At 44.7% G+C, this 71,046-nt stretch overlaps 2 protein-coding genes and 1 long non-coding RNA gene across 3 annotated transcripts; 1 reads left to right on the plus strand and 2 right to left on the minus strand.

Moving 5' to 3' along the window:
• Nucleotides 1-10,733: 10,733 nt before the first annotated feature.
• On the minus strand, nucleotides 10,734-14,710 carry LOC148162696 (uncharacterized). The gene is made up of 3 exons (XR_015766626.1): nucleotides 14,142-14,710; nucleotides 11,728-11,884; nucleotides 10,734-11,481 (listed from the first exon to the last, which is right to left on the minus strand). It is a non-coding gene; the product is annotated as an uncharacterized LOC148162696 (long non-coding RNA).
• BTG4 (BTG anti-proliferation factor 4) lies at nucleotides 13,422-16,922 on the plus strand. Its single transcript, XM_028105977.2, has 4 exons — nucleotides 13,422-13,594; nucleotides 14,060-14,197; nucleotides 14,794-14,992; nucleotides 16,740-16,922. The coding sequence occupies exons 1-4, from the start codon at nucleotides 13,422-13,424 to the stop codon at nucleotides 16,920-16,922; spliced, it is 693 nt and encodes a 230-aa protein (XP_027961778.2).
• A 7,670-nt stretch (nucleotides 16,923-24,592) lies between these two features.
• Nucleotides 24,593-51,421, minus strand: LOC114211409 (uncharacterized). Its single transcript, XM_088017524.1, has 21 exons — nucleotides 51,212-51,421; nucleotides 50,613-50,738; nucleotides 50,080-50,315; nucleotides 49,794-49,945; nucleotides 48,887-49,108; nucleotides 48,298-48,633; nucleotides 47,617-47,997; nucleotides 46,369-46,539; nucleotides 45,800-45,957; nucleotides 44,375-44,515; nucleotides 43,954-44,071; nucleotides 43,522-43,706; nucleotides 43,208-43,333; nucleotides 42,891-43,083; nucleotides 42,052-42,174; nucleotides 39,934-40,085; nucleotides 30,963-31,049; nucleotides 29,222-29,368; nucleotides 28,599-28,796; nucleotides 25,655-25,777; nucleotides 24,593-24,981 (listed from the first exon to the last, which is right to left on the minus strand). The coding sequence occupies exons 1-21, from the start codon at nucleotides 51,419-51,421 to the stop codon at nucleotides 24,922-24,924; spliced, it is 3,645 nt and encodes a 1,214-aa protein (XP_087873650.1). The 3' UTR covers nucleotides 24,593-24,921.
• Between the last annotated feature and the right edge of the window lie 19,625 nt (nucleotides 51,422-71,046).

Consider the following 71,046-nt stretch of genomic DNA (forward strand, 5'->3'; position numbering starts at 1 on the left):
TTTTGGTTAGGACATAATTATAAAAACAATTCTGTTTTTTCAAATTGTTAGTCACTGTCCCCAATACAATATTAAACACCTCTTCCTGATTGACATTTTATGATTATTAGTTGCATTTTACATTTCTTACCCGAGCTGGATTGCTGCCCTCCAAGGTAGTGGTTGCAGTAGATGCCTTGAAATTTATATTTTTAGAGCTTTTCTTCAAAGGCAATTTAAAAAATAAAGAAAACGTATGTAAAAGTGATCAAGATGCATTGCCTCCAGAAATCTATTTTTTTAAATACAGTCTATTTTGCGGGTAGTGCCACTAAAAAAAGGAAAATAACGAGAAAAAAAATTTGTGTGGCCTTGTCCTGTGTGTGTGTTTTTTGTTTTTTAAAGAATGCTTGTTCTTAGGGTTGCTGTTGATTTGGCCTGTAGTTACTACAGAAACTCCAAGGAACTCATTCCCTTTATGGTTCATGTCTAGGCATGCCTGGAGACCAGGGAGACCCATGATTTAATCTAAGTAAGAATGCTTGTGGTGTTTTAAATGACGAAACAGAAGACTGCATTTGTTTTAGACAAAACCAGGAAGGTACCTTTCAGAGAGATTGTTTACTGTTTTATTGAATTTCTGGGCTTTTGGTGATTTGGGTGATGGGCAAGGAGTGCTAAGGAGAGGAGATGGGGTTGGTGATTAGGAACAAACCCAGAAGAGTATAGAACACATATATCTTCTGCTTTAGCTTTGGAGAATTTGGATTAGTTAAATTTACCACTCCTCGATAAAAGACTAGAGTGATGGGGACTGGGAACTACAAAAGATGGAGACAAACTTACTCCCTTCTTTTAACACACACAGACACACCATCTGAACATATTCTATCTTCCACAGCTTTTGGAGAACGTTGTTCGAGAGGAAGAGTGAAGAATCAGACTGATTAGAAATTATTGGAGTTTAGCAGCTTCTTTTTAAACGTATTTTCTACATACATATTTTCTCTTAGGAAATAGAAAACCATATTTTGATTTTTATATAGATCAATAAATGTCAGACTACCTTATTAACTGATACTATATTTAGGACCTAGTTTATATGTTGATGCAAGACTAGATTGAAGTAAACTTAATGCCTTTTTAAGAGCTAAAAATCAATGAATCTGTTCAATTTGAGAGGAGATTTTCTTTCTAGCTAAAATGAACTGCCAGGAATTTTTATAATTTCATTCTTCTGATTCCATTTCATTGTGCTCTCATTAATAAGAGTGTACTAGCTTCTTATATTTATTGACTAATTGATACTGTTGCTTTCAATGTAAAAACGTTAAATTATCTTTTAGTAAATCAGAAACAATCTAAAAAATAGGCTTTATAACTAAAGTTGTTTGAGCTCTTAAGGCTTCAGCAGTAGGAGCAAACATGTTACATATTTACCATCTTGAGAGAACACAGTCTAGGGATTTATGGTCTAGTTGGAGAGGGAGACAATTTGTGTACACAGATAATTAAGATACCTATAGTTTAGTAATTATATCAATATTAATATCAAATATATATATATTTATATTATATATAATTATATTAAATACCAAGATTGTTAGATTAATAGATACTTCAAGACTTCTGAGTAGTAATGTAAGCTTCATTATTATTTTAAAACTAGTTTTTAGTTTTTACTTTTAAATTTTTAATTAAAGATGGTTGACCTATACAGGGCGCCTGGGTGGCTCAGTCAGCTAAGCGTCTGCCTTTGGCTCAGGTCATGATCTCAGGGTCCTGGGATTGAGGCCCATGTGGTTCCCTACTCAGCAGGGAATCTGCTCCTCCCCCCTGCTCAAGCTCTCTCTCTCTCTCTCTCTCAAATAAATAAATAAATAAGTAAAATCTTTTAAAAAAAGATAGTGGACATATAATATTAGTTTCAGGTATACAACATAGTGATTCGACAATTATATACATTATGAAATACTGTAAGTGTAGCTACCATGTATCACCATACAAAGTTATTACAATATTATTGACTATATTCCCCATGTTGTATTTTTCATCCCTGTGATTTATTTTATAACTGGAAGTTTGTGCCTCTTAATCCCCTTTACCTATTTTGCCTATTTCCCCACCCCTCTGCCCTCTGGCAACCACCAGTTTGTTCTCTGTATTTATGAATCTCTTTCTGTTTTTTTGTTTCATTTTTTAGATTCCATATGTAATGAAATCATATGGTATTTGTCTTTCTATGTCAGACTTAATTCACTTAGCATAATGCTCTCTAGGTCCATGCATATTGTCACAAATGGCAAGATTTCCTTCTTTTTTTATGGTTGAGTAATATTCCATTATATATCTATATATACACCACATCTTTTTTTAATTAGTCAACCTTTGATGAACACATGGGTTATTTCCATTTCTTAGCTATTGTAAATAAGGCTGCAATAAATATAGGGGTGCATCTATCTCTTCAAATTAATGTTTTTGTTTTCTTTGGCTAAATAGCCAGAATTGGAATTATTGGATCATATGGTATTTATATTTTTATGTTTTGGAGGAATCTTCATACTGTTTTCTATAGTGGCTGCACAATTTATGTAAGCTTCATTATTGCCAGGATTTAGGAAAAAAGAAAAGGCAAATCACCGAAGGTGGGGGACCCAGAGAAGGCTATATGGGAAATGTGAGGTCAAGCTGGGTCTAGAAGGAAAAAGTAGAACATAGATAAAGGGAGAAGACAGAGGTGATGTTCTTGGTAGAAGGAACAACTTGTGAAGGAAAAATACAAGCCAGTTTGTGGAGACCGTAACATACATGGTCAGTTGGGAGAGCAATCAATGTGTCCCTGCTTGAGGAAATAAGATTAGAGAGGTAGGTACGTAGGAAATAGATCATGGAGGACCATAGGTGTCAGGCCATGGGGTTTTAATCTCATTCACTTGACTTTGGGGGCCCATGACTTATACGATATGTTGTTCTGTGGAGATTAATAAAGTGGCATGGGTTAGAAGAGGGAGAGACTGGGGAGACTCAGTATCCATTTAGGCAATTATTTTAATGACCTAGGTATGAAGTGATGTAGAAAATATGGTATGAATGGGAGAGACTTTGGGAAGGAAATGGCATAGGACCTGGTGACTGGTTGAAGCCAAGAGAGAGAACAAGATGAACCTCCATGTTCCAATGACAAACCAAGATGCTGGGAGGCAAATCTAGTCAGAGGCTAATTACAAAGCATTTGTGTTCAGGCTTGCTTAGTTTAGGCGATTGGTAGAGTTGGATATTGGGGGCTGCAACTCTTGAAAGGAGAGATTTAGTCGTTTCCTAAAGTGGCAACAGTTGAAGTCTGAGGATGAATGAACATCCAACATCTGCTGTGGTCCACCTGGGACAGAGCAGGGAACTAGCAGCAGGGGGGTTTTCTTGAATAGAAAACAGAGCGAGGAAAGCAGAAGGCTTGGGACCAGCTTTGAGTGTATCCGTGTCCTCTCTAGGGGCTGGCAGGAAGAAGTAGGTCTTGAGCCCACAAGAAGTAGAAGAGAGGACTCCCACAGAAGCCAAGCTGTTGTAAACAGGGTCATATTCACATGTGAATTCAAGGGAAACAGCTGTCTGGGCACCACCACATCATAAGGTTTGGTCAGTGGGCAGCAGATGACTACACTGGCTCTTCCAGAATGTTTGTCTCAGGGCTTTATTCATTGAGTCAGGGAAGGGTCCATGAACTTCTCTGGACTGTTAGGAAACAGATGAACTTTCCTGGCTGCTTCCCACCACTGGTTAGCCCCTGTCCCCTCTCCAAAAAGACTCATGTAGATTTTTCAGGTTTTTAGAAGTAATTTCAGGTGGTCTGAGTACACGGTTGAAGAAAGTCTGTTCTTAAGAGCTCTAGAATGTGTTCTGTAACTTTATGAAGCCAAAAGCAGGAAATTGACTGATTATCTTGTTAATACATTCATAAGCATGAAAATACTTTATGCCATTCTTTTAAGTGCCACCGGAGGAGGTCTACCTATTCTTGTTTTTATTTCTAGTCTCCCCATTTGGCACTTAAGCCTTTTTTCTAGGTGGGGTTTATATTCTTTCGTTTTAAAAAAATTACATAACTCTGAAAAGAATCACATAATTCTGATTTGTTATCTTTATTTCCTCTATATCCATAGAGCATACCTCAAGGATTTCATCAAGTTCAAACATTTTGTCAAGTTCATAGTGTCTTTCCCCTCTTAGCTCATCTGTGGCTTGTTTAAATCTCAAACTCCGTTCCTACTTCCTGGGTAAAATCTTCCTTGGAGCCTGGAGCCTCATCTCGATCTTTTCCTTCTCTAACTCCTTCTGCACTTAATATATTCACTATATAATTAGTATCTCCCATTACTAAGAGAATGTTATTCTCCAGTGTTCTAATTGCATTTTTGAAATCAGCATTTTGTAATAGTAGAGAGTGCTGGTGTATATAACATACATATATTGGTACAGAGCACTGTATATACATTGTCTTACATCCTGAATTGTTTGCAGTGGGCTATCTTGGTTTCCAACTTGATGCATTTCATATAAACATGACTTCACTGACAGATCTGTATCTATATCTGGTCCTTCTAGCACAATACCACTTCCATTATGACTGCTCAATAATGCACATAGGAAATACAAATAAAGTAGGAAAAAGGCTTGTGGTAAATACACTTGCATGGTAACTTTATGAAAAAGAAGCATCATAATAGTTTGATTCATTTAGTTTATCAGTAAATGTCTCACTTAATAGATTAGGCAGCTCTAAACTTAATTTCTCTTGGGTTCAAATAAACATAGCATAACTGTAGAATTTTATCAGGTAAAATTTTAGCATATGCAATTTTGTTTCAACATTAATGTAACTTCCTTAATATGTGGTTTGAACATAATGGGACTGAAGAGTTCATTGTAGGATAGTTTATCGCTTTATAAAATAGTGCTTACTTGCAGTCATTAAAAAATGTATATACTTTCTGTCAGAAGTGGGATTTTTGCTAAAACATCTGTATTTTTTTCCTCATTAGCAATGATGTGCATTTGCAAATGGATATAATTTGCAACTTAAGGAAGGGACACTAAGAAAATCAAATAGGTCTGATAAGATTGGCTATCACATCAAAAACCCAGTGAATGTATAAGAGGGGAACCCTCTTGCACTGTTGGTGGGAATGCAAGCTGGTGCAGCCACTCTGGAAAACAGTATGGAGGATCCTCAAGAAGTTAAAAATAGAGCTACCCTACGACCCAGCAATTGCACTACTAGGTATTTATCCATAGGATACAAACATAGTGATTCAAAGGGGCACCTATACCCCAGTGTTTATAGCAGCAATGTCCACGATGCCAAACTATGGAAAGAGCCCAGATGTCCATCAGCAGATGAATGGATAAAGAAGATGTGGTGTATATATACAATGGAATATTACTCAGGCATCAAAAATGAAATCTTACCATTTGCCACGACGTGGATGGAACTAGAGGGTATTCTGTTAAGTGAAATAAGTCGGTCAGAGAAAGATAAATATCATATGATCTCACTCATGTGGAATTTAAGAAACAAAACAGATGAACATAGGGGAAGGGAGGGAAAAATAAAACGGTACAAAATTAGAGAGGGAGACAAACCATAAAAGAGTCTTAATCATAGGAAACAAACTGAGAATTGCAGGAGGGGAAGTGGGTGGGGGGATGGGGTAACCTCGTGAAGGGTGTTAAGGAGGGCACATGGTGTAACGAGCACTGGGTGTCGTATGCCACTGGTGAATCACTGAATTCTACCTCTGAAACTAAAGGGGAAAAATGGAGAAGCAAAAGAAATAGTACCCATCACTGAATTTATTCATTCAATAGTTACTGAGCATCAGATGTTATAGTGGGAGGAATTATTAAAAAAAAAAAAAAGACAATTGAGCAAAAAGCTGCCCTGTGAAGTTTAACTCTGGGAGCTTTATGAAATACATTACCCCAAGACACACTACATATGTTGGATCCTGCTTGAGAGGATCATCTTTTAAAAAAATAAAATAATAATCTTTAACATATGTAAGAAAATCCAGTGAATATAATGTTCAACGTGGATGATATTTTAAAATTATTTAGCCTATATTTTTAAATTATTAAATGCATAAATATTTTCAATTTTATACTGAAGTTTAGCTAAGATCAAGAAGACAAATGTAGAAGCAGATTTTCAAGGTTTACCATTATTGATGAGACTTGGGGCTTGAAGTTGCCTTAGTGATAAGAGTTGAAGTCCCTCATGCTAAAAGGAAGAAATGCAATTCGGGAAACTGTTAACTTGTGCAAGGTCATTTCAGTCATTTTCATGTTTTCTACCATTTGATTCTCTGTTACAGGCTTGATAAGAAGGTAAAATTTGTCTTTTTATTAGATTTTATTTATGTTTTTACATTTTTTATTTAAATTTAATTTAGTTAACATGTAGTGTATTACTAGTTTCAGAGGTAGAGTTCAGTGATTCATCACTTGCATACAACACCCAGTGTTCATTCCATCATGTGCCCTCCTTAATGCCCATCCCCCAGTTACCCCAGCCCCACCCCCCTTTCCTAGAGTTAAGAGTCTCCTATGGTTTGGGGCACCTGGGTGGCTCAGTCGGTTGGGCGTCTGCCTTCAGCTCAGGTCATGGTCCTGGGATCCTGGGATTGAGTTCCGAGTCAGGCTCCCTGCTCAATGGGGGAGTCTGCTTCTCCCTCTCCCTCTGCCCCTCCCCTCTGCTCATGCTCTCTCTTGCTCTCTCTCTCTCAAATAAATAAATTAGAGAAAAAAAAAGTCTCTTCGATGAACTCTGAAAAACAAACTGAGGGTTCTAGAGGGGAGGGGGTGGGGGATGGGTTAGCCTGGTGATGAGTGTTAAAGAGGGCACGTTCTGCGTGGAGCACTGGGTGTTATGCACAAACAATGAATCATGGAACACTACATCCAAAACTAATGATGTAATGTATGGTGATTAACATAATAAAAAAATTTAAAAAAAAGTCTCTTATGGTTTGCCTCCCTCAAAAGGCTTCCTCTTCATTCTGTTTTTCATCCTCATTCTGAATGGCCAGAAACCGCGTGTTTCCACCCGTTTCTGTGGTGCTTCCCCCAGGCTTCTTCCCCTTTTCCAAACATCTCCAGATAGAACATGATTCTCTTGTTCTATTAAGGATAACTCGTTTGACATTTTCAGAAGGAAATCCTGAAAAGACAACATCTAATCGAGGGACTAAATGCCTTATAATGGGAATTTTAGACATTACATAGAAATGGTGGAAGACCTGGATTTTGGGTTTGTTTGTTTGTTTGTTTGTTTGTTTTTGTCTTCAAATTTCTTTGAGAGAGAGTGAGCAAGAGAGAGAAGGAACAGGGGAAGGGGGAGGGAGAAGCAGGCTTCTGGCTGAGCAGGGAGCCAGACATGGGGCTCCATCCCTGGACTCCAGGATCATGACCTGAGCTGAAGGCAGTTTGTCTTCAAATTTCAGCATCCATTTTCTATTCTACTTAAACCTGAGGTTGGTTTAGGCTGGCCCAGGCTAGACCTTTTGCTAAATTCTAATATCCTGTCAATGAGCATTACCACCTGGGTGTTTAATTACCATCATAAACTCAGTGTATTTCAATCTGAACCAGCCACTGTTATTTTTCTACCAACTCTTCTGCTGAACTCAGTTATTTCAATGAAACATTATTGTCTTGGTAACTAAGGCTGGAAACTTGGAGTGATTTTTGAGTATCTCGTATCTCCAAACTCGGCATTCAAATAGTTACTTGTGTACATAACTGATTTCCTTCTCTAGATTATAAGCCTCCTGAAAGTTGAAACAAAATTTTTAACCCCATGGCACTTAGCAGCATCTCATATGCTGTAGAAGGTCAGTAAATAGTCATGGAGTGAATGTCAATTATAACAGAAGTTCTAGTTGTCATTATGTGTAGGAGGTGATTTAAGTAAGGTGTTTAAAATCATCATAAACAAGTAACTGAAGGAAGTCTTGCATGATGTTTAGTTTCTATTTATTCTTTCCTGAACTCTAAGTACATTGTTATTCCACTGTTCTATTCATAACATCCAAGGCCTGCCTGGGCCTGTTGCAGAAAATATCGCTAGGGAGGGTTCAAAGCCTCATCAGCTAATGTGTTGCACCAACTCAAAATGCACTGTAACAATATGTCATCCATGAAGGTGAACTAGTGAAAGAATTATTAAGCACCTGGCACCACTTTAGTATTATAAATGCAAACATTAACCATTCGAAAAGGAAAAAATTGAGGATATGCTAATGCATGTTGCCTTTAGTTCCAAAATAAATTTTATTTCAGCAATATATGAGTAGTTGTCATGATTTCCATTTTTTTTTTACTTCTAACATAAAAAAAAAAACAACAAAACTTTGCAAAAGTTGTCCCAGAAAAGGCTAGAAAAGATGAGGATAAATGATGCAAATTTGTGATAATGATCTTTGTTAAGCTCAAGGCATTACAAAGCAATCAAGGGTGTAAAATAAATGTGAAATCTCCTTAATGGCTAGGAGTTATGTCTCTTAATGCTCTCCCATTTTTGCTGCCCATTAGAATTACTTGGGGAAGCTTTCAAAAGTCCCTTTGCCCTGGTTGCACTCCATCCCTCTTCAAGCACAATGTCTGGGCGTAGACTCTTGTCAGGCATCAGTATTTTTAAAAGATATTCAGGTGATTCCAAAGTACAGCAGTTTGAAAACCCCTGTAATTGAGTAAGGGGAATAAGAAATATATCATGGAAAGCTGAAATCAATAAGATACTGTGAAAGTAGAAGGTCATTAAGGTCCTAGTCACAACTTCATTTTATTTATATGTTTTGGGCGTATAATAGATACTGAAATTCTTAATATATTGAACTGAGCTAGCCTTATTAACTCATGTCATTACTTGATATCCAGGTGCTCAACCACCATTTCCATAGTCCTTAGATGATCATTTCTCATACCTCCTAAGCATCAAAGATACTACAGTAGCCAGTGCAATCCTAGCTGTATTTCCAATAATAATATCTGTATTTCATCTCAGTTCATCACTGGTGAAAGTTTTAAGTTATACCAGTCCAGCATGCCAGGAGCCACCCATATCCATATTCTACTACCACTAGCAATGAAGTTTTTATTCCAGCCAGTAGGTGAGTAATCCATTTCCAAAATTCCATTTTAGAGTCTGTTTCCTTAAAACTGTCTTAGACTGGGTTCCTTAGAAACGGACTCTGAGATAGAGAACTGCATGTAGAAGGTTTATTAGGGAATCCTCTTGAGAGATATACCCATGAGGGAGTGAGAAAGATAGGACCGGGCAGGGGCACAGGTGGACCAATGAGGCAGGTGCAGTTGAAGACTCAGTCTATTTTATAGGGAGCTCTGGAGATGGGGTGGCTCTTCAGAATTCTAAGGGGGCCAGGTTTTTGTATCCCCACGTTAGCCAGTCGAAGGCTGCACTGTAGGCCACCCCTTGCAGGGGATGGGAGGCTATCTTTACTGTGAGATAGTTTCTGAGAGTAAGTCCCAGTGAGAAATGCAGCTTTGAGCCATTAGCTGCTGATGGTTCCAGCAGTTGGGGGATGATTGTGTTGACCCTAAAGAGGGGAACTGGTTGAAGGACCTCAGTATCTACTATACTGTTCAAAATAACATCTTTGGCCAATGGGAGCTCTTCATGTAGGCTCATGTCTTTTGACATGACCCACTGGTTTTGCATGACTTTCTTGCTTTCTGGTAAAATACATTCCAGGCTCATCTAATATATTACCTGAACTAGAACTGGAATGAGCCATTTCTCCAAGGACTTTTTTTTAAGTGAGAAATGGTATTTAGAGACCACAAAATGAATGTCAGGATTGCTTTCTGATTCTAGACCTTTCAGTGAACAGAACTAAAACACAAATTTTTAGAAAAAAAACTCAAGTTCATATTACTACTACCATTTCAAATTTAACATTATAGGATTTTTACTTAATTTCCTTGATTTTACACTTCTGTCCCTTTTTCCTTACATTGAAAATCTTAGTTCATAACATCATTAAAGTAAATATTTGTATTTCTCTATCCTAGTCTATTCTCTCTCTCTCTATAAAATTTCAAAAGCGTAATACTAACATTATAGTCTCTCTAGAATAGATTGCAATGTGTTCTAGAGTCACTTGGATTTTGTCAAAGCAGTTTGCTTGACCTTTATTCTTTTTTTAAAAAAAAGATTTTATTTATTTCAGAGAGAGAGAGTGAGAAGGCAAGAGAGTGCACAAGTGGGGAGAGGGGCAGAGGATGAGGAAGTAGCAGACTCCTTACTGAGCACGAGCCCGATGAGGGGCCCGATCCCAGGACCCTGGGATCATGACCTGGGTCAAAGGCAGACACTTAACCAACTGAGCTACCCAGGTGCCCCTGCTTGATCTTCATTCTATTCAACTTGTTTATTACTTGTAGCAGGATATATTCTTGCCAAATTTACGGATAACAGTCAAAACGATAAGAGAATTTATTGAATGACAGAATTGGGTCACACATAATCCTGATTCCTAATGGTGATGGTCTAAATTTGACACAATGAAATATGACAGGTATAACTGTAATATGCAGTTGTTTTATACCCCCATTTAATCCACAAAGCATTAGAAAAGACAATAAAATGATAAATATAAACTTATTATTTATTAATAAGAAAGGCTACCACTTTTTGAGGACTTACTGTACGCCAGGCACTTTGCTAAATACTTCATATAATTTTATAACTTTTTAAAACGATTTTATTTATTTATTTGACAGAGAGAGATAGTGAGAGCAGGAACACAAACAGGGGGAGTGGGAGAGGGAGAAGCAGACTCTCTGCTGAGCAGGGAGCCCGACACGGGGCCCGATCCCAGGACCCTGGGATCATGACCTGAGCCGAAGGCAGACGCTTAATGACTGAGTCACCCTGGCGCCCTAATTTTATAATTTAATCTGGACAAGAACGTCGTAAGACAACAGTAGTAGTAGCAGCATCTATGATTTACAGAGCATTTACGGAGTACTTGGTGCTGTTCTAGGCATTTTATACTCAAGTCTCATAACCCTACAAAGCGTTCTAGTTCTGGAAATCTGATTCCAAGGCTATAGGCACACGTTTTACCCCCTTTTTCACAGATGAGATTTTGAAGATGAGAGAGACTGAGAAACTCCCCTGAATGTCTGTTAAACGAAGGACTGGGATTCAATCCCATGACACTTGATTTTAAGCTGATTTTTTGATCAGCTTCCTGTCACAACAGCTAGGCAGGCTCTGGACGAGGTGTGTTCATGCATTATTGATTGTAATCTTGTTAACAACCCTGAGGGGGTCACTCTTGTCCTTCCCATTTCACAGGTCAGGAACTGAAAGTTCAGGAGGTAAGCAGGTTGCTGCAGGTTACACAGACAGTGCGTGGTAAAGTTGCAATTCACACCCAGGTCTGTCTAAATCCGAAGCCCATATTCTTAAACCTTAAGCTGTCCGGGAAGGGAAAGATGTAAAAAACCAATAGCATTAGTGAAAAAGACTACTTGCAAGTTCAACGTGAGGCAGTGGTGGGATGCCACTGCCAACAAGGTGAATGCCACCTGAGGCTGTGTTCTAGAAATACGGTCCCCGCAGCAAGGGAGGAGACAGTCTCACTCTCATCTGCAACGGCAGAGCATACCCGGGGCGCTGTGTGTCCTGGGCTCCACGCCTTAAACAAGCATTTACTGACATACCTGAAACTCCTCCACAGGTGACCGCCGAGCATGGTGAAGTGTCTGGAGGAACGTGTCTATCGGAAGGACTGTTAAAAGTTGAGGTTAGCGCTCCAAAAGAGAAGGCTCAGGAGAGGCTGAAGAGCTGGCATTTGCAGTCGAGCGTCAGCTACAGTCTCTAGTTCCAGAGAAGTAAGGCTTCCATTAGGAGGAATTGGTGCCTCCAGGGGAGGAAGCACCGCTTGGTATTGGGAGCTTTTTAGAAATGAAATGGGCTTCCTTTTAAGAGAACGAATTCTTTTTCACTAATGAAGAACTTGAATGAGCCCTTACTGTGGGTTTAAAGACATATGTCAGGTGCCGTGGTTCTTAAATTTTAGTGGGTATAAGAATCACCTGGAAGTACTTGTGATCTACTGATTCTCAGGCTTCACCTTTAGAAGCATCTGCATTTTTAACAAGCAGCGCAGTGGGGCCAAATGAGGTGGTCAGTGACCCACACTTTGAGAACCAATGAGATTAGATAAACTCCAAGATCTTTTCCACTTTGTTTGCAAATAAACATTCTAGCAAAAAATGTGTGTTGTCAACATAACAACTGTTCAAAGAAAGTTGTCTTAAGTTTTATACACGATCCAAGACAAAAGTCTTTAATATGTTGACAGTTATAATTAGAGACAAAATTACTGGAATGTAGGATATTAGGATATGGGAAGAAGAAGGCTTGATTCTCAATCTACGTCATAAGAGACAAGACTTTAATAGCAAAATAGAAGAGACAAATCCAGGCGGAAAATCTTTTTTCAGATGTTCAGATTTTAAAGAACTCACTCTGCGTATACCAGGGAGCAATCTGATGGGGACCTGGAAGAAGCTATTTAATTACCCTAACGGACTGCCCCTGTGTAAGGTTAAACACCTGTCAGGCTCTGGGACCCAGGCTTATATAAACTTCAGCCTAAAACTAACAGAACAGGTGTAGGGGCAAGTGTCTTCTAACGCTGGCCCACTTTCTGTTGGGCTAAAGCACTTTTTCTGGCAAGTATAATGTATGTTTGATTAACTTTAACTTTTACTTAAAGCATGTGACCTGAGAGCCACATTGTAGAACTACTATATCCTGAAATGTTTTGCTCTCTGTAAACATGTTTTTTAAAAAGCACTGCTTGGGTATAATTTACTGTCTGTATCAGGGTTTTTTTTTATTAAAAGATTTTGTTTATTTAACAGAGAGAGAGAGCACAAGCAGGCAGAGCAACAGACAGAGGGAGAGGGAGAAGCAGGCTTCCCGCTGAGCCACGAGCCCGATGCAGGGCTCAGTCCCAGGACCCCGGGATCGTGATCTGAACCTAAGGCAGACGCTTAACAGACTGAGCCACCCTGGCCCCCCTCCCCTTTTTTGACTTAAGTTGCATAGTGGTGTTTCATTTGTTGCTTAAGTGTACTAAAGTTTTAAAAAGCGGGTCTTTTTTTCTTTGAAAATATTAAAAACTGACTAGTTGAGGAATTGGTGCTCCTGGCTGTTTTGTTCACTGATAGTATCGATGTGCTTATTTCGTTCATGGAGGACTAGCAAACGATTTCTATTTTAAACGTAAGGTCTATAAAACTTCCCAATGGCAATTACATATTGATAACCAGTGTGACCCTGTTTCTATTTAATTTATTCTCGCTTCCATTTTAACGGTTGCAGACCTCCTCCTTTCTCTTGAATGATGAGGGATGAAATTGCAACAGCAGTTTTCTTTGTCACAAGACTGGTGAAAAAACATGACAAATTGAGTAAACAGCAAGTAAAAGACTTCGCAGAAAAGCTGATGACGATCTTGTTTGAAACCTACAGAAGTCACTGGCACTCTGACTTCCCTTCCAAAGGGCAAGCCTTCAGGTGAGAGCCAGTGTGTAGGACGGCAAAGGGAAGGAAGTCACAAGCAAGCCATTGCCATTGGCAAGGATTCTGTCCGCAGAGTCTTGAGTTACATAAGTTTTATGGGCTCATACTGATTTGAACATGGGCTTGAAAGAAAGAGATTCAGCAGGTGGCAGTGCGTAGTTGAAAACTATGTAGCTTAAAATATAGTTGAAGACTTATAGGGCAAACGCCCTTATGTGAGGCGGATTAAACAGAGAGCATTCGTCACACTAATTGTGTGGCTTAGTGATGCAACTCACATTCTGAGTAGCTGTGTAAAAAGTCAATGGTTCTACTCATAGAACCGTGGAGGGCGGGGACGGGGTAGGGGTCTCAGCTGAGGGGGGAGCTCTGTGTATTGGAGACATTTGCCCATCTCATGATTCTTCTACCAAGGCGCCTGTCACCCCATCTTTGTTTCCCTTTCCTTGCTTTTTAAAGGTGTATCAGGATAAATAATATTCAGAATAAAGATCCCATTCTAGAACGGGCTTGTGCTGAAAGTAAAGTGGATTTTTCTCACCTTGGACTTCCAAAGGAGATGACCCTCTGGGTAGATCCCTTTGAAGTGTGCTGTAGGTGAGTAATCTCATGGGAGGGGGTGTGCCTGTGACCCCTGGAAACCGTGGGTTACATAGTCAGTTCTGTACACCTTTGTGAGAGATGATGCGCCACAGCCCTGCGTTAGCGTTTAGCGGGCCGAGGGCCCTGGCCGGTTAAGCTTTCGGATGCAAACTTGATTTGCACAAACTTCCATTAGGAGCGGATGGCCTGGAAGCACAAAGACTTTACATAGTATTTGAAATCTGACTTTAATCCCTGCACTTCATTGCCAACCGTAGATTATTGGTTGGATATCTAAGGATTATAGGCAGTATCAAAGGGCAGAGAAGTTGCAATGCAGTCCTTTCGCTGAACTGAAAGAAACTAGTTCTTGTCTTTTTCTGAAAAATTCACCAAGAAAGTGCTTACAGAATAACCCCCATTAATTACCACCCTGTGGTAGCTGAAGGTCACAATGTCTCTTAACTTGCTCTGCCGTCAAACCATTTCCATTTGTTGTTTAAAATAACTTTTTGCAGATTAGTGAGTGGTCTGTAGAAAAGAGTAGAGATAAAAACAACTTGTGAAATTTTGAATCCCTAATGAATACTTTATTTTCTTTTCCCACTTAGGTATGGTGAGAAAAATCACCCATTTACAATTGCTTCTTTTAAAGGCAGGTGGGAGGAATGGGAGCTTTCCCAACGGATCAGCCGCATTGTTAATAGAGCCACTTTGGACCACTCCTCCGGCATTTCCTCTGACGAAGAGAGTTGTAACAAAGAACCTCAGATCATTCCTAAAGTGAGCAATCCAAAGAGTATTTACCAGGTGAAGTGTGTTCCAGTGTGTGTTCTCTACGCTTTTTTCCCGCCCCCATTCTAATTCTAAAAAGAATTTGTCCACCGTAAAAGTGGAAAACAGAAAAACCTATAAAGATTAAAATCGCAGTAACATTTTGGGAAAGTTTTTTCTTCTATATGTAGTTTCTCTACTTGGCTGAGGGCTCAGGAGCTACAGTCATCTGTAATAGTGTTTTTCTGTGTAGTACTTGAGCAGAAGTTTCCTTTAATCCAAATTCCTTCCTGATTAAATATAAAATTAGTGGGCTTTCTTGCCAGCAGAAAATAACATACCATTTGTAGAAAATCTGGAATATTAAGAAACGATCAAAGGTCTGTAATCCCACCACAAGAGTTTTTCTAAAAATAATAAAATATATTTTAGCCACAATTCCTAGAAAGATATGTATATTTGTATGTTGGAAATAAGTTTCATGAAACAATACTCATCCTCACTTGGCATAATGCCCTCCATATTTTCTATTAAATTAAATTGATTTCAACCACCTAAATGGATTTCATGATCCAGAAATAGTGGCAACCCTCAATTTGAAAAACACTGATCTAGACAGACTCTCTCTTGATATTGTTATGTATATACTTGTTTGTATGTTTTCTGAAATTAATCCTTTATGCATGTTAAGACAATTTAAATACTTAACATTTTAATACTTTTTCCCTTGTAATTTATTTAATCTATTACTGGCAGTCATCTAGATTTTCACATTGTTGTGATATAAAAAAAACTCATAACTTGTAGAGATGACTGAATTTTAAGTTATTTCTGGAGACTTGTCCTCAGACTTGGAATTACTAGGTGATAGGATGTGGCCAAAGTACCATCCAGGGAGGTTTTATTTATTTGTACTTTAACCAGCTCCATGTGAAAGTGTCTGTTTTATCATTTTTCCTAAAATTGGTTATTCTCATTTAAAAATACATAATTTGCTAAAGATGCTGTTATAGACTCTTAATTTAAGCATTAAAGAAACCCAACTTTCCATGTGCCCAAATGTTTTGGGTACTTACTGTCTTATGAATTTTTTCTTTACCCATTTACCATTTGAGGTTTTAATATATTATTAGTATAGGCTCTTCAAAAGTTAGAAATATTTTAACCCCTTTTCATATTATTGGCAAATATTTATTCTGATAGTTTGGAAACTAAACTCTATAGTTTATTATATAGTTCTCCATGTATACAAGTTTAAAATCATGTAATGACATATATACCCTTAATTCTATTCTTAGGCTTAGAAAGATTTTCTTCCATCGAGGGATCAGATCCACAGTCAGCTATACACTTGTAGAACAATATCTTTTCAGAGTGTGGTCTGCAAAACATCTGTGTTGGTCATTTGGGATGTTGAAAATGGATATTTCTAGACCTCAGCCCTAGAGGTTACAATTAGACAGTTTTGGGTTAAGCCAGTGAGGGGAGGGTGGGGTAGCAGAGAACCCAAGAATATACACAAATTTGAAGATGTGTTTTTAAGTATTTTAGTTGGATTAAAGATTTAATTTTGTTAAAAGGTACGACATGACTTTATTACCCCCCCCCCATGCTAGACAATTTCCCAAGGATCATCATCTGCTTTGATTTCTATTCATTTGTACTCTCTACGCTTTTGAAAGGCTTAGCTTCTGAGTTATGGGTTTGTGTTTAGTATTTCGGTCTAGCTTATTACTTTAGAGATGATCTTCATACCTTCTTTTTTATTTATTTTTTTTTCCAGGTTGAAAACTTGAAACAGCCCTTTCAATCTTGGTTCCATGTCTCCCGCAAAAAGAATATGGCAGATGGCCGCGTGGGCCTCCTAGGGAACACTTATCATGCATTGCATAAAAATCCCAAGGGTCCGAGGCCTGCCGCCATCCCCCGGGTGGACAGGTACCACTGGGTCAACATGAACCGATAATGCAGTGGCTGGACACTCGGTGGGATAGAGCTCAGAGGAGCTGCTTCATTTTCTTTAAAACAAAAGGGAGTTTAAGGTTGAGAGGCCCATGAAACAGAAAAAGTAATCCCATCAGGGTCTAGGGTGGCATAATGGTGAATCCTCTCACACAGATCATGACTATGTTCTTACTGTACTTTTAATTCTTACTTAATTTTATGTGAAGTTTTATGTAACACTAATGAATGTATTCAGTAATAGAATGAAGATATTGACCTGTGATAAGATTCAATGAATTATGAAAAGTAACAGTTTAAATAAACGTACCATGTTTTTAATACCTTTCTAGTTCAGTGTTTTGCAAGAAAGCTTTGAAAGTTTGTGTTTGTTCATTAGCCATTAAGGCAGGTAGACCTTCACCTGGGGAAGTGTGATCCCCATGATATGGTCTCCTGGCCGCACTTTGTTCCCCATCATTGCTGCTCTATTTCACAAGGCCCCTGGGAGTTTGTTTTAAAATTACTCTTTAAGATACAAAATTCCCTTGTTTGTGTGTCTTTTAAAAATTTTGATCTATTTCTAAACCTCTTAATAGACTTAATTATGACTTATAACAGTGACACCTGTCCATTATAAGGATTCAAGCTAATGGAATTAAAATTAAAAACTTAAAAAAAATTAAGCTAAGCAAAAAAATGTACCACCAGGAAAAAAAATCCCTACCATCCATCCAGAAACTACCATTATTAACATTAAATGGTGACCATTTTTACAGTCATGCTATATATGTATACAGATGTAAGAACTGATACACAATTTAATAAGAAAAACCATACAATAGGAGCTAAACAAGTAACTAAAATTAAAAAATTAAAGTATCTTAGCAAAACAAAGATACATGAGGTAAAATATTCATAAATTTTTCTACCACAAAGTATTTTATTCCCTGAAAGATTTCCCTGGAGTTAAACACTAGCAAGCTGGCAACTTATCTTTAAAACTTTGTTTTTCAATTTTATATGGTAGTATTTGTCGATATAAGCATTCTTAATTTTTTCCCCCAAGGACCAGTTGAGTGAATATTAAAATCTTAGGTCATGCTTTCTTTCTCTTACAATTTCATAGATCTCACATGAAACTAATGTTTTTGGCACGATACTGTGGAGAAATTGGAGACCAGTTTGATTTCCCCAAATCCCCGCCACTCACACCAACATGAGCTTTTACTTTCTTAGGTGACTTCCTTCGCCTGCCAGTCTGAAAACCTTTTCTTTATACTGGAAGTCTTTGTCCATGTGTCAGCCATTTTACCAGTTTTCCCCAAAATATTGTATTCCTTTCTGATCTGCAGATTTGATTTTTTCTAGAGCAATCTACAATATTTTAATACTTTATCTCTCCATCCATTTTAGGGATACCAACTCTCTAGATGCTGGATCATTTCTTTGTTTCTGTCATAACTATTTATCTGATTGCTTTAATATCTTTCATTTTTTTAAACCATGATTATCTTAAATCTTCCTTCTGCCAGTTTTATTCTCAGTCCTGTTTAGTCTTCGTTTCTTACCTGTTTCTTAGTGCCATAATGATGTTATTTTGGATTTCAATGAGCAACTTGGAGTTATTCCCACGTATAGTGTGACTAGAAAGTGAAAACTGTATAAAATAGTTACTATATGTAAAAACAACATAATACTTAGATGTGATAGAAGAATGGGTTTCTAAGAACCTTTGCACAGAGGATTTTATTAACAATTGTCTCTTGAAGTGTGTGAGGTTGGTTTTTTTTTTTTTAAACCAAAAAACAAAACTACTTCCAGCCAACAGAGAGGATAAATCTGTGGCACATATATTACCACTTCTGTGACCCATGCCATGATGGACATCGCTAATGAGTCACCATATTCTTATCTGGATGCACGGATGACATCAAATTTCTGTGCACACAGTACCAGACATAACCATTAAAACGAATTGTTCCAGGTGGGTACTCAAAAAGAAATCAATTCCACCATGATTGACAATTGGCCCAGAGGGATTACACAGAGCCCTGTGTAATTTTTTAAAGCTTCCATGTGGCCCTGAGACAAGGGTATAGGGGGAAATTTAATGAACTATATATTTCTTGCTTTGATTAAAAGTGATCAATACAGTTGAAAAACCCCCAAATAAATGAATACTGTGTCTATTAGAATATAACTATAATAACCAAATTAGATCTTCCTAATCTGGATTTTGAAATTTTCTGAGTATGTACCACTTTTTTTCTTCTTTAAAAAATTAAACTTTTTGAGAGAGCTATTGATTCACATGCTTTTAAAAGGTAGAGAGACCCTGTGTACCCTTTCCCTAGTTTTCACCAATGGTAACATTTTGCAAAACGATACTATAATATTACAAACAGATACTGACACGATGCAGTTGGGATACAGAACATTTCCATCGTCCCCTTTTATGGCCACACCCACTTCCTCCCACTCCCAGCCCTTCCTCAACCCCCTGACAACCACTAAACTCTTATCCCCCATTTCTGTAATTTTGCCGTCTCCGGAATGTTATCAATGGAATCCTACTGTAGGCTACCTTTTGGGATTGGCTTTTTTTCACTAAAGCCTAGTTCTCCGGAGATTCATCCAGATTGTTGCACGAAGCTGTATTTTGTTCCTTATACGGCTGAGTAGTCTTCCGTGGTACAGATGTACCACAATTTGTTTAACCATTTATGCATTGAAGAATGACAACTGGGTTGTTTCTAGTTTGAGGGATGATGAATAAAACTGCTATAAACATTCATATATACACACTGTGTGAGCATAAATTTTTATTTCTCTGGGGTAAATGCCTAAGAGAGTAATTGCTGGGTCGTATGGTAGTTGAGTGTTTAGTTTAAGAAACTGCCAAACTGTTTTACAGAGTGGCTGTACCATTTCATATTGCCACCAGCAACGCATGAGTGATCTCCTTTCCCCATGTGTGTGCCAGACTTTGGGGTTCTGGATTTATCCTTTTTTTCTTTCAGGACTAGAAAAATGTAGTGCCTCTTCTCCTAGTTTCTATGGCTTCTAATGAGAAATCTGCTGTGATACACATTTTTAACTATAGCTGTCTTTTTTTTTTTTTTTTTTTTCCTGGCTGCTTTCAAGATTTTTTTCTTTGCTTTTAGTTTTTGGAAGTTTAATTATGATGTGTCTTGGTGTGGATTTTTTTTTTTAATTTATTTATCCTGCTTGGGATTCATTCAGCTCCTTGAATTTGTAGATTTGCTTCTTTCCAAATTTGGGGAGTTTTCAGCCCTTCTTTCTTTGAGTACTTGTATAGCCGGCCCTCTTTGTCTTCTCCTCCTGAGAAGCTGATGACTTGAATGCTAGGTCATTTGTTATAGTGTCACAGGCCCCTGCAGCTCTACGCATTCATTTCTTCTGTCTTTTCCGCACTCTGCTGTTCAGATTTGGTAATTTCTATCATTCTGTCTAAAAGTCCACCGACTTTTCCCATCTCTGTCCCTTCTGTTTTACTGTTGAGCCCATTGAGTGAGCTTTTTATTTTGGCTTTTATATTTTTCAGTTCTAAAATGTTCATTGGATTTTTTTGTCTTCTGTTTCTTCTTCTGTGACTTTATGGTTTTTTTTCCTTGAGATTTTCCATTTTTTCATTTATCTCAGGCATGTCCATAATTGTTTGTTGAAGCATTTTTGTGATGGCTTCTTTAAATTTTTTCCTATAACTCTAATATCTTTGTCATCTTGGTGTTGGCATCTGTTTATTGCGTTTTTTCACTCAGTTTTTTTAAATCTTTCTGGTTCTTACGATGATAAATGATTTTTGCCTGAAACCTGTACATTTTGTGACATTATAAGACTTGGGATCCTATTTAAACTTTGTTTTAGCTGATTTCCTTTGACACCATTCCACTGGTGGTGGGAGAGGGGAGTGGGGGGGGGTGCTGTCTTGTTTCTGCCTGGTGGTAGCTAAAAGTCCAGGTTCCCCACTTGCTCTCCACTGCTACCTAAGGAAGAGGTTGCTCGTACCTGCTGGGCAGGTATGGGAGTTCAAGCTCCTCATGTGGCTTGCAGGAACACTTTGCTGAGGTGGCCTCATTACCGATGGGCAGGGGGAGAAGTCCTGACTCTCCACGTGGCCTTTGCTGATACCACTCGAGCGGGGAGGTGGTGGGGAGGGGACTCCACTACCATATGTTGGTAGATGTCCGGATTCCCCATGTGGTCTGCCCTGACACTGAAGAGGAGGGGGATTTGTAACTGCCTTGCACGGATGAAAAGATGAAGATTCCTAGCTCTCTGCATGGTCTTCTCTGACAACATCCCAGGAGGAGGTTGGGATGCCTAATTATATAGCCTGGCAAGGTGGAAGTTTAGACTTCTCGCTCAACTTTTGCTGATGTGGGTGGAGCCAGGGTTGTTGTTTTTCTTCCTGTGATGCTTGGCTGGAGTAAAGCAGTTACTGTTTAAAAGTTTTCTGTCTTGCTATGCTGTCCCACCCCACTTTTTAAGATTTATTTATTTGAGAGAGAGAGGGCGGGGGAGGGGCAGAGGGAGAGACTCTCAAGCAGATGCCCCGCTGAGTGCAGAGCCCTATGCAGGGCTCAATCTCAACGACCCTGTGATCATGACCTGAGCTGAAATCAAGAGCTGGTTGCTTAACTGACTGAGCCACCCAGGTGCCCCTAAGCTGCCCTTTTCTCAGTCCTTTCGCTAGAGAGCATGCTTTAGGGGAGCTTTTTGGTTCTGTGCCCATTGGTGTTTATGGATTGCTGGTTTTTTCATTTCCAAGTCTAGAATACATGAGGATTAAGAGAATCTCTGGAATTACCACCACTTCCTGCCTTGGGTTTTGAGGTCCTTGGCTTGTCTATTCTCTTCTCTACTCCTTTCAGAATCTCCTTGTTTTAACACATAATGTCCAAGAATTTTAGTTCTACTTGGTGGAAGGAGTAGGGAAAGGTATGCCTACTCCATTTCCTGGAAGCAGAAGTCTGTGTACCACTTTTGAAATAAAAGAATAATTTTTAAAACAATTAAGTATTACATTTTTTTGGAAAGGGCTTTTTTTTTGGTGAATAGTTGGTAAAATATGGTTTCTATATCTACTGAAGTTTTCTTACCCTTTTTCTGGCCAGTGGGCTGTGCATGTATATGGGTATGTGGGTTCACACAAGTTAATTCCTTGAAGATAATGAGAATCTGAACACTTTTAAACAGAAACAGCAATAACAGCACAAAATGCAGCAGAAAAGAGATCATGATCTCTGCCTTGTAATCTGTGGCATTTCCATTAAAGAGCATGTGCTTACCAAAAGCCTGCAGCTGTTAGTATATTAATAATGGGATCAGATGGAAGGCTCAAGAAGTTAGCCAGGAAGCTAATAGGATCATGTTTTGGCAGGTGCCTCACTCAGCCGAGAATGAGGGATACAGAAGAAAGATCTTTAATTTCTGCATGACTTTTCTTTGCCCCCTCTTGGCCTAATGACTCTAAATAGTCTTGTGTGTCTGGCTTAATTAATTTCACTCTGCTTTTTGGGAAATGCATCTCATAATTTATGTGAATAGCGAAAGTTCTTGAGGATACACACTCGGTATTTATCATATCTAACTAAGATTTACCTTCTTCTAAAAGTACTGGAGACATCTTTAATCTTATGAAGTTACTCTGCTTTGATTTGGGAGGTGTTCTTTGTTTATGAATTCCCAGTTCTTGGAAGAGACAGGAGAATGGGTATCTCATAGTCCATTTTTAGGGCAACTACATTTTATTGGTATCTGTGCTAGGAAGGGAGCAGAGAGTTTTAATTGAGCTAGTAACTAGTGAAACAGTTTTAAGGCTGACAAATTTGGTACTTACTTTGCCTGTTGGCTAGTGTTTTAAACTGAGTGATTATTTAAGATGATGAAGTGGTCAACCCCTAGCAGCAAAGAAATGAGGACTCAGCATCTGCGTAAGATGGCAGTGTAGTGAATTGAATCTGAGAAAATCTCCTCATGGCTGGATTTAAAACTCTTTGTTAAACCTGAATTGTAAATCTTTTTGTCTTCACAGTCATCTGGTGTTTTTAGTTATAATTTATTTTCCCTAAAGTAATTGAGCATTAGTATTTTGGTTAGATTTAGAGTGAAATCCTCAGCTGAGTATGGACATCTCATCATTATGACAAAAGATGCATAGTGCTAAAACTTTTGAATGTGATGTGGATACTGAATTCGCTATTCATCATCCACACACATAATGTTTGTCAGGTTTTCTTGACTAGCCTGTCTCTGTTGCTTTGCTTGAAAGATTCAATAACAATGGTTATGTAAAAAAGAAAAATCCCTTCTGCTACTCATCTTGGAGTATAATACAGAGAATTACCCATGTGAGAAGCAGCTTGAATTGCTGGCATTGGGTTTGTCATTTGAGCCGGCTTTTGATTTGAAGTTTGTATTTGAAGAAAAATGTTTTGGCTTCCATTGAATTCATGAGATGGTTGTGTCTCTCCTGATCAGCACTCAAACTTGTTTCAGATGACTATTTATTTCTCTGAAGTGTTCCAACCAGAGCTTCCACAGCGAATTCTGTGCAGGCCACATGGCCTGTATCTTATTGCCAGATCCCTAAATTCTCATTCCAGATCACCAAATATTGTGCAAATACATCTAACTACTTTGTGTGATTCAGTAGCAGACAATTTCAGATAAGTTAATCAGCCCGATAAATAACAATATGTGCAAATTTACATTTCTAGAAAGAGGTTCAGTCAGTATCTCTAAATAATGAATATTTTAATAAAATATGTGATCTAATGATTTTTTTGTCCCATTGTATGCATGTTATCCTCTGTGCCAAATATTAACCTCTTGTTATGTTGTATATCCACCCAAGGTGAAGGTATACATTTATGTGATTGACACATCAATGTTACAGGTATTTAAAAAATTCTCTTATTAACCTTATTAGATATCATATTTCCATATTTAACATCTTTTAAATTGCAAACTGAAATAAGATCACCATTTTCTTTCTAGATCAAAAAATGAAGCAGAAAAAGAAACATTATATGTAGTTATTTTCATAAAAAGACAATCTACAGAATGAGGAAAAATAGTTGCAGAATAAAGAATTCCTACAAATCAATTAAATTGGGAATCCAATGAAAAATCGGCAAATACTCGACTGGCACTTCTCAAGAGAAGACACTCAAATGGTGTATAAACACATGGACGGTGCCCAGTTTCAGAGGCCATCAGGAAAGTGCAAGTTAAAACCATGTACCCAGAAGAATGCATAAAATAAAAAAGATGGAACATTCTAAGTGTTGATAAAAATGGAGAGTGACCAGAACCCTTACTCCCTTCTGGTGGCAGTCGATATTCATACAATCACTTTGGAAGTCCTGTTGATAGTATCTGCTAAGGAGAGAACTATCACCCCTTGAGACCCAGAATTTCCAGTTCTAAGTAATATCTATTTGGGACAGTTACATATAGTCACTAAAAGGTGCACAAGACTATTTGTAATAACCCCAAACTGGAAAATACCCACAGGCACTAATATTAGTAGTGGAAAGAATAAATGTTGATATATCCCCACAATGGAATGTTTTATAGCAAAGACAATCAGCAAACTACAACAACATGCAACAATATGGATACACCTCACAAACATGATGCTGAACAAAAGGAATGATAAAGTAATTCATAATTTATGATTCTGTTTATGTGAAGTTCATGAATAAACAAAAACAGTTGATGATGTATGAAGTCAGGATAGTGGTTATTCTCGGGGGGCTAATGACCAGATGGAGGGGACATGGGAGACTTCTGGGAGGCTGGTGATGTTGTCTTTCTTGATGTTGTTTACATGGAAATGTTCACTTTGGACGATTTGTGAGGAGTGCATTTATGATATGTGCACTTTTAAAAGCTGTGTTATATTTTAATAAAGTTTTAAAGGTAGTTTTCACCCCAGACATGGGTGGTAACTTTTCATAAAGTGGACTGGGGCCCAGGGCTGAAGTCAGTGTTCAGTTATTTCTCCGGGGTGCTAGCTGCTGATCTTGATCTTGACATGTAAGGTCACATCTCTGCATGAGAAAAATGAAGGTATTTGGGGTTTTTCTCTTTGCTAATTATACATATACCTTACAAAATATTAGTGTTGGTCATTTGCAACCAAAATATGTGTAGGTTTTTAAAGATATAACTTTTTTTTTTTAAAGTAGGCTACATGCCCAACATGGGGCTTGAACTCCCGACCCCGAGATCAAGAATTATATGCTCTACTGACTAAGCCAGCCAGGTGCCCCTAAAGATATAACATTTTAATGCTTATGATAAAAAACAAACAACCTTTTATACAATAGCAGCAGGTATCATAATGAAAGAAACCCTGAATGAGAAGGCAAGGGACCCAGTTCTAGCTACTTCTTGCCCTCTTCCAGCTGGGTGGACGGGGGCTAGTCTGAGTCTCAGTTCCCACTCTCTGGGATTAATTAATGCTTTACCTGCCTGAAGGCAGAGAGATAAACTGTGATCTCTTCCTTCCTAACTCTGAGATCTAAGATCTACCATCTCCTGTACTGGGAAAACTCTTAAATAAAGTGACAGATGATGTAGCTTTTCTTACCACCATTGATTTCCAATCCTTTGTTCTGCTGACATGTTCAATTACAAAGGTGGCTCCAAACACATGATAAACTGTTTCAAGGTGTATAGCAAAGTACAGTCTTAATGCCGTAGATCATAAGGGCATCTCACCTTCTCTTCGTCCCCATGCTGATCTCTTGCTTTTCTTGGGATCTGTTGTTCTGCGGTGAGGAGGGATTTTAGAAAATGTTCCATATTGGTGAAGAGGAGAAGATCCGTGTTTCTCTTAATATACTGTGGAGAGTGTGGAGGACAGAGTTAATACCTTTGCTCCCATTTCTCTTAAGTACTCCTGGATCTTCTTAGACTGGACCTGAGCAGAATACATACAATTCTGTCTTTAAAATAAAAGCAAGACCTCTCCATAGATGGTGGTTGACAGAGGACTAGCCTTCCAGCTCCACAACTACCTCTGTCTTGGGCAAGTTTTTAACACTGCTAAGCGTTTTTTCACCTGTAAGTTAGGAATAAAAGTAGCATCTAGCTTGTAAGGGTATAGGGAAGATTAAATGAGATGATGCATGTAAAACTCCCAGCAGAAGACCTGGCACATGGCAAGTAAGTAATAAACGCTTGCTCTGACCTGCCTTGTAGTTACCTCTGGTAGACTGGAATATTTCAGTATATAAGAGCATCGGGGTCCTTACAAACCTGTTCATTAATATGGTAAATATACTGAAAGCCTCCTTATGAGCCTGGCATGGGTGCTACCTCAGGAAACAAAGCAGACAAACATCTCTGACCTCATGGAGCTGATGTTCTATTAGGGAGGAAAAGTAATAAACAAGCCTAAGTGAGTAAATTATGTAGTACGTTAGGAAATCATACGGGAGAAAGAAAAGTTGAGCACGGTAAGGAAAAGCTGATGAACAGGAGAAAAGAGGGTTGCAAATGAGATGGGCTAGTCAGAGCAGGCTTCAGGGAGGAGGTGACACTTGAACAAAGACATGGAGGAGGTAAGGGAGTTGTGCATGCTCTAACTGCTTAGCCCGGGGTTTCTCAACCTCAGCACCACTGACATTCTGGGGTGGATAGTATTTTGTTGTGGGGGCTGTCCTGCACACTGTGGGCTGTTTAGTGGCATCCCTGGCTTCTCTCCATTAGTTAACAGTAGCAGCCCTCTCCAAGGCGTAGGATAATCAAAAATGTCTGCAGACATTGCCACATGTCCTGTGGGAGATAAAATCGCCGCTGGTTGAGAACCATTGCTGTTGCAGGCAGCGGGGAGTGCAGCGGGTGTGTCTGAAGACCAGCAAGAAGGAAAGCATGGTTGGAGACGAGTGACCAAGGGGAAGAGTGGTGGGTGAGGGGGTGGGAGACGAGGGGACTTGGCTTCCTTGGCTTTGACTCTAAGTGAGATGAGGAGCCACAGCAGGAGTTTGAACTGACCCATTTTCATTTGACGAGGATCACTGCGACCAATGTGCTGAGAACAGACTGAGGAGAGGCAAGGTTGGAATCGGGGACGGGTTAGTAAGTATTACAGGACTGCAGGTGGGAGCATGAGCACCCGCACCAGGCTTTGAGCCCTGTAGGCAAGGAGGCGTGGTCACACTATGGCTCTATTCTGAAAATAGAGCAATAGGATTTCCTGATGGATTGGTTATGGGGTGTTTGCAACAGAGAGGTTTCCAGGAAGACTTTGGCTTGAAAAACCAGAAGAAACAGTTGCCATCAACTGAGATGGGGAAGGTTTTGAGTAGAGGAGGTTTGGACAGAAGATGGGGTCGGGGCGTGTTGAGTTTGAGATGCTTCTTAGACCTACAAGTGGAGGTGGCTACAAGCGGTTGAGGACATGGGTTCCGTTGGAGAGTTGGGTGGGCCTGGAGATAAAAATGTGAGGGTCCTTGACATACGGATAGGGTTTACGCTAGTAGATGGGATGAGCTCCCCAAGGGGAGCGAATATAGCCAGAGAAAAGAAGAGGACAAGACTGACCGCTGGCCCTCCTACACGAAGAGGCCAGGGAGAGGAGGCGGGATCCGCAAAGGAGACGGAGAAGGAAGAGCCAAACAGGTAGGAGAAAACCAGAGGATGCTGGTGTCCTGGGAGCCAAGTAAAGACTGTACTGAGGAGGAGGAAGTGAGCAGATGGGTCCGATGCTACTGTCAGAGGAGGAGAGAGAACCGAGCATTCTCTGGGGTCTGTGGGAGCTGGGGTGTGACTGATTCTGGGGTCTAGATGACCGCCATCACCATCACTGTCACCATCACTATCACCGTCAACAATCACCAAATAAATCTCTGACTTGGTAACTAATGGGGATCTGACCATAGAGAGGTGTTTATGGAAATTTACTTAGGAGATCTAGAATCTGATCCCAGATCTGCCACTACAAAGAGCTTCATGACTTGGGGCAAATAGCTTATTCTCTCCTTAAATACAAAATGTGACCAAAAATATGTATGCTACCAAAAACAATATGCATGCTACCTATTCTACAGGGCTGCTGGTAGGATCAAATGAGACAACAAATACATAAAAGTGCTTTGAAAGGTATAAAGTTTTATATAACTAATGAGAGAGAAGGTGCTCTTGTTTGTAACTCAAGAACGAATTGATCTTTAATGGAGGATGACAATTTTAAGATCACACATGTTTTTAATAGTTAAAAAGCTGGATGATAGTATTCTTATAAAGGCATTTTAAATAACACAATATTAAGAATATCCTTGTCAGGCTTGCACAGAAAGCAACACACTGCTGTTCGGTAAATAGGCTACCACCGGGGCATCTAAATTTAATTACTGAGTCACAGTGAGTTTTATAGATGGAATTCTGCAAATTGATATGTTAGTGGGACATGAGTTAAGTAACTATGGAGCCTCATTTGCAATCCCCATAACTCAAAGAGCCAGGTACCCACTGTCTGCCTTGTAGAATACAGGATTAAAAAATATACTGTCGTATGTGGTTTGAGAAACAGGCTGAGTGTCAAGGCAGTGTGCCACCTGGGGAGGCCAGAAATATCTGAACAGGTCAGACACTGAGGCATTGACTCTGTGAAGAAGTCAACTTTTAACTGACATATGCTACACCAGTTAAAATTAGTTACCTCTTCCGATGACTCGGGCTCCAAGCAAGACTCACACTTCCTTTCAAGGAGTAAAGAGAGAAGATCTCTTTCTCTTTCAGAGATGGGCTGCTCGTCCCGCAGAGCCGCGCTTATGCTCTGGTCAAGCTTACTGTCCCAGGAGCTCACGGACATCCGCAGTGTGGTCAAGAATGCTTTCCCGAAATAAGCCCGAAGGCCCTGGTCAAGGGAACGGCGCGGGGGCCAGATCAGTTCCATTCTAGGTGACTGCTATTAAAGCTTCAAAATTATATATAGTTGAAAGAAAAATGGGGCTTGGTATGGATCATCTTTGCTTGCCCTTACCATGGGTTATGACTGTCATTTCCAATTCTGGTGAGGCTTATGTATCGACAAGGGAGTAAGCCCAGAAAGCTGGGATGCCTTTCTTATAGGAAGACCACTTCTCTCTGATTCCTACAGAGGGGTGCATGCATTTTGTTATATGCTGCCACAGGAAATTTGATCAGGAAAACCTTCTTCCTGGCCAGGCAGTAGGAACCAGAGACCAACAATGGGACCTAAGTGGCTTTGAAATATTGCACAGCTTAAAGAATTTGTTATTCTGGGAGCAAAGCTAAGCGCCCCATGCATTTTATAAATACCTTGTAAAATGACCTCAGAAAGGCAGGGTTTGCATCCTGGCGGAAGTCCTCGGCGGCGATGTGGGCCAGGCAGTGGATCAGCAGCAGAATGAAACTTCCCGCAGACGCCAAAGAATCTCTCCCAACAAACAGTGCGTTTTCAGTGCTCTGAGTAGGGGAGATACCCAAACACAGAGATGTCAACCTCAGGGAATGTTTCCACTACCTTTTTCTCTTCCTAGTTTTATGTGGTTTAAAATAACTTTTGGAATCATAATATCAGAGACTCCCTGGGGTTAATGGAAATTTACTGAAGGAAAGATTCAGATGTAGAGGGAAAAAGTATTGCTTTAGTTCAACTCCCTGAATAAATCATGTTCCCCACTGTTCCTCCAGTTTTTGCTCCCCCGTGGTACAGAAAATAAACTACTAGAAATTCAGAGCGAAGTTACTCATGCATCTCTGTTTTTTTATTGATGTCCTCCAATCACCGTTTCCTTAAGCAGTGGTTCTCAAATTGTATCTGCAGATAAAAATCACAAGGGAGTGATTCTATTCTTGGGGCCCATCCCAGAATGTCTGGTTCTGTGGGCTGCTTTAGGGGAGTCCTTGGCATTTCCATGTTTACCAAGCTTCCCAGGTGGTTGACCCATGAGGTCCAAGGACGCCAGTCTGAGAATCGGTGCCTTATAGGGCTCTCTGACTTTGTCTTTCATATCTTTATTGTAATCAGGTTCTTAAATATTCTGTCTTGTCTAATTGATTTGAAATAACTCTCTTGTTCAGGCAATAGGTTGGCATGGAAAAGCATTAGGTAATTTCGAGCCAGATAGTCTGAGATCTGTCCCTGGAATGAGCTCTGGGTAGCGACACAGCACAGTGGTTAAAAAGGAGGTTGAATTTAGAACTTGAGTTTAAACTCTTGCTAACCCTGTGATCTTAGGAAAGTCACTTGGCCTCAATGGGCCTCAATCTCCTACTTCATAAAATGGAGATAGCAAGAGCACCCACCCCCTAGGGTTGGGTTGTTATAAACTGTAAACGATATAGCGCATGTAAGGCGCATGGCCAAGTGCCTGACGCACAGTACCCAATGAATCCTGAGTTGGCTTCCCTGTCAGTAAAATGGGATTAAATTCTTGCCTACTTCATAGATTTCTTTGAGGATCAAGTGAAAGGATGCTTGGAGGGTGCAACGAAAGCATAATTTTTGGTCTTATGACATCCCCTAAAAACCAACTAGTCAAGTGTCAAGGCTTCCTAGTCCTCTAGCATTGGTTAGCAGTGCCCCTCTCAAATCACTGTTTACCAACGAACTGTTCTCAGTGTTTCGGGTCTGTGTACGCCGGCTTTGGGCTGCCACCAAGGCACTGCCAATCCTGCGTATTTGAGGAACTGCAGGGGCAGGAATAATTTCAATCCCTTTTCTGCAGAAAGATGCTGGTTGTGCAGGACCTGCTGAAGCTGGAACCACGACTCTTACGGGAAACACCAGTCTGGAACCATCGACTTTGATGGCAGAGATTCAGTAAGGGGCACAAAGCCATTATGGTTCTCTGGGCTGGGACATACTCATTTCACTAATTGGAGAAAGCTTTTACATGGTGACATTTATTATGCCTTACTGAATGACTTATTACCAAGGGGGAATAAAGACTTGTCAGGACTTGAGAGAGAAAAATGTTTTATAACATTTGGTCTTTTTGCTCCTTTTTAGACCCTAGAATTTTACAAACCCCCTCTGGAACTGAATCTGTAGCACCTGATAGAAGAAGGAGCCTTGGAAGGCATTGTCTGAGGCATCCATTGCAGGAAGATGAGAAGCAATCTGCAGGGTGATTTCAGGAGCCTGAAAAGAATAAGAAACAAATAAAACCCAAACCAAGACCCATCTTCTTGCTAAACAATTCTCATGTGGCTCAGCTACACAGCACCAACCAAATTAATGGGAAGTAAATGCATTGGAACAGGATAAGAAGATTCAGCACACACTACAGGAAAGTGCAAAGAGTATTTATGTGTTTAATATTTATGCTAACTATAAGAATTAATTTATTACTTTTTTAAATAGAGTGTGGCAGTCAGGCATGGGGGCGCTCAAGCATGACGGCTGGGTCCTCACCCCATTCTACCCTTTCGGTTGTGGAATCTTGGGTAAGTTAACTCAATCACTTTGTATTTTCCCACCTCACTTTTAAAATGAGGAAAAAAAAAATAGATATAGGGGCCTGGGAAGGTGGCAGAGGAGGATCCTAAGCTCATCTCGTCCCATTGATACACTCAGATCAAAGCCACATCAGTGTAACTAACCCAGAAAATGACCCAGAGACTGGTAGAACAGAGTCTTCGCAGTTAATCACAGAGAGGAGACCACATTGAAAAGGGTAGGAGAGCTGGAGACGTGGCTGAGAACTAAACCCCCAGCAAGAGGAGGAGATAACCACACAACCACACGTATCAGTTTGACTGCAGCCCCAGCAATGGGCGGGGAGCAGACATCTGGTATGACTGCTGATCCTGCCTACCAACAAAAACCTCATAAGGGGCAGTATAAGCAGAGAGTCTTGTAGTTCAGGGTCCCTGCAACCCCAACAGAAGGACTGGGGGCAGACATCTTGTCTGACTATAGGCCCCACCAACAAACGAAAGCCTCTCAGGGGACAACACAAGGAAAGTAACCTGTAGTTCAATGTGACTGCAGTGCTAGTGAATGAGCTGAGGGCGCGCATCTGGTCTGACGCAACCACAAGCCCAGGGTAGCCCCAGACTGGCCCCTTAACAGCATAGGGACCAAACCCTGCCCACAACAGGCAATGTAGGCCATTACAGCTGACTGGACTGAAGTCGATGCGTCTCAGGACAACAGTAGGGTACACAAAACATACATAGGAGACACACCCCTGGCACATCTGGTCTGGTGAACAGGGGACACTGTACTGTAGGGCACTATTGGGCCTCTTCTTCATATGGCTGCTACTTTCTTTTTCTTTTTTTTCCAGTAATATCTTCTTAAGATATAATTTCTTTTTTTTCTTTTTTTCCCCAAGTGTTTATTTAAATTCCAGTTAGTTAATGTACAGTGTAATATTAGTTTCAGGTGTAGAATTTAGTGATTCATCATTTACATACAACACCCGGTGCTCATCACAAGTGCCCTCCTCAGTGCCCATCACCTATTTCACCCATCTCCCTGCCCACCTCCCCTCCAGTAACCATCAGTTTGTCCCCCATATTTAAGACTGTTTCTTGGTTTGCCTCTTTTTTCCCCCCATGTTCATTTGTTTTGGTTCTTAAATTCCACATGTGAGTGAAATCATACAGTGTTTGTCTTTCTCTGACTTATTTTGCTTAGCATAATACTCTTTAGCTCCATCCATGTCATTGCAAATGGCAAGATCTCATTCTTTTTTATGGCTGAGTAATATTCCATCGTGTGTGTGTGTGTGTGTGTGTGTGTGTGTGTGTGTGGTGTGTATGTATACACACACACACACACACACACATATATACACACACCACACACACACCACATCTTCTTTATTGATTCATCAGTTGATGGACATTTGGGCTCTTTACATAATTTGGCTATTATTGATAGTGCTGCTCTAAACATTGGTGTGCATGTATCTCTTCAAATTAGTATTTTTGTAAATACCTAGTAGTGCAATTGCTGGATCCTAGGGTAGGTCTATTTTCAACTTTTTGAGGAGTCTCCATACTGTTTTCTCAAGTGGCTGCACCAGTTTGCATTCCCACCAACACTGCACCAGGGTTCCCCTTTCTCCACATCCTCACCAACACCTGTTGTTTCCTGTGTTAATTTTAGCCATTCTGTCAGGTGTGAGATGATATCTCATTGTGGTTTTTGATTTGCATTTCCCTGATGATGAGTGATGTTGAACATCTTTTCATGTCTGTTGGCCATCTGGATTTCATCTTTGGAGAAATGACTATTCATGTCTTCTGCTGACTTTTAACTGCATTATTTGTTTTTGGGGGGTGGAGTTTTATAAGTTCTGTATATATTTTAGATACTAACCCTTTATCAGATATGTCATTTGCAAATATCTTCTCCCATTCCATAGGTTGCCTTTTAGTTTTGTTGATTGTTTCCTTCACTGTGCAGAAGCTTTTTACTTTGATGAAGTCCCAGTAGTTTATTTTTGCTTTTGTTTCCCTTGCCTCAGGAGACATATCTAGTAAGAAGTTGCTATGGCTGATGTCAGAGAGGTTACTACTTGTGTTCTCCTCTAAGATTTTGATGCTTTGCTGCCTCACATTTAGATCTTTCATCCGTTTTGAATTTATATGTGTGAATGGCATAAGAAAGTGGTCCAATTTTATTCTTTTGCATGTTGTTGTCCCGTTTTCCCAAAACCATTTGTTGAAGAGACTGTCCTTTTTCCACTGGATACTCTTTCCTGCTTTGTCAAAGGTTAATTGACCATATAGTTGTGGATTAATTTCTTGGTTTTCTCTTCTGTTCCATTGATCTATGCATCTGTTTTTGTGCCAGTACCGTCCTGTCTTGATCACTACAGCTTTGAAATATAACTTGAAGTCTGGAATTGTGATGCCCCCAGCTTTCCTTTTCTTTTTCAAGATTTCTTTGGCTATTTGGGGTCTTTTGTTGTCCCGTACAAATTTTAGGATTGATTGTTCTAGCTCTGTGAAAAATGCTGGTGGTATTTTGATAGGAATTACATTAATTGGTGGCCACTACTTTCAAGAGCAGGAGACTTAGCTGACTTCCCTAGTACATAGAAACAAACACAGAGTTAGACAAAATGAGGAGACAGAGGAATATGTCCCAAATAAAGAACAGGACAAAATCAGAGCAAAGAGCTCAGTGAAATGAAGGTAAGCAATATGCCTGATAGAGAATTCAAAGTAATGGTCATAAAGATACTTACTGGTCTTGAGAAAGGAGGGCAGGATCTCAACACTATCAAGTGCAGTAACATTCCCATTACACAGATCCCAGAAGGAAAAGAGAGATCGGTGGCAGAAAACTTATTAGAAGAAATAACTTCCCCAATCTGGGGAAGGAAACAGACATGCAGATCCAGGAGGCACAGAGAGCACCCACCAAAATCAATCCAAGGAGGTCCACACCAAGACATATAATAATTAAAATAGTAGGAAGTAGTGATAAAGAGAATTTTAAAAGCATCAAGAGAAAAGAAAATAGTTACATACAAGGGAAACCTCATAAGGCTATCAGCTGATTTTTCAGCAGAACTTTGCAGGCCAGAAGACAGTGGCATGATGTATTCAAAATGCTGAAAGGGAAAAAAAACTGCAACCAAGAATACTCTATCCAGCAAGGCTATAATTCAGATTAGGACAGATAAAGAGTTTCCCAGAAAAATAAAAGTAAAAGGAGTTCATCACCACTAAACCAGCCTTATGGGAAACATTGAAGGTAATTCTTCAAGTGGAAAGAAAAGGCTGTAATCAGGTGTAATAAAATTAGGAAAGGAAAAAAATTCATAAGTAAATAGAAACATAATAAAAGCATATTAATCATTTATAAAACAGGTACAGAAGTTAAATCACAAAAGCAGTAAAATCAATTATATCTATAAAAACCAGTCAAGGAATTCCCAAAATAAAAGGATGTAAAGTATGGCATCATATAAATAAAATGTTGGGGAGGGGATTAAAATTTTAGTGCTTTTATTTTTATTTTTTTTAAGGATTTTATTTATTTATTTGACAGAGAGAGAAAGAGAGAGCACAAGTAGGCAGAGCAGCAGGCAGAGGGAGGGGGGAGAAGAAGACTCCCCAGTGAGCAGGGAGCCCAATGCAGCTGGATCCCAGGACCCTGGGATAATGACCTGAGCTGAAGGCAAACACTTAACTGACTGAGCCACCCAGGTGCCCAAATTTTAGTGCTTTTAGATGGCTTCAAACTTAAGTGAACATCAACTTAATATAGACTGCTATATACATAGGACGTTATCTATCAACCTAATGGTAACCACAAACCAAAAACCTGTAATAGGCAAAAAATGAAGAGAAAAGGAATCCAAGCATATCACTAAGGCAAGAGAGTAAACGAAGAAAGGAATGGAGAACTACAAAACAATCGTAAAAACACATAACAAAATGGCAAAAGTACATACTTATCAATAATTACTTCATTTGGAGGTTCTGGCTGGGGAATGCAGCTGCTCGTATACCCTCAATAATTACTTTAAATGTAAATGGACTAACTACCAATCAAGATGTGGGGTGACTGAATGGATAAAAAAGCAAGACCCATCTATACGCTGCCTACGAGAGACTCATTTTAACCTAAAGACACAGATTGAAAGTGAAGGTATGGAAAAACATTTATCATGCAAATGGAAGTTAAAAGAAAGCTGCAGTATCAATAATGGACAAAACAGACTTTAAAACAAAAACTGTAACAAGGGACAAAAAGAATTCTACCTAATGATAAAGGGAACAATTCAACAAGGAGATGTAAGAAGTAAGAGCTGATTGTAATAAATTGTAAATATTTATGCACTCAACATGGGAGCATTCAAATATATAAAGCAACTATTAAGAGACATAAAGGAAGAAACCAATCGTAATACAATAATAGTAGGGACTTTACCACCCCATTTACATCAATGGGTAGATCATCTAGACAGAAAATCAACAAGGAAACAGTGGCTTTGAATGACACATTGGACCAGATAGATCGAACACATACATTCAGAACATTTCATCCAAAAACAGAATACATATTCTTTTCAAGAGCACATGGAACATTCTCCAGAATAGCTCACATGTTAGGACACAAAACAAGTCTCAACAAATTAAAAAAGACTGAAATCATATCATGAATATTTTCTAACCACAGTGGAATGAAACTAGAAATCAATCACAAGAAAAAATCCAGAAACAACACAAATACGTGGAGGTTAAATAACATGCTGCTAAACAATAAATGGGTCAACCAACACATCAAAGATGAAATAAAAAAATATATGGAGACAAATGAAAATGAAAACACAGTGGTCCCAAATCTTTGGGACGCAGCAATAGCTGTTGTAAGATGGAGGATTATAGCAATATAGGCCTAACTCAGGAAGCAAGAAGAATCTCAAATAAACAACCCAACCTTACAACAAAAGGAGCTTGAAAAAGAAAAACAAACAAAGCCCCAAAGCCAGTAGAAGTAAGGAAATAATAAATACAAGAGTAAAAGTAAATAAAATAGGGACTAAAAAAACAATCAGGACAGACCAATGAAACTGGGAGCTGGTTCTTTGAAAAGATTAACAAAATTCAAAATTGATAAACCTTTAGCCAGATTCATAAAGACAGAGAGGGAGAGGACTCAAATAAATAAAATCAGAAATGAATGATCCTGGAGATATAACAACCAACACCACAGAAACACAAAGGATGATAAGAAAATATTATGAAAAACTATATGCCCACAAATTGGACAACCTAGAAGAAATGGGTAAATTCCTAATAACATATGACCTTCCAAAACTGCATCAGGAAGAAATAGAAAATTTTGACAGACTAATTACTAGCAATAAGATCGAATCAGTAATTAAAACAAAACAAAACAAAACCTCCCAACAAACAAAAGTCCAGGACCAGACGGCTTCCCAGGTGAATTCTACTGAACTTTTAAAGAAGAATTAATACCTATTCTCAAGCTATTCCAATAGACAGAAGAGGAAGGAAAGCTTCCAAACTCACTCTCTGAGGCCAGCATCATCCTGATACCTATACCAGATAAAGACACTACAGCCCCCCCCAAAACTATATGCCAATATCTCTGATGAACATAGTTGCAAAAATCCTCAACAAAATATTAACAAATTGAATCCAACAGTACTTTAAAAAAATCACTCACCACGATCAAGTGGGATTTATTCCAGGGGTGCAAGTGTGATTCAATATTCACAAATCAATCAACAGGATACATCACATTAACAAGAGAAAGGATGAAAACCATACGATCATCTCAATAGATGCAGAAAAAGCATTTGGCAAAATACAACATTCATTCATGATAAAAATCCTCAACAAAGTAGTTAAGAGGGAATATAATAAAGGCCACATGTGAAAAACCCACAGCTAACATCATCGTATGGTGTTAAAACTGGGAGCTTTTCCTGTAAGATCAGAAATTAGACAAGGATGTCCACTCTCACCACTTTTATTAAACATAACACTGGAAATCCTAGCCACAGCGCTCAGACAAGAAAAAAAAGTAAAAGGCATCCCAATTGGTAAGGAAGAAGTAAAACTTTCACTATTTGTATGTGACATGATACTATATATGGAAAACCCTAAAGACTCCACCAAAAAACTACTAGAACTGATATATGAATTCAGTAAAGTCACAGGATACAAAGTTAATATTTAGTGTTGCATTTCTATAACTAATAATGAAGTAGCAGAAAGAGAAATTAAGAAAACAGTCCCATTTACAATTGCACCAAAAATAGTAAAATACCTAGGAATAGACTTAACCAAGGAGGTGAAAGACCTGTACTCTGCAAACTATAAAACACTGATGAAGGAAGGGAAGCCTGGGTGGCTCAGTGGTTAACCGTCTGCCTTTGGCTCAGGTCATGCTCCCAGGGTCCTAGGATCAAGTCCTGCATCAGGTTCCTTGCTCATCGAGAAGCCAGCTTTTCCCTCTGTCTACCATTACCCCTGCTTGTGCTCTCTCTCTGTCTCTATCTCTGACAAATAAATAAATAAAATCTTTAAAACACTGATGAAGAAAATTGAAGATGACACAAACAAATGGAAAGATATTCCATGCTCATGGATCGGAAGAACAAATATTGTTAAAGTGTCCAAACTATCCAAAGCAATCTACAGATTTATTGCAATCTTGGTCAAAATACCAATAGTATTTTTCACAGAGCTACCACAAATAATCCTAAAATGTCTATGGGACCACAAGAAACTTCAAAGAGCCAAAGCAATCTTGAGAAAGAAAAACGAAGCTGGAAGTACCACAATTCCAGATTTCAAGATATACTACGAGCTATAGTAATCAAAACAGTATGGTCTTGGCCCAAAAAGAGACACATAGATCAATGGAACGGAATAGAGAGTCCAGAAATAACCCATGCTTTTACGGTCAATTAATCTATGACAAAGGAGATAAGAATATACAATGGGACAAAAATGGTCTCTTCCACAAATGGTGTTGGAAAAACGGAACAACTACAAGTATAAGAGTGAAACTGGACCACGTTCTTACACCATACACAAAAATAAACTCAAAATGCACTAAAGATCTAAATGTGAAACCTGAAACCATAAAATTCCTAGAAGAAAAAAAAACATAGGCAGTAATTTCTTTGATGTTGGCCATAGAAACACTTTTCTAGATATGTCTCCCAGGGCAAGAGAAACAAAAGTAAAATTAAACTATTGGGACTACACAAAAGTAAAAAACTTTTGCACAGTGAAGGAATGCATCAACAAAACAAAAAAGCAACCTACTGAATGGGAGAAGATATTTGCAAATGATATATCTGGTAAGGGGTTAATATCCAAAATACATAAAGAACTCATTACAAGTCAACACCAGAAAACCAAATAATCTGGTTGAAAATGGGCAGGGGACAGGAGTAGACATTTCTCCAAAGAAGACATCCAGATGGCCAACAGACACATGAAAAGTGCTCAAAGTCACTCATCATTGGGAAATGCATATGAAAGCCACAATGAGGTACCACTTTACACCTGTCAGAATGGCTAAAATAAAAAACATAAGAAATAACAAGTGTTGACAAGGATGTGGAGAAAAAGGAACCCTCGTGCACCACTGATGGGAATGCAAACAGGTGAGTCATTGTGGAAAACAGTATGGAAGTTCCTCAAAAAATTAAAAATAGAATTACCATAATATCCAGTAATTCCACTACTGGATATTTACTCAAAGAAAATGAAAACACTAATTTGAGAAGATATATGCACTCCTATGTTTATTGCAGCATTATTTATAATAGCCAAGATATTGAAGCAATAGATGACTGGATAAAAGAGACGTGCTATACATATCTATCTATCTATATATAGATATAAATGGAATATTAATCAGTCATAAAAAATAAATGAAATCTTTCCATCTGGGACAACACTGAAGGACCTAGAGGGCGTTATGCTAAGTGAAATATGTCAGTCGAAGAAAGACAAATACCATGATTTCACTCATATGTGGAATTTAAGAAACAAAACAAATGAACAAAGAAAAGAAGAGACAAACAAACAAACAAAAAACCCAAAGAACAAACTCACGATTGTCAGAGGGGAGGGGAGAGTGGGAAAGAGGCGAAGGGGATTGATGTACCCCTATCATGATGAGCACTGAGTAATGTACAGACTTGTCGAATCATGTTGTACACCTGAAACTAATATCACACTGTGTTAATTATACTTGAAAAAAATAATAGTATCTATGTCAAAGGGTTTTTGTGAACATTAAATGAATTAATTCATGCAAGTTATTAGAACATTTTCTGGCATGTACAAAGTACTTCATTGACTCTACTTATTATCATTTGAGAGATTAGACTGTAGATTGGTAAAATGACTTCTATCAGTCCCTTTATAGGAGAGACTAGCAAATTCCCTATTCCAGCTGCTTAATCCTAACATATATCCACCACCCGAAAGCCTCCTTCCTGGTCACTTTGACCTTCTTGGCTGCAAGAGTACTGCTCCACAGAGAGGCCAGCACCCAGACTTACGTGCATCTCGGGGATGAGGAGGTTCAGGATGGAGAGGCCATACTGGTAAACCACAAACTCCCTGGCAGAAAGGTCTGTGGGTTGCACAGTGATAAGCTCTTCCTTCTGCATTAACTGAGGTTTTGGGACATCCTGCAAAGAGCTTTTGGGGGCTATAGAGATCAAGAGAAAACAGCAACGATTTCACTGACTTTTCTGTCCAGTAATGATTTTTAGTAAAAGCAACAAGAACAACAACACAATCCAACTTAGAAAAAGCTGTATTTGCTTTGATCCGCCCATCCATCCACACTGCTATCTATATGCACTGTGCCTCAGAGCCTCCCGCCCATTTTCATGGAAAAGCAATTGAGCCTCAGTCAATAGGAACAGAGGTGCCAGAACCAAAAAACAAAAACAAAACAAAAAACAAAACAAGGATCCGGAAAAGATGGTAACTAATTTTCTTCTACTATTTCATAGGGTTGTTTGGAGCACTAAATGTAACGTACTCAGAACTGTGTCTAGCACACAGTAAGCACTCAGTAAATGTTAGCTGGATTAACATCATAATCTTACTTCCTCATAGAATTGTCTCTAATGGGCCTTGGGTCTTGAAACATATTGTATTGTCTTTTTATTCTTGAGAAGACAATGAAAAGAAGCTTGGGTAGCATGGTGTGGGAAACAATGCTGAACTAGCTGCCAGAGACCTGGGTTCTGGTCCAGGTCCTGGGAGACCCGGGGAAAGATACTAAACTTCTTTGAGCATCAACTCTCTCATCTATAAAAAAGTAGGTTAATAATCTTTTGTTATCTTACAGAATTAAGAGTTGGGTGACCAGGCGTAAACAAGGCAATGCATATAAAATTGCTTTCTTTTTTTTTTTCTTTTTAAGATTTTTATTTATTTGAGAGAGAGAGAGAGAGCACACAAGCGGGGGGGGGGGGAGGGACTGAGGGAGGGAGAAGCAGACTCCCCTCTGAGCAGGGACCCGGATGTGGGGCTCCATCCCAGGACTCTGGGATCATGACCTGAGCCAAAGGCAGACGCTTAACCCGCTGAACCACCCAGGCGTCCCCAAATTGCTTTCAATATTATACCGTCAATATCATTGTAAGACAATGGAGGTTGAAGTGGTGGTGAGAACCCACCTTTCTGCCTACACTCTTCTTAGCGTCCCCCAAAGGGAGGCCCAATTAATACTAAGATTGGTTAAGTTCTGGGGTCAGCAAAACTTTTTCTGTAAAGGGTCCAAAAGTAAATATTTTAGGCTTTGCCAGCTGAGAGGCAAAATTGGGGTTCAAATTCAGTGTTCCCACCTTCATGGTAGAAGCGTGGTCTCACTCTCCCGCAGTGCCTTCCCTTGCTTCTCTGAAACACAGTGATTTGTCCTCCTGGGAACTCACCACCACAATAACCTGCATCTCCCTTTAGGCACTGCCTTTATGGTCCTGGATCATTTTTCACATGGGTAAGCAGGTTGAGAGCACAGGCTGTGGGACTGAATTCCAGCTGAACTCCTTGTTAGCAACATGATTTTCCACTACTAACTTGACCTATTCAGATACTTCAGTTTCTCTACCTATAAAATGAGTAAAAGTACCTACTTTGCTGGGTTGTTGTAAAGATTAAATGAGCTAACGTATCCAAAGACTGAGAATAGCACATGACATATTACAAAGTACTCCATAAGAATGTTAGTCTTCTTTTCACTTTTCCCCCCGAATCATTTATAAATGTAAAACTCTTCTTAGCTTTTTGGGGCAAGGTCTTCCTATTCTTTGTCCACTCTGCCTGTCTCCTTGTATCTCGCCCTCTTCCATTAACTCCTTGTAACATGTGGCTGGCCCGTGTGGGGTAAAATCCCAAGATTTAGATTCAGTGTTCAGTGGGAAGGCACAGGGTCTTTAGGATTTCCCCTTTGAAATTGGCCAAGTTATTACAGTAAGATTTTGATTCCTATTTTTTATTCCTTACATGGAAAAGGCCCTTGGGAATCTTAGGTTGGGGGTGGGGAGGAAGGGATGATTGGCAGGTCAGGATTCTGACATTCCTAGTCCCTGGGGGTCACACCATCAAATACCTTCAGTGGGCCATGATAGTTCCAAACAGGGGCTCCAGGGAAAGGAGGTTACCTAGCGGGTGATGCACCTGTCTTTGTAGTTCAGCTTCTTCCTTGCGGGCTTGGGACCAGATGCCTACTTTCTTCAGGGTAGAAAGGAGTGGTGAGGTCCACATGATGTCAGCTTTATCTGCATCTGAACAGAGGGGAAGAAGAGAGTTGTTGGAGTAAGGGCCCAGGACTGTGGCTAAAGTCAGAAAGAGCCAGGTGTAGCGTCAGATGGGACAGGTGGCCTGTAAGATGGCCCCCAGGATCCTCCGATGTGTATCCATGCCCTTGTGTTTCCCCTCCCCTTGAGTGTGGGTTGGATCTAGTAATTCATTTCTAATGAATAGCATATGGCACAAATAATGAGATCAGGATACAACAAGACTGTGGCTTCCATTTTTCTTGGCCCCTTCTCACTTGCTTGCTCTGAAGGAAGCTGGCTGCCATGTTGCAAGTTGTCCCATGACGTCCACGTGGCAAGGAACTGATGTCTCTGGCCAACAACCACAGGACAGAACTTCAATTCCCCAGGCAAACCTTGAGGTGATTGCAGCCCTAGCCCAACACCCTGATGCAGCCTGTAGGAGACCCTGAGCCACAGGACCCCGCTAAGCTGCACCCAGAAACCTGACCCGCAGAAACTGTGAAATAATCAATGTTTGTTGTGTTAAGCCACAGAACTTTCCGGTAGTTTGTTACAGAGCAATAGAAAACAAATACACTGGGTTTCTCTATGTTCTTCCTGAAGAACCTACCGTGGCCACACTCTTATAGTGCCAGGAGCCCTGACTGTAGCATTAGAACTTATCAGTCGTGATCAGCATTGACAACAGAAGGGAATGTTGGGCGAGTGACCAGCCTTACCTGTTCCTGGCCCCTGGTCCTCCCGGCCTGGGCCATGGCCTTGAGCTCCCACTAGCGCTGCAGTGAGGCTCTTCAGGAAGGGGATCAAGAGAGGGCAGGCAGCAGCCCGGGCCCTGAGAGAAGTGGGGATCATTCCATAGAATCTTTCTCCAGGGTAATTCTCCAAACATGCAGGGGAGCCTGAGGCAACAATCTAGGACAAAAGAATCAGAACTTGGTTCCACGCATGGCTCCCGCATGGCTGCTTTGGGAGCTTCTCTCCAAAGCCCCTACTAAATTGGACCTGCTGATCTCCGTGGCCTAGTCCAAGGCAGTACCTGGGTGTGCAAGAGGTGGAGGCGGCTCAGCTCCCGCTGGTACTGCAGGTGACCGAGGGCCCTATCCAGAAAGTTCAGTCTCTCCCTTACCACCTCCTGAAACTCATCAGAGAGATGCTCAACCACCTAGAGCATAGGAAGTGAAATGCCCAAATGAAAATGGAGCTTCTTTCCTCCTGTTCCCCTCCCAGCCCATCTGCTGCTCCTTGGGGCCCCTATTCCTGAATATCACGCTGCCCTGAAGAACCACATCTGATGACATAGGAGGATATGCTCATCCCGCATGGGTCCTCTTACCAGCCTCCGAGCCTCACCTTCCTGCGACGGTTCCAGATCTGGGGGCTCGGACTCCTAGGCTGCTGCAGCCACATCTCCTGCTCCTGGCCCCGCAGCCGGCCCACTGCCTGCCTGAGCTTTTCTGCTGTCTGTCCTAAACTCTGCAGGACTTCCTGCATGCCTAGCATCATCTGCACCTCCTGCTCCCACTCCTCTCTGTCTGCTGCAGGGGGCAGAGAAAAGAGCCACGTTAGAGCCGCCACCCCTGGCGACAGGGAGAGGAAAAGGCACAGTGGTTTACTGGGGCCGGGGGAACCCGCCAGACCAGAGCCGGGGCCTGGCGGGGGGAGCCTGGCTGGTGAGCACATTCAGAGAGCAAGAGGGACTCCCCACGAGGCAGCTGTGGGAGGTGTCCCCACTCCCGGGAGATTTCTGCTCTGGGGATCTGGGCCCAGGGGATGCTGTCCCACCTTGAGAGAGCAGGCCCCGCTCTGGGCTGCTCTGTGTGCTCAGGGCTCTGGCTCTCCTCTCGGTCTCCTGCAGGTGGCAGGACTCCAGCGCGGCCCGGGCCTCCTCAGCAGCCCTCAGCTGCACAGGGCAGGAAGCACAAAGGAAGGGGCCTCAGAGAGGAAGGCCGGAGCTCTGGGCTGGGCCGTCTCATGGTGGTCCTTCCTCCTTCCCCCCTCCTTCCCTTCCTCCTCCACCCTGAGACACTTAGGGGGTGACCAGAGTCTAGGGCCTGGAGCCAGGGAATCCTGGGATTTGGTCTGCCTTGAGACGGGTTCCATTTTTGCGGTCAGCGAGGGGGGACACAGGCTCCACACTTACAAGAGAAACCTGGGTAGTCTGGGTAAAGGGTGGGGACGGTGAGGTGGCGCCTCTGGGCCTCACCCGCTGCCGAGCATCTTTGCTGGGAATGGAGAGCAGCTCGTGGCTCAGCTGCCCCAGGCGTTCTGCTAGACACATCTCTTCTTGCTCCTGGCCGTGCCAGTACTGCTCCCGGGCTCTCAGCTCCTTCTCCAGGGTGTCCAGCTGCAATGTCCAGCTTATCTGGTGCTCGTACACTTTTTCTCCTCACAGCCTGGGGTCTGGCTAAAGATCCCCAGGGCTTCTCCTCCAGACAGGGGCCTCCCTCACCCTTGGGTGTCCATGACTAAGCTCGGTAAGGCAGTTGACTCGGTTGTAGGTGGAAAAATAATAACCATGCACCTGCTTCAAGATCTCTGTCCCCTCCTCCCTCCTTCTAATGCCCGGTCTCTCTGGCGAGGCCAGGGCAGGTAGAAACTGTTCTCTTCCCTTCATCTCATCCCTTCCGACGTGAAACCGTGAGTCGGGGCTAGAATTAAAAGTGTCTTGGCTTCTGATGAGAATCTTTTACAACACATCCATCTTTGCTCCTGAAATGAACCAGGCTGAGAATGTATGGGAGGACCTACGTCATTTCCATTTTCGTGGAGACCTGCCAATGGCTGAATTATTGCAATAACCTCCTGACGGGGCTTCCTGCTCCAGGCTGGCCCTGCTCCCATCCATCCTCTGCATGGCTGCCAGAAGGAACTTTCTAGAATGCTGACTACATATTCACATACACACACATAAAAATGTCTGGAAGGAGATGTGCCAACCCATTAACAGTGGCTGCATTTAGTGGGAGACTAGGGGGAGAGGTTAGCAGTGTCTGGTGGGGGGGTGCTGCTGATGGCAGATGGGGGAGAGCAATGGGGAGGAGGGACCTTGTGCTTCTTCATTTACATATGTTAAGACATATAGGATTATGAGTAATTTATTTTCTTTTTGTATTGTGCCAAATTTTCCAAATTTAAAAGTCTCAAAAATATTCATATCTGATCATATCACATGTGTACTTAGAATCCTTCAGTGGCTCCCCATGGCTTTCATGGTAAGCCACATTTCCGGGCCTCAGCCAGGCACCCGAGGCAGTTTGTGATTTGTTTCCGGCCTTCCTCGCCGGCCGCCTCTCACCCTCCCAGGACAGTCATGGTCTCACGCTCGCCACCTTTGTGCTTGCTGGCCCCCCAGGCCTCTTTCTGACTGAGCCCAGGTGTTGCCTCTTTAGGGAAGCCCCCTTGAGCTCTCCTGCATGTGATTTGGACATCCCTCCCCTGTGCTCCCTTAACACCCTTATAAACCACGATCATGGTTGGAACCCATGGCCGACCAGTTTCCTGAGGACAGGAGCCCCGTCTAGTTCTCCTGCATCTCAACACCTAACACAGTGCCTGGAACCTAGAGGGTACTTCATACACAGCTGCTGGATGAATGGGAAAAGAAATAGAATAAACGGCTCCTACGAACCAGACCAGGGTCTCTCACTCCCCGAGGCAGGGCCTCCAGCACTTGGACGATGGGCACCACCACTCCGGCAGAGGGGTCTGTCTGAGCACCAATGACAGGACCAGGTTCCCCGGTCAAGGGGTCTATGGCTTGAGCCCCAATCGAGATTGGGACAAGACCTGTGGCAAAGCGGGAGGGAAAGAAGGAAGAGGTGGTCATGGAAAGAGGTAAACATGGTGGGAAGGGAGCCGAAGAAACCGAGAACCCTTGAGGGGTTCTGAGCTGGATTAGAGGGTTTCTTGGAGGCCACAGACCCTGAGGGTGAGGTTCTGAAGGGCTGGTTTTGGAAAGGACCCAATTTTCTCAGTGGAAGATAAATGACCTGTGGTCCTCGGGTTCTGGAATCTCTGAGCACTTTATTTTGGGTCTCAGCAGCCCTAGTGGAGGCGTCAGAATGACCCCATCCCATGGCTCATGAGTAAATGGAAGAGGAGGGGAGCCCTCCTGAGCTTTCCAGGGCTTTCTCACCCAGGGCTAAGTCACATTCCTGACCCCCCTGGGGCTTTCACAGGCCCCCAGTTCCCTCCTACCTTTGCCATCAGCATCTTCCATTGAACCTGCCAGGGCTGTGGCGTCACCTGAATTCCCATCAGTCTCCATGCCCAGGATGGGCACCATGAGCCCTGAGCCCTCAGGGTCTGGGATCTCCATCCCGTACAAGACTGGAACCCACAGCTCCGTCCCAGGATAGCACATCATTCCTAACACAAGGGGGAGTTGGCAGAGAGAACGGGGGTTAGGGTTATGTGCCAGGCTCAAAGGGCTAACCCCTGACCAGAGAAGCTTCCCTACAAAGACTGCATTTCCTCTGGGGCCTCACTTAACATTTTGAATTCAGGAGAAAGGTACTGAGTGGCATCAGGACTTTTGGGAGGCTGAGAACAATTTCCAGGTCACACCAAAAAGCTAAAGGAGAAGGGAACAAATTTAAGACCAGAAGTCTGGGCTTAAGAACTCCTTACAGATTAGGGGTGCTTGGGTGGCTCAGTCATTAAGCGTCCACCTTCGGCTCAGGTCATGATCCCAGGGTCCTGGGATCGAGCCCCGCATCGGGCTCCCTGCTCTGCGGGAAGCCTGCTTCTCCCTCTCCCACTCCCCCTGCTTGTGTTCCCTTTCTCTGTCAAATAAATAAAATCTTTAAAAAAATTGCATTTTATTTGGTCCTACAATGGAACCTAAAGTATGTATTATTTTTATCCCCATTTTAAAGATGTTAAAACAGAGGCAGAGTGAAGTCTAGTAACTTGCCCAAGGTCAAAGAGTTATTGAATGGTGGGGCAGGGCTTCAAACTTGAATCAGTTCTGACCTAAAACCCTGGTTCTTTTCTGTCACATCATGGGCAGAAGCTTCTAGAAAGAATGAGTGAGGTAAGCTCCAGGAAGATGCCCCTCCTACTTCCTTTCCTTGCCCATCCTTGTATTAGTGGAGGCAGAAGGGAGACGGAGGAACTCCAGACTCCCTGGTGTAAAATGGGTCTCATAACATGTTATGGTGTTGGGAGCCCTCTGAAATAACAAGAAAACATACACTTCACAAACATTAAGTGTAAGACCCAGCGGGATTGGCAAGAGATCAGAGGGCGGAGTTCAAGCTGACCATTCATGGGGTCGGGCATGAAGCCACCACACTCCTTCTCCCTTCCCTCGGTCCCGTGCGTGCATGACCCGTGGGGCTGCAGCCCTGTCCCCGAGCTTACGAGCTGCGGGCACTGAGGCACCGGGCCATTCTGGGCCTGGGATTTCAGGGCCCGAGAGCCTAGGTCTCGGTCAGTAGGTACCTATCTTCCCACCACTGGCCACGATGGCCTCTGCCGTCCCCAGCTGCCGCTCCAGTCTCCGAGCCTGCTGCAGGGCATGGTGCAGACTCAAGCCCAGTGCCTCTCTCATGTCCTTGATGGCAGCCTCCAGAAGCCCCTGTGTCCTCGACCCCGGCCTCTCCCGGTAGCTCTGGAGCACGGCAACCACTCGCCTCTGGGCCACCAGCACGTTGGCGTCCAGCAGGGCCTGTGATCCTCCCGTGTGGGGCACCGTCTGGCCCTCTCGCCGAGAAGCTCCCTGCAGCCGGACCGTCTTCCTGCTCAGAGGCTCCTCAAAGCTGTCACCAGGCAGCATAAGGCTCCCCGAGGCATCTCGTAGCCCCCCCAGTGCAAGCACCTGACCTGGCAGCGGAACCCAGAGGGTGAGTTAGGAAGGGGACTGAACAGAGACACGGGGAGATGAGGCGTAAGGAGAACTGGGCCCTGCGGACCGAGTGAGCGATGGGGGTGGGGGACTGGAAGCCAGGACAGAGCACACAGGTGGGGTAAGAGCAGAGTGGGAATAAAGGGCAGAAAGGTGGGTGTGGGGTGGTTTGCAGCCTGGACCAGAGCATGGGGGGGTGTAGGGGGCTGGGGGGCTGGGGAAGCCAGTTCGGGCAGAGAGGAGAGGGTGGGAGCACAGCACCGAGGTCTGCCGGACACCTGTGTTTTCATCCAACCCGACTCCCAGGATTGGCGAGATGCTTCCTGTGACTGTGTCTTCCACGGGGCCCCCCAGCTCTAGAGGGGCCAAGGTCTTGGTGAGAGGATTGCAGTATGTGCCCCCAAGAGTGAGCCACTGCCTGGTTTGAGGATGCAGAGTCACAGCCAGCACGGGCACCTCGATGCCAGTTGCGGGGTCTGTCATGAGCGCCCCCAGCCGTGACGTCCGACTCGGCTGCAGGACAGGCAGGTGGGGGGCGGGAGGGGAGCCCGTGGCAGGACAGGTTGGGTAGGGCACGTAGGGGAGGATGGCGGCTTCTGATGTTCGGACGCCCCCTGGACAGGGAGACAGGGAAGTGTTAGTACTGTTGATACGCCAGCCTCCCTCCCTGGCCCCGCAGAGCCTTCTTGCACTGAGAGGCTCTCTCCAGCCTTCACCTTCTGCAGCAAGAATGTTCAAGTGAGGAGGGGGAGAAGGTGTTTACTGCTCAGCTCGTCATCATACCCCATGGTGCAAGGACAGAGCCCTGCTCCCTTCCTTGTGCTCCCGGGGAGCACCTTCCTTCCTCCTTCGTGGTCAGGGTCTCACCGGAACTGAAGTCAGTGGTGGGCACCAAGGTAGCTCCCTGCAGATCATACCCCAGGTTTCCAGCCTCAGGCAGCACCTTCCCAGTGTCAGGGTGGATGAAGTAGCCAGGGGGTATGGACCCCGCATGGCCACTGGCTGGAAGCATTGCACAGTTGGGGCCGGGGACCATCAACCCGGTGACGGAATTCACTCTGATGTCCTGGGCGTCCCCTTGAGGGCCTGCTGCGGCGACAGGAAAGCAGACTGCTCAGCCCTGCGTGTGAGGCTGAGGGGGCAGGCTAGGGGCTCCCTTGGCTGGTGCCTGGAAGGAGTTGGGAAGTACCCCACCCCAACCCCAGTAGCAAGTGCCCCCTGAGAGCAGAGTGTCTTGTCTTTTCCTGAGTGCAGGCCAGGATGCCCCACTTGAGACATGACACTGGGATAGCATCATACTGCAGCCTGGCGGGGACTAGAAGGACTCTGGGAAACAGCGGTGACAGCCCAGGGGTCATCTGATGGGGCTGGGGACTCCCGGAACTCAGAATGCCCACAGGGAACCCAAGGGGACCCTCTCCCACTCTTCGTTTCCAGGCAAGCCCAGTGTTCTCCCAATGTGGCCTTTTGCACTCATGCGTCAGGCTTTTGCTCCCAGGAAATGCTCCCTTATGTGTAAAGCCATTTTTCGTGGCAGTTTTGCTCCTTTCTACCCTGTTCCTCCCATTTAGGAGGCTCCCTCTTCGGCAACCCAGCTGTTTGCCCGCACACTGCACCGGAAATCCCTGCCAGCTTTGGGGGTTTCCACTTTGCTCTGCCCTTCTCCTCCCCTGCAGGGTGTTGTAGGGGAGGGGCCAAGTTTCTGCAGGGCCTGTCGCCCTAAACGCAGGGCCAGGTTTCCTGGGGGGCCCTGGCGCGGGGGAGCAGGACCCACCTGGCCGCAGCAGCTCCGCCCCAGTGCCGGTACCCAGGACGCCCCAGGCCTTCAGGCGGTGGCCCTCCTGCAGCACAGCCTGGGACAGGCGGCCCAGCGCAGCATCCAGCTGGGGGACTTCCCTGCGGGGGGTGGGCGGCATGGGGGAGGCCCTATCAGGGGAGCGCGGTTAGGGATGGGGAAATGACGCTCCGCTGTGGCCAGCTCCGGAGCTGGCGAAGCCACGCGGGCTCCTCCCCTAAAGCCAGAGCTCACCAAGCCCGACGCAGAGGCACCGGGTACACACCCTTCCGGGTTCGGCCCCGCCTGGGAGGACTTCGCGGGCCCGGAGGCCGCCTGGCGCTTCAGCAGCCGGCGAGCCGCCATCAGCGCGGAGCAGAAAGAGGCCCACTGCTCCTGCCTGGCACCCAGGTCTTGGCGGACGAGCCTCAGCTGGTGACTAAGGCTTGCTGCGTACTGGCCTGCCAGACGCCCTCTGCGCCCGGCCTCCTCCTCCGCGGCCCTGGCAGCAGCCTCAGCAGCCTGGGATCAGACACAGCCCGGCCTCCTTGCCCGGGGGCTGCAGACGCCAGGGCCAGCAGCTGCCCAGGGGCTAGCCCCCGGAGGGAGCTCCAGAACATTCTGGGCAGGCCCGGCGGCAGTGGCAAAGGGATGAGGAATCCTCAGGGGTGGGGGGTGGGGGGGGCCCGGGGGTCTGGGAGATGGGACCGTGGGCGAGGGGCCACGGGGGGCGGGGGCGGGGGGGGGCGGGGCTCAGGGCGCCCCGGGGGTCGCATTTAGGCACAGGGACCAGGTGGGAAGGGGTGAACACAGCCCGACCTGTTGCAGCTCCCTCGGGGGGTTCCCCAGAAGCTGGCCAGCAGAGGCTGGGATGCGGCGCTCAGCCCCCCACAGCTGCCGCAGAGAACGGACTTCACTGACGAGATTGAGGCAGAGGCGTTTGAGCTGCGGGAGAGGGCGGCGTTCACCTGTCACCGCGCCCCGCCAGCCTCGCGGCCGCTCTCCTCACTTTGATCACAGCGCCCTCTGCTGCCCGTCGGGGGAGGGACGCCGCAGCCCCACAGGCCCCCTGACCCAGATGCCATACTTGGACTTCTAGTGTGTTCTTTTTTGGTCCCGACGCCTGTCACCTCCCGGCCTGAATTTATGCATTCCAGTTGGGCTACCGAGGACCAGGAATGGGGCTCTGAGAGACTCCAGCGGCGGTCTTAATAGATTATCACTGATCTGAAGCCCAAAGTTCTGAAAATCAGCCCTAAGTTTAATCTGAAATCTATTTCCCCTCCCGGATACTTTCCTTTTTCCTGATTCCTTATGGATAGATGGAGGATTTCTTTAGGTTCTATATCCTTTTAACCAGCTCCCTCTGCAATGAACCCGTTTTCAACCCTGCTCTCTTCTTCAGCTTCTCCACTTACCTCTTCCTTGGTCTGGCTGAGTTTCGTTGTCACCGACAGGGACTGCCTGAGCAGGATCGCAAAGAAGCGTTCTGGGTCAAACCACTCCAGGTCTACCTGCTCCTCGGCCTCCCAGCACCCACCTGTCAGGGGATGGGAAGCAGGATTCGCCTCCTGAAACGCAAAGTTAAGCCTCCCTGCCGATCTTCCCCGTATCTTCTTCCTGCCCATCCTCAATGGTCTAGCCACAGTCTTGCTTGGACCAGCAGCATCAGCCCTGCTGAGGAGCTCGTGAGAAACACAGAATTCTAGGTTCTACCTCTGCCGCATTGCAGCAGAAGGTCCCCAGGTGATTCATAATCACATTTAAGGTGGAGTGTTGCTATCTGAGGAGCATACTTTGAGTAGCAAGTGTAGAAGGTGAAGCACTTTAGTGTGACATAGGAGTGCCTTCTGTGATCCGCTCCTCCAGCTAGTGCTGGACATCTCCTAACTTGGGCACTTTGTACACAGCTATATTACTTTTCTTTTGAAAAGTTCTTCCTTAAAAAGCTTTTATTTATTTATTTATTTATTTATTTATTTATTTGAGAGCGACAGCATGAGCAGGGGGAGAGGTAGATGGACAGGGAGAAGCAGACTTCCCACTGAGCAGGGAGCCCGATGCAGGGCTCAATCCCAGGACCCTGAGATCATGACCTGAGCTGAAGGCAGATGCTTAACCGACTGAGCCACCCGGGCACCCCTTGGGAAGTTTTTATTTAGATGTGTCTACCCCCATCTACACTGCGTTCTTCTAGAACCAGGCGGTGTCTGGCATAGAGTGGCCTTTAATAAATATTTACTGAGCAAATGAATAAATGAATGGGGGAGAATGGAACCATGAGTAATCTAGGAACATGAAAAAAGGAAGCAGGAGCTGGTCAGTTGGATTTGGGGAGAACTCTGGGATTCTAACCTGAGTCTGCCACTCACCATGATCTCCCTTGACCCTGGGGGTATCAGAGTCTTGATGTGATGGACCTCTCCTCACTGATGTCACCCCAGTTCTTGGGAAAGTGTAGGCATCCAGGTTGTATCCTTGCTGATGCTTCCTGAAGGTGGGGCTGGGAGTGGCCTTCCGGGCCCAGGTCAGGCTGTGACACTGAATCTGCACGATACATGATGCGGTGATGTGAAGGACAGGGGGGAGCATCTTCTTTGAAGACTGGGAGGAGGGAGATGACTGCTCAGCTGTGGTTCGGGAGCACCTCATCTTCTCTCGTTTGGACTATTCCAGCTGTCTCTTTGTGGCTTCTTCTCTCGTTTGGACTATTCCAGCTGTCTCTTTGTGGCTTCCCCCCAATCCATCTTGTCTTCTACCCTATTGCTAGAGTGAAAGTAAAAGTCTTACAGGGTTTCTCTCTCTTGCTTGAAAATTTTTTGTTTTGTTTTGCTCGAAGGTTTTAATGGATCCTCACTGCGTAGAGGATAAAGCAGGGCCCATGAAACCATTGTGATTTCGTTTCTCGGCTCTGTGCTTGCGCCCCCACGTTGGGTTACCCGAGCAGGCGAGTGCTTTCTCGTGACTCTGTACCCTCACACGCAGTCCCCTCCCTTTCTCATCCCCTCCCTCCTCCCAAGCCCATTACCCTCCCAGCCCCCAGCTCACCAACCCCCTTGTTAGTACAGGGACCACACGCCTCACGGCTCATATCTCAAGCCTCTTTCAGGGATCACCTCTTCACAAAAGTCTGTCCTGACCCACCAAGAAAGGGCAGTCAGCTCCTTCCTTGTGCAGCCAGACACCCTGGACAAGCTTTCACCAGAGTCCCCTAATGTTCCCTGACGTCCATTTGTTTCCTTGTCTATATTCCGCCCGCTGAACTTTGATCACTGGAGGCCTGAGGCTGTACCTTTGTCACTTTTGCATCTGAGCGACTGTTGGATCGCCTGCTGGATCGCCTGCTGCAAACGGGCACTGGACAGCCCATTTACATGGACTTGGAGAGGCAGTCTTGCATAGGGGTTAAGATGTCACTTGTCCAGCTTTACTCACCAGGAGAAGCAGACAGAACCCCAGGAGCAGAACCATCTCCCCCAGGGCTTCTGGCCAGTCAGACCTCTTTGGGGGCCTGGGGATCTTGGCGATGCCAGTTTGGATGAGATGCCTGGGAGTCGTGGAGGCGAAGGGTCCTTCTCCGAAGCACTGGCCCCCTGGCGGGAGGGTGCGGATGTACTGGGTGGAAAGAAATCTGTTCAGCCTTTCTCCCACAGTCTGCCAGAGACTGGCAAGGGGACAGAGTGGGACACTGGGCCTGTCCGCACAAACCAAGTAGTTTAGCTCTTTGTGCATACCTTGGGGGAGCAGAATCTGGGTTTTCCCTGGGAAACAAATTCACATCAAGTAACTGAGCAGCTGTATGCCTGTTCTGGGGCGAGGCCAGCACAGCCTCTTAGAAGCTGTGCAGACAGGATGAGGAGCTAAATCTGTGTGTGACCAAGACACTGCGCCTGGATCAGTGGTGGCATCATAAGCAGGCCACGTGGATACAAGCCTGTGTGGATGAGCTTGGGATGTGTGCCTTTAGGATGCAAGAGGGAGTAGGGAAAGAGGGGGTAATGAAGTAGAGGGCTGTGAGAGATGCTTGGACACTGTGAGGTCCTTAGATACACATGCCATTTTCACCCTCACGATCTTCCCTTCCCTATACATCACATGTTGGAGGGAACCCTAGGAACCCCCAGAATTACCTCTTAGGACTATGGGAGCCCGGAACTTTGATAGGGACACCCTGAGTGTTTCCTTCCGTGGGGATCTGTCTGGGGTGGTTATACAGGCAGTATTTTTGAAGGCAAGGGGGAAACGATGGGCTAGTGTGTTAAATGAGGCCAACCGTCAGGGACAAACCATCTTCCGATGTTTGTTGCTACTCAGACGAAAGACATACACCCCAGGCTGCTGGAACTGCTGCAGAAAGAGGTGGGGTTCTCGATCGTGCAGCTGGGACTCCTCGGGAAGGGCCCGGAAGCGCCCCCAGTCAAATCCCCGCAGTGTGTTATAGAAGTGGCCCCTGGGGACAGAGAGAGGAGGCGGTGGGTTGTCACCTGGGGGTACCTACAGGCACCGGGGCGTCTTTTCCCCAGTGCCTTGATGGTGGCAGGGCTATGTCCTCTGGACACTCACAGGTCATACTCCGGGTAATGCGCATGGGTCACCAGGAAGGCAAGTGTATCATTGATTTGGAGGCAGACTGTGGGGTTTCGGATGCCTGGCTCTGGGGGCAACAGATCCCCATGGCGCGTGGAGTTGGGGCTCATTGACCAAGAAGAGGTCAGATGTCCTTCGCTCGACTTTCCTGGGCAAGCAAGATACAGAACAGGAGGAATAGCAGCCTTTAGACAGATTCTTGCTGGTGGAGGTGGGAGAGGAGAGGCAATAGGTATCAGCTGTGATGCTTACCTGCATCGTGGCCTGGGGGCCCGGGATCCCTGAAGAGCAGGCCAAGGGAGTGTAGCAGCTCATGACCTGGTCTGATCAGCCCCAGGAACCCAATCCCTGGAGCAAGACAGGGATCTCCCTCAACCTGCAGGGCCTAGGGGGAGAGTTTTCCCTAGCACATGGATACAAGAGAAGCTGTCCATTTCTGATTTGCACATGGCAGGATTCAGCTTTCTAAAAATCGAGGGGTCCCTTCATGGGGAGCTGCCCATCACCATCTAGCTTCTGCCTGAAGGGGCCATGCTCATGCCATGGAAAGGTCAAGGCTTGCCCGTGTGTGGTCCTGAGCCGTGGGCCCACCTGTGGCCTCCCTCTGTCCCGCTGTCTTACCATCCATCCTGACCACATACAGAGGGACAGGCTTTTGCCCTTGGTCTGAGTTGCAGGGATGGCCTACAGCACGTGGTGAGGAAGGCCTGTCCAGAAGATAGAATTCCTGGGAAAGAGGAGGTCCAGGGTCAGCTCTCCCCTTAAGACATGGTGAAAGTAACACATCTGCCCCGCTGGGAGGTGGAGAGAGCACAGGGCTTTCCTTGAGCCCCGAGTGTCCTGATAAGGATGCAGGGGGGTGGTGGTGCCAATAGTCTAAGAACTTCACGGAGAGGGGTAACCTGGAGTCGTAACTCAGGGTGCTATGCTTTGCTCACGTGGGAAGATTTCCAAGACAGTTTCCCACTCTTTGATGAGCAAATCACTTCTTCAAGGAGTTTTATAGGATGAAATTAAATCAACAGGGGGGCCTTTTCTCTGGTCCTAGAGGTTGTGCCCATGATGTGGGTCAGCGAGTAGGGGCCAGGACCTCGTGCACAGGCATGTCATGCATTCTCCTTCTTAGGAGGCAGAGGCCCCGGTGTAGGGAACCCCAGCCCAGCAAGGGGTTGAAGCTCAGACACTGTACCTGGCTCCCAGTGCCTTCAGTGACGGAAATCCGTGGGATGCCCTCAGAGCAGCTGAGCTGCAGGACATGTCTCTGTCCCTCGGGGCACAGGGCACCACACGTTCCACTTGAGTGTTGTTCCCAGCACAGACAGAGCCCCAGGCCTGGGTCATAGCCACGGACATCTCCTGGTGTGGCACACACCTGCACAAAGACTCAAACTTCTTAGGGACACCTCTCTGGGGGATGCTGCCCCCAACTCTCTCCAGCTTCAGAGTATAGAGCACAGGTCTCCATGTTTCCAGAGAGGGCTAGGGTGTTGGGCCTGTGAGCTCTTGGGTGGAGGGCCAGGGTGCAAGGGGCGCACTATGGAGATGCCTCCTACCTCCTGGGCACAGTGGTCACTCCACTGATCCTTGGTCAAACACAGCCCCTCCTGGTTCCAGGTGGCCCCATCCTTGCAGCTCGCGTGTTCCCACTGGACACAGCCCCTTGGCTCTCCAAAATCTTGGTAGCCTGGGAGGCAGGGGCACTGCCCATCACTGGGCTGTGGGTTGGGGAGGGAGGAAACGCAGTTGAAGAGTGGCTGGTTGATGAGCAACCTGGTTGTGAGAAACCACACCTTTGGCTGTGATCCTACCAGAGATGGGCCAGAAAAGAGAGGTGGGGGAGGGGAGGTCAAGGTTCAACAGGGTTGGAGAGGAGTCAGATGAGAAGGGAAGATAACTAGAAGATGCTGCTTAGGGTCCAGCCAGTGCTAGCATTTTAGTCAAAAAGACTCAGGAAATTTCAGGAAAGGAAGGATTCACATGCATATTTGTTGGCTTACAGGGAAATTCGAATTGGAAGGGTTTGGGCCGGGGTGTATTTTGGGAGTGGTTATGGTGGAGAATAACAGACTGCCCTTTCTTCTGAGTAGGGTTGCCAGATTTAGCAAGTAAAAATGTTAAATTCGAATTTCAGATAAACAAGAAATATGTTTTCAGCATAAGTCTTGAGACACACTTATGCTAAACAATGATCCGTAATTGATCTGAAATTCAGGTTTAACTGGACACCCTGTATTTTATCTGGCAATCTTACCCCTGTGTCACTTGGAAACCTGAGCTAACCCTGGTCAGGTTACACCTGAACTGAACTTGACCAAAAACAGTCCTGGAAATGCAGCTTGTCCTTGGGTCCCACCGCCAGAGGACGTACCTGGAACACTCTGCCGGGCCCCAGGCAGACACATGTGTCCTTGCCCTCCTCTGGCTGGGTGGCCTCCGAACCACAGGGAAAACAGGCATCCTGGCCAGGCCAGTGGTTGAAGAATCCTCGAGGGCAGAGGTGGCAGAGGGGGATGTCGTGGGGACCCGCTCTGGTGAAGAAAGTTCCGGGGGGACAGGCAGCAGGTGGTGAGCCAGGGCAGAGCCCACCTGTAGAATGACCGGCGCACAGCGATTAGGGCTGAGACTTAGCTTCTGGTACTCAGATGATTCCCCCCAGAGGCCGTAGGTGCACCCCAGACTATTCTCTCTCCCTGCTCAGGGTCTTCTGACCCCCCAGCCCAGGCGTTTCTCCCCTCGAGCTGTTCGTCTTTCCCACCCCTTCACTTTGTCCCCAACTCCTCCAGTGCACATTCAGCCCCAGGCCCTACCCTCTGGGCACCCTGGTTGGTGCGGCTCTTCTGCACAGGGCATCTGGTTCCCGCAGTCCTGAGGATTCTCCCTTCCCAGGCACACGGCACTCTGGAAGGCAGAGCAGAAGAGAGCTAGACAGGCCCATGTCCGTGGGATGCCTCTGAAGGGTAGAGCCCTCACCTCCCGGGCAGGGGTGACAGTGGCAAGGAGAGAGGCCCACATGCAGGTTGGAAGAGGGTGGACAAGACCTCTGGGGATGCAGATGGAGAGGCAAGAGCAAAAGGCAGAGACACGGTGACAGCAGCACCCAGAGAGACGAGAGGAGGGTGGGAGAGGTACAGAGAGATCTGGGCCCAGAGGTCTGCACCCAGAGAAATGCCAAGGAGAACAGCCTCTGCCACTCACAGAAGCTCCAGGGAGGACGCACTGAATACTTCATGAAGATGACATCTGAGAGACGGATCCTCTGGGCGGCTTTGGCCCAGACAAGTCGGATAGGGCCACGTGCTGTTTCCTTCCTAGAGTAGCCGGTGGTGTGTGTGTGTGTGTGTGTGTGTGTGTGTGTGTGTAGAACTGGGCTCAGTGAGAGCAAAGGACACTCTAGCTTCCTCCTCGTGCAAGGCAAAGCCAGTCTCTGTTTGCAAAATCCTGCAGGAGAGACACGAGAGGAATGAGACACAGACTTCCGCCTTTGGTGCACGTTCAGCCACGTTTCAGAGATCCGCATGATTTTAGCATTAGGAAGGACCTTGGAGATAATTTAATTCTCTCCTCCCAGTTTACAGATGAGAAGATCAAGGCCAATAAGATGGAAAGTTTTAACAGAGTCACACATCCGGTCAAATGTTCTTCAAGAAAATGCATACACGAAATACCCGGAAACTGTAAAACAGCCAGGGAGCGCTTGGAATACTCATGTGATGCAATGCATCAAGCACACAGCAGGTGGTGGAAAGCAAGGGGAGAGACCTGGCCTCCTTGCTAATTACGTTTGGAAATTAGATGATCAGTTAACTTATCACTCATAAAAAGGTGATAAAAAATAATACTGCTTGGCTTTCTTCAAGAGCAGATGTGAAAATCGATCAAGCTAACAGGTGAGAAAGTGCCTGCAGAGCCATAAGGTGCTAACAGAAGTGAGGTCTCGGATGAGGTGTGGCTGCCAAAGAACGGGAACTGGACTCTGGGACTTTCAAGGCCACCCAACTTCTAAGCCCCACTTACAACTTGTAAATAAGATCTCTGCCTCCCAGTTTGAATAGCACTTGGTTGGGAGGGCCTTAAGAAAATCTGTTTTATGACTTTGTAATTAGGCTTTGGTTTTGAGAATAATAAATGTGGCTCTGACTTGATTTGTTGTATCTAATTCACTACATCTCCCCCTGAAAGACTGGTGACTGGGTTGCTTCTAAGAAGAGATCCACCCGTTCAGGACAAGGTGTCCCTCTACTTGACAGCACTTCACTTGCTCATCTATTTAGTGGCCCATTCCCCAAGTGTTCATTGTGCCCTTACGACGTGCTAGCCTCTCTGCAGAGGTTCCTGATGTCCACAAGAACCGGATGCTGATTGTGGAGCTGAGGTCTGAAGGGGAATTACCGAGCTGCAGAATTACAGACGCCTTGCAGAGACGTACTTGAGGGGGAAGACATTAAGATCCCTGGGGATCTATATTCTGTAAAACACAGCTTTACATCCGTGCTGTCCAATAAAAAAAGTGCGAGTCACAGATGTAATTTCAAATTTTCTAGGAGCTGCATTATAAAACTAAAGAGAAACAAGTGAAATTAGCTTTAACAACATATTTTATTTAACCTAATGTATTACCTCAGCACTTAGTCGGTATACAAATTAATAACTTGATATCTTACATTCTTTTTTATATTAAGCCTTTGAAATCCATTTTGCATTTACAGCAGATCTCAGGGAGGACTAGCCACATGTCAAGTGCTCAGTGGCCCTACGTGGCTGCCAATCGCTGTACTGGACAGCTCTGGGTGCCATCGTCTGGTGAAGCCCCTTCTCTACAAGGTCCCCTAGGCCGGCGTGTGCCCCCCTACCCTGCACATCACCTCTGTCACCTGCTTTGTTCTCCTGAGGGGCTGTCATCCTCCCTCGTCTTTCCAGAAGGTGGCACTGTGATCTTGCAGGATCACTTGGTGCAGGTGGTGGTGGTGGTCGCGTTGTTGAGTGGAGGCAGAACAGGAAATGCAGTTGTAAAGGAGGGTGTGTGTGTGTGTGTGTGTGTGTGTGTGTGTGTGTGTGTGTGTGTACGTATGTTTGTGCCAATTAGTATCAGTACCTTAATTATTTTGGTGGGAATGACGATTAACATCTATGTCACGTTATAATTCTCCAAACATTTTACTATTTCTGCCAATCGCTCGGGGATCTTTTAATTTTAATTTAATTGAATTCATGTTTTTCTTTTATATATACACTGAAAAATAAAAATTGCATGGATTAAACATGATGATTTGATACACATGGCTTGTGACAGGATTACTACCGTCAAGCTAATTAACATATCATTTCCTCACATTGTTATCATTTTTTTGTGTGATGAGAGCACCTGAAATCAACTGTTAGCCTACTTCCAATATTGAATACAGTGTCATGACTGTAATCATTATGTTGTAAGTTAGATCTCTAGGCTTCTTCATCTTATGTAATTGCAGTTTTGTACCCTTTTTGCCCAAACCTTTCATTTCCCCCACCTTCTTGCTCCTATAACCACACTTCTGTTCTCTGCTTGTATAAGTTCAACTTTGTTTTTCAGATTACACATATAAGTGAGATAATATGGTATTTGTCTTTCTCTGTCTAGCTCCTTTCACTTAGCTAAGTGTCCTCCAGATTCACCCACGTTGTCACAAACATCAGGATTTCCTTTTTATTCATGACTGGATAATCTTCCATTATATGTACTTGCCACATCTTCTTTATCCATTCAACCATCGATGGACACTTGGGTTGTTTCCATGTCTTGGCTGTTGTGAACAATGCTACAGTGAACACAGGACTGTAGATGTCTCTTCAACATACTGATTTCATTTCCTTTGGATAAATACCTGGGAGTCGGATTGCTGGATCCTATGGTAGTTCTATTTTTAGTTCTTTGAGGAAATGCCATACTGTTTTCCATAATGCCTGGATCAGTTTACATTCCCACCAACCGTGCACAAGGGTTCTCTTTTCTCTACATCCTCGATTACACTTATCTTTTGTCTTTTTGTTGATGGTCACTGTAACAGGTGGAGGTGCTATCTCACTGTGGTTTTGATTTGCATTCCCCTGAGGATCAGTGATGTTGAGCATCTTTTCACATATCTGTCTTCTTTTTGAAAAATGTTCGTTCAGGTTCTTTGCCCATTTTTAAATTAGGTGAGTTGTTTTCCTGGTATTGAATGTTTGTGCTCCTGAAAGGGAGATCATGATTCAGTACTATAGGAGATCTGGGGTGCGGCCCGGGACTCTGCATTACTAACAGGCTGTGGTTACCACACTTTAAGTAGCAAAGTTTTGTGAGGAGCTTTGATGTGCACCATCCTTCTTGATGCTCACGACCACTCTTGTGGTTTTTGCGTATCCCTAAAGACCGCACTCTCTGATAGTTCGTCTACATTTGTTGCTTTCAGGGTCTTATTCTGTGTCCCTGAACTCTAACTTCCATATTCACTGTCTCCTAAAACTGCCCTCTTCAAGGGCAGTGTCCCCTGGCTGGTCTAGATCTTTCTAGATTTTACTTCTGATTTTACCTGATTCTTCACTGCTTCGGACAGGTTGGGGACTTCTTAACTTCCATGATTCTGAAGTCCTTTCAGTCTCTATTTTTTTTTTCCTCTGTTTTTCCAGTTTTATTTAATTTTTTTTCCTGGAACGTGGTTGATTTTTTCTTGATAATTTTTTAGGACAGTTTTAGACTTAGAGAAAAATCAAAAATCGCAAAGACAGTACAGAGTTCTCATATACGTCACACCCAGTTTCCCCTATTATTAACATCCTACATTAAGTTGATGTATTTGTCAGAATTAAGATACCAATATATCATTATCAACTAAAGGCCATACTCTGTTCAGATTTCTTAAGTTTTCACCTAATGCCCTTTTCTGTTCCAGCATCCCATGTTACATTTAATTGTCACATCTCCTTAGACTTCTCTCGGTTGTGATGGTTTCTCCGACTTTCCTTGCTTTTTGATGATCCTGGCAGTTTTGAGGAGGATGTGTCAGGTATATCATCGTGTGTCCCTCCATTGGGATTTGTCTGATGTTTTTCTAATAATTAGACTGGAATTGTGGGTTTGGGGAAGGAAGACCACAGAGATAAAGTGTTACGTACACCACTTCACATCAAGAGTGCATACTATCGCCATGATGCATCACTGTTGATGTGGACCTCAGCCACCTGGCTGAGGTCATGTTTGTCAGGTTTTCTCCACTGAAAAGTTGTTCTTATTTTTCTCCTTTCCATAGTGTGCTTCTTGGGGAGAAGGGAAGACCTGTGCTCTAGACCCTGATGGTGGAGCATCTACATAAAGTATATGGAATTCTTCTGCATGGGAGATTTGTCTTTTCTCCCTTATTTATTTATTCAATTATTTATTTATATCAGAATGAACTCATGGATATTGAAAGCTTTTTTTTTTTTTCCCTTCAAATGACCCAGTGTTAGTCATTGGGAGCTCTTTCAGTTGGCTCCTGAGTCCTTTGACATAACCCATCATTGTGGGTTTTATTTTTTAAAAGCATTTCCTTACTTTCTGGCACTATTAGATGCTATGGGCTCATCTTGTACATCTCCTGCCCTGGTCTCAGAATCAGCCTGGTTCCTGTTTGGAAAGAGTGGAATTAGGAACCAAGGTCTGGGAGCTAGGCATGCTCTGGTCTCTTATGTTTCAGCCACTTTCCTTTTCTGTTAGGTCTCCTGATCCCTGCCCACTGACCACGGAGCTTTCCTAAGAATGAATCATACATTCAAGCCAGTAATAGAGTCCTGACTCTGCACAAGAACTTCGTGGGAGATCAAAAAGGAATAACGTACGGTCATGGAGTTTATAGTCAAGTGTGGGAGATAGATGCACATGGAGACGTAAAGCCCATTTCTAAAGACCTACTGACCTGTGCAGACTACGGGATCTGGGAAGTCTCTGAGCTCAGAGCTGAAGGAAGTGTCTACATTCTCTATGGCCTATTAGCAGACTTTGACCACATCTACCTTGACTGGGGCCCCAGTAAGTGGTCCGTCTCAGGATGGAGCAGCTATGGCTGATGCTGAGCTTCCCTCTTCTCCATCAATGCTTCTCCCCTTGATTTTCTGGTGTGTGTGTGTGTGTGTGTGTGTGTGTGTGTGTGTGTGTGTGTGTGTGTGATTTTTGCTCTTTCATTTAAAGCCAAAAAAGGAAGAATATGTCTGTCAATTGTTACCCACTCATTCTGTTTAAAACCCAACCAGATACCTTAGTAGGCTCTGTCAGGGGTGGAAGGGTCCCCATGGCTGCTTCCCAAAGCCCCTAGAGAGAATGAGCAGACCCTCTTCTCTCCCCAACTCTCCAGAGCCCTGAAAATAAATGCGGCACAGAGAACTTTAGCAATATTGGTAACATTTTATTTCTTTTTTTTTTTAAGATTTATTTATTTATTTGACAAAGAGAGAGAGACACACACAGTGAGAGAGGGAACACAAGCAGGGGGAGTGGGAGAGGGAGAAGCAGGCTTCCCGCCGAGCAGGGAGCCCGATGCGGGGCTCGATCCCGGGACCCTGGGATCATGACCTGAGCCGAAGGCAGATACTTAACGACTGAGCCACCCAGGTGCCCCGGTAACATTTTATTTCTTAAGTTGGGGGTGTTTGCGTGGGGGGGGGGTTTGTATTCCTCATTCCTTTTTGCATGGCTTAAACATTTCATAATCACATCTGAAACACATTACTGAAGAAAAGGGGAAAGACGTGTGTATGGCCTTCATCTACGTGACCACGCACCCTTGCTCCTGGAGCAGAGACTGACCTGCCAGACACCTGCCACTCCCAGCCCGGAGCCAGGGAAAGAGCATCTGGTTTGGGCCAGATGGGAGTGCCGGAGCCTGTCTGACCTGGTGTTGCTTGGTGTTGATGTGACTCAACATCTAGGTGGTGTGGCAGATAGAGAACGACCCCTTCCTCCCATTCTCCTCGCCCCCTTCATCCCTGAGGCCCACGTCTGACTCCCTGAGAGCCTTAGAGTGGTAGCATAGAGACAACCCTCTCCCATAGCAGGGACTTGCTGCTGGAGCCATTCTATAAGGCCAGGGAGGACTTGAGGTCTGGGGAATTATTACCACCCCCCCCATCATAGGGCAGCATCTTTGCCTCTGCCAAAATGGACCCACACTTCCTTATCTCCCATCTAAAGCCGTCTGTGAACAAAAACCTGAAAAGGGCAGCTCTAGATCTGGCAGCAGCCAAGAAAAACCAAAGGTCTTGCCAGCAGCAGGTGGAAGGCAGACTAAGCAGGAGGTCAGCTGGGGACGCTGCCCTGGGCCCAGGGTAGGAAGTGTGTCTGAGTTTCTGGGGTAAAGAATGAGGATGATGTTAGCACCTAGTGCATGAAGCCTGGTAATTGTGAGGTTCTATTTGCAAGGCTAGGCTACGCAGCCTTCAGGCCTAGGACATTGTTCCTGGAGGGGCTCCTGACAAGGAGGCATTAAAGATGTCTGCTGATTCCCTCCTCTTGAATGTGCTTGACCAATGAGACAGGGTAGAAGTGAGATTCTGGGATTTCCGAGCCTAGGCCCTCCGAAGCCTTGCAGCTTCTGTACAGTTCTTTTGGAACATTCTATGTGGGAGCCTTGATCTGCTATGTAAAGAGCCTCCCTACCTGGAGACGGCCATGCTGGAGAGGCCATGTGTAGACCCTTTGGTCAACAATTGCAGCTGATCCAAGCCTTCCAGCCACACCTACGACAGCATCAGACCTGAAAGTGAAGCCTATCTGTCAGTTGAATACCATAGAGTAACCCCCACTGACACTGCATAGAACGGAAGAATTGCTTGGCTGAGCCCTAAACACATTTCTACACTACAACATTGTGAGATGTAATAAAAATGACTGTTGTTTTGTGCTTCTTGGTTTTGTGGTTGTTTGTTACACAGCAACAGATAACTGAGACTGCCGGGGTGCCCGCATTGAGGGCACTTGCCTGATTATCAACTTCCAAATCTGGCATTATTGTAAGAGTCAGGGGCTCATTGTTCATTCTCAAAATGGCATGGCAGAGGGGCTGAAGGTGAGACTAAAGGTACAGAGCATCTCTTCGAAATTGTGTCCCTGAGGCTCTTTGCTTGGGTCAGCCCTATGAGTCCTAGGGGTGTTAAAATAAATAGGGAAATGGACCTAGAATGACCAGGTGGTGGGGGCAAAGAGTTGCCTAAACAGAGACACTGGGTGAGCCTGGGAAGGGAAGCACAAGGGGGCTGAGCACTGTCTGGAAGAGGAAGAGAATCAACTCGGAGAACTAGTAAAGAAGGGACTGGATTTTGGCAGGAGGGCATGGGGGTGAGTGCTTTCCGAGGGGAAGAGCAGGGTGCCCTGGGAGTATGGGAAGCCTTGAGCTGGTGTCTGGCCCGGGGGTTCAAGCAGCCCCTGGGCTAGTGCCTTCTCCCTGGCTCTGCCCACTGCCGTGCTCAGCTCCCTTTAAAGGGCGCTGCTGGGCGCTAGTGATCTCACACAAACACTGCAGGTGCAGGCCTGGCCCGTAAACCGCAACAGGGCCCCGTGCTGCCACAATGCACAGGGCAAAGCGTCCAGAGGGGGATAAAGGCTGATTATTTGTTTAGCATCATTAGCAAGAGTCCCAGAACTTGTCTGAAGCAAAGCAGAAACTTTTGTATTAAGGAGATTAAGCCTTAAACTCAGCTGAGCAGGCTCTGCTGTGTGGAGTGGCTTTGTTGTGCCTGGCATTGTGTGTGATTATATGCAAATCATCGGCAGGCCTCCCTGGGGTCCTGACCACAGAGGCTTAGCTGCCCTTCCAGGGCAGGAGTGGGCAGGAGTGGGCAGGAGACAGGGTGGTCACGTGCACTGGCCAGAGAGCACCCAGCACTCCAGGCAGGGGAAGCCAGTTTTCCCTCAAGTTCAGGAAATTGGCGTTTTGTTTAATATGTCATACAGAGGTTTCTGATGGTTGGATGGATGCGTAGGGACAGAAGTGAGACTGGGGAAGTATCACTGGAAATTCAGGGCACCATCCAGTGAGGATGGGGGATGTTCTTATAGTCAGGGTCCCTTTCACCATAATACCTGGGGCATTCTCTAGCATTCTCTCTTTTGAAACTTAGCGTTTTATATATATATATATATATATATAGTTGCCAAGAAGATGGGGACATATTTTGGTTTTCTTTTTTTTTTTTCCTTTTTTTCTCCATCAACCCCTACCCAGAATCCCCTATTGGCCAATCAGAAGGACTTGGGATTATCCAGATTTATTGATTCTGAAAATGTTTAACGTTTGCTCTGTGCAAGCTACACTGCTAGGTGTAGGGGGTGAGGAGTGGTGAGCAGTTGGTGAGAACAGAGATGAATGAGATAGCTAGCTCTGTTGTTCAGGAGTTTACAGATAAGATGTGTACCCAGATAACTAAAATACCTGGGGGAATTTGTTAAGCGCTGGAAAAAAGGTCCCGAGAGAGTGCTTGACTTCACTTAGGAAGGGATCAGGGAAGGCTTCCAAGAGCCAAGCCCTTGGAGGTCTGGAGGCCAGGGTGGGCAAGGGGTGAGCAGCTGCACAAGCCAAGGGATTCACACTGGAAAGCATAAGGCACAGACCTGCAATGTGCACGGAGATAACATCGTGTCCCTAGGAACTGGCCAAAGCAGCTTCTGCATACTGGGACCCATCTCTTTTTGTGCTAGAATTTGGCCTAAACAAATTGGAGCCCGCATTCTAACCCACAAATGTATGCAGGGAGTCCGGGATCCTGTGTCAGCACCTGTGGAACTGCAGAACTGCCTGGGGGGGGGGACTTCTATGTCCCACCTGCTGATGGCTCTGTGGGTGCCCCGACACCCTCCTCCTTTGCCTTTCCCCCCAAGCAGCATCTTCAGCTGCTTCTAGGTCCTCGACAGCGCAGTAAGCATGGACATCTCTGAGGCTCTCTTCCAGGTGGGCATAAAATGCTGTCCAGCTGTGGTCGGGGGTGATAGTCATCAGTTCCCTCCCCCCGAGAGGCTATGGGCCTGGCGGGGGTCCTGCAGGTCTGAGCTGAGCCTGAGGGTAGAGTGAGCTAAGCCCTGGGCTCATGGTAGAAGATGTGTTGCCAATGGAGATCGCCTAAGAACATGATGAAGACTGAAAAGAAAACCCAGGAAGGCTGGGTGGCCAAGCCATCAGTCGAAAACCTGGACAGCATGGTAGAAGCAGGTAGGAGACCACAGGATGAAAATGGGGATGCCCAGCCTGCCTTTCTGCATTGTTGAATGGTGGTAGGGATGCAAGGCATGGCTGCAGGCACACGCCATTGGTGCTCTAACCTCATCGTGGGCAAAGAGGACACTCGGCCCCTTGCCAGCCTCTATGTGGTATTTCCAGAGAGAAAGACACCAGTCCTCAGTCGAGCACAGCTCCTGGGGCAGATGGGAGCATGGAGATATGGGAATGAGAAATATTAGATTTGAAAACAAAGATACCCATTCCTTTCCAGCACCCTCCACTCTAGCCCCCATCAGAGCACCTGCCTCCCAAGAGGCCTCTCAGGGGCAGTAAGAAGCTGAGGGTCACTGGGCCCTCCTGCTGAGGGGAGCTCTGAGCTCCGGAGGATGAGAGTTACCGTCTACCGTCCACAAAGTACAGTCCTTTCCTTTTGCCGGGAGTTTCTGTGAGCATGGGGTCCCTGGGTTCTGAGGGGGTGTAAAGGATGGAAGAATCCCTCTACCTACCCCCCTCAAAAAAGAAACCCAAACTCAAACCAAATTGCTCTTTGGAACTATGTGTCCTTTGCCCCATCAGAGGAGCAGATGTTTCTGTGAGGGTGGGGGAGATATTGGGGGGCTCCTGTCAGTAGCCAGGCAGGAAGCCTCCAGTCAGGCCCCAGATGATGGGGGAGTTGAAAAGAATTTTGTAAAGATATTGTCTGGACTTGGATTGGATAAAAGACACCGGCAGACAGGGCTGTTCACCTGCTGGGCTTTTGTTCTGCTCTGCTGCGACTGTTCTCCACACACAGTCCGTGGGGTGGGGTGATGGTGGGGGGGCCACGCTGTCTGCCATCTGCAGGAGGAATACAACAAACACCCACATGCCAGCCAACGGAAACCCTCAGCAAAACAAACAGCACAAGGAGGGCGCCAGCCTGGAGTCCGTGGTGGGGCGGGCGGGCGAGGTGAGAGGGCACCTGCCAGGGGTGGGGTGGCCCCGGGGACTCGGCCACGCTCTGTGCCCTGGGCCAGCTGCCTGGCAGTGCAGGGCTCAGGCAGCCAGGTGGTAGCCTCTCCGTCATTCAGCGGCCAGGTTCGAAAAGCCAGGGGTTGCAAAGCCGGGGGTTAGATATAACCCATTCTACAGGTCACCGGTACCCACGGTCCCACCCTGGGGTTTGCAGCAAGAGATGCCGCCTTAAGCAGCTTGGGTTCAGGGCCTGGCTTTGCCACTCTGCTGAATACTTCTCTGAGCCTCTTGCTTTCATATCTGTAAAACGGGGAGATGATAATGCCTAACTTAGAAAGTTGTTCGGAGAATGGAAATAATATCTGTGAAAAGAAACTTTGCAAACTGCAGAATATTGCACGGATGCTGATTGTTATTAACAAGTTACTTGGTGGCTGACCAACTGGATCGGAGGGGTTTGCTCCTGGCTTGGGACATGCAGAGCACGTATACATCACGGGGGGAGACCTCCAGCCTGGGCAGGTGGCATCTGGGACGTCCCTCAGCTTATCGGGAAGAAGCCTGGACTTAGACCTGGGTTCAGGGGCCTGGGCCAGTGAGGAAAGTGGGAGCCAAGGTGGCATGAGGTGAGGGGTGGGGTGCAGAGTTAAATCTGATGGCTTGGTGGCACCAAGTGTTGGGCTCTGGCCTTGGCAGGGGTTGAGACTGGATTATAGATCTTCCCCAACATCCTTGCTGTCCTGGGCATCGGCGTCCCTCCCCTTACCCCGTATCCACGCCTGAGCACAGGTGAGTGGCAGCTGGGGCCAGTGTCCACAAACCTGTTGGGACAGGGCAGGCAGCTTGTTTGTTCTTCCCAGGGCCAAGCCTGGTGGGCTGGACCCAGAAGTGTTATGTTACTTAGTCAAAGAATTCCTTTCCTTACCTGCCTCCATTATAAAGGGGAAATAAACGCTGAGCTGTCTGCCCTTGTGGCCCCAAGCCAGGTCCTCAAGTGTCGTTTCTGGGGAGCTGCTCTCCCCAGAGCAGGGTGCAGCCTCCAGGGAAATATGAGCCCTCTTCCCCTTCCCAGTCGTGGTGGTGGTGGTGGTGGTGGTGGTGGGCCTTCTCCACCACCCCCGAGGAGGTCCTGTGTTCTCCAACATGACCCTTGAATGTTTTTCTCATTCTAGGTCTGAGCTCTTAAGAGCAGAATAGGGCTTGGAGCTTTTCTTGTCCCAGTGGAGGCCGGGGTTGGGTGGCTGGGTTTCTGGCCCAGCACTAGGTTGGTGCTGGTGTCGGCGCTGGAACGTTCCAGCAACAAGAACAACCAAAGAGGTCTTTTGCTATCGCCTGTGGCTGGGTGCCCTCGTCTGTGCTGTGAGAACCTGAGATGGGTTTTGGAAACTCCAAGGCTTGTGCTGCTATACTTCAGAGTTCTGGTCAGAACCAGGCAGGCCTGGAGGAACCTGCACCAGACTTTCTGAATTGCATCTCACTGGAGAGTCCCAGGACCAGGTGAGGTCTGAACTTTAGAGATCCGCAGGGTGAGGTCCTCTTATTCTGCCCCCAGAGTTGGAATGCCTGATGGAATGCTTTCTAGGGAATTCTCTGGAATAGTGTGATGTGCATTTTAGGACCACGTTATATCTGTGGCCCACTGCCAACAATAAATGCCGGTTTATGAATGAAGTCGAGGCACCTTCTCCTTCCTGTCTCCCCTCCTGGGCAGAGTCTGCCTGGCTTGGCCCAGCTGTGATGACAAGGGCTTCTAGAACTACTTCTTGGAGAGACAGTTATCTTGCTTGAGAAGCAGGGGCAATCAGATTCTGTTTCTGAAGATTATGAAAGTTTAAGTTTCTAAATAGCGTGAAGCAGTATATCATTAAATTTGGCTAAGATATTTCCCTGCCTCCAAACATGGTCACATCTCTTCTACCTGGCGGAACAAAACTATATTTGACTTGCTAGTTTCTCTCCTGTCTGTTATTTTCTTTGCATCTTACTTAAGTATTGGATTGCAGTGTGGACTGCCATGTGTTTGCTTAGCATCCATAGCCCAGCTACGAGTGATCCGGACAGAGGAGCCATGATCTACATTCTTTCATGGCCCGCTACAAGGAAATGTCTTACTCAAGCATTCTCCAAGGCTGCCAGCACCTGGGGAGCCAGGATTTACCTGGGTGTTCACTGCCCTCCCTCTCCCTGCAGGAATAGTGCTTGGCACCGGTAATACTCAACGAATATTTGTTGAATGAATAGAACATCAGAGGAATGAATAGTAGGTGCTCATAAGTGCTCACTGGTTTACTGGGAGCCACTTTGTCTTGCTCCATCCCTCTGATTCGGTGTTACATTTTCCTTCTTACCTCTCTGACAGAGTCTCCTTGAATCTAGCTCTGTGTTCTTTTTTGCCCAGTTCTCTGGCTTCTGCTCTGATCCCTCTACTGGGAATCCCAGCCAGTCTCTGTGGTCTTTTGCTATCGCCTGTGGCTGGGTGCCCTCGTCTGTGTCCTCCACTGGGAATCCCAGCCACTCTCTGTGCTGATGGCTATAAAGTATGTGTCCTCAGCTCTAAACTTTGCTAAGGTTGGGCTCTTCCGTCTCCAGCTGACCGTGGGCTAATGAATGGAATCATGGAGTATTAGTGTTAGAAGGAAACTTGGCAGTCACCTGACCTAACCTTGGTACTCACCCTCACCGAACTCCCCCTGATTCTTCTCTACTCCTGCCAGGAGGCAGCCCGTTTCATTGTTGGCCAGCCCTGGTGGCTGTCCTTCCTCCCACTTCTTTCCCTTCATCTGTCATCTTGTCTAAATTGTTAGCCTCTGGAGAGCAGGGGCCATACCATATGCAAATCAATTAACATTTGTTTATAAATCGTGTATATTTGAGAATACGAAAAGTTTGAATATGTAACTTAGGTGAGAGGTGCTCTTCCCTAAATAGGCTTTGGGGGTTCTCCCCTCCCCTCTGGTTTTGGAATCAGAAAGCCGTGGGTTCAGATTCCAACTCTATCATTTAGCATCTGTGAACCTTTAGGAAAGTTACTCCTCTGAGTCTTGATTTCCTCCCCGATAAAGCAGTGGTAGTAGCAGTCCCGAACTTGTAGGCTCGGTGTGTGGACTCATGAGATACTGTAAATTCAGTGCTTAGTGCAGGGACTGCCATGTATCAGGGGCTCTCAAAACGGGAGTTTTTGTTATTATGAGCAGGCTGACATTAATACTGAACTTGGGGCTCCATGCCAGCCACTAAGCAATACGTATGCAATTCTTGCCCCGTACTTCTCCACCCCCAGCTCACCTCTGAAGACTATACTGAAACTGTAGTCCTTCGTTACCCGGGTAAAGGCACAAGGATCAGTTCTCCCTTCAGATAAGTCCATTGATTTCTGCTTCTGGAGATGGAATGATTTCATGGCTGACATAGACGCTGTGGGAGCCCAGAGAGGGAAGCTGGTCTGTAGGTGGGAGGCACTGGGCTGAACTGCTTCTACTTCATGGTGCCCGCCCTCAGGGTTCTGGTGGGAA

The sequence above is a fragment of the Eumetopias jubatus genome, unplaced genomic scaffold (genome assembly GCF_037043125.1).
Source record: "Eumetopias jubatus isolate StellerSeaLion01/CBP00866 unplaced genomic scaffold, mEumJub1_p1.0 scaffold_13, whole genome shotgun sequence".
NCBI classification, from domain to species: Eukaryota; Metazoa; Chordata; class Mammalia; order Carnivora; family Otariidae; genus Eumetopias; species Eumetopias jubatus.

Excerpts from the sequence above, each read along its gene's own strand:
- BTG4 (XM_028105977.2), top strand. The coding sequence starts at position 13,422 with ATGAGGGATGAAATTGCAACAGCAGTTTTCTTTGTCACAAGACTGGTG. Across the intron at positions 14,198-14,793 it reads CCCTTTGAAGTGTGCTGTAG|GTATGGTGAGAAAAATCACC; the intron begins GTGAGTAATCTC and ends TTTCCCACTTAG. Across the intron at positions 14,993-16,739 it reads ATCCAAAGAGTATTTACCAG|GTTGAAAACTTGAAACAGCC; the intron begins GTGAAGTGTGTT and ends TTTTTTTTCCAG.
- LOC114211409 (XM_088017524.1), bottom strand. The coding sequence starts at position 51,421 with ATGGGCAGGAAGAAGATACGGGGAAGATCGGCAGGGAGGCTTAACTTT. Across the intron at positions 49,109-49,793 it reads GGCGGAGCTGCTGCGGCCAG|CAGGCCCTCAAGGGGACGCC; the intron begins GTGGGTCCTGCT and ends CTGTCGCCGCAG. Across the intron at positions 43,084-43,207 it reads TCCACCTCTTGCACACCCAG|ATTGTTGCCTCAGGCTCCCC; the intron begins GTACTGCCTTGG and ends CTTTTGTCCTAG.